The following is a 72089-nucleotide window of genomic DNA, read 5'->3' as shown; positions in this document are numbered from 1 at the left end:
AGCTGATCCAGAAGTGTTTGAAATAGGTGGCTGTATCCTGATTGTGATAATGACTTCACAAAGCTCTCAGCAAGTTGAGCATCAGAATGAGAATAACAGGAGAGACTTACACATGTAAGAACGTTCCATCAAACAGGTGATAATCCACTTCAACGTGGTTGGTGCAAGCTTGAAAGACGAGACTCACAAAAGATAGCTACAACCTTCTATTGTTGTAGTAAAAAGTGCTTGCAGAAACAAAGGACACACCAAGATCATACAAGAGAAATTGAATCCAAGTCAACACTATAAAGGTACTACTACGGATACCATGATCTTCCACTTAAACACTCAAGTGAGCAATAGCCTGTTGTTTCATACTCTAAGAAACAAGACATTTTCCAATGAAACCCATCATAGAACGATATTCATCAGGACCAGCACAGCTGGTAATGGTGTGGTGTAGACATATAGAGAGGGAGAGCAGTCGCAGTTGCAAATCAAATAAAAAAAGGCCCAAGCAATTGCGCCTTTATCATAACAAAAAGTAATCTTCACAACTTCTAAATGGAAGTGATTAGGCCGATCCATAAAGTGACATACTTGATTAATAGAAGAACAAAATATCAGACCACGTCAACGTCAAATACTATATTCTTCCACACACAGACTTATATAGGGTAGCATCTGTGAAAGGAGGAGAACAATGATCACTAAGCCTTTTGTTGAAAACGGATGGAGTAGAAAGAGGCTCACATTCTATCGTAGACACCGGGTGAGGAGTCAAGAGCATACCAGTGCTGAGTTGCACAAAGGACACGCAACTCTAAGAAACCTCAATAACAAATAATTGAGACCACCCATATCTTTCATCTCAAAAGTCCTTTGAAGAGTTTGCCGAATGTGGGATGTGGCGTTGTCAGTAAATAAAAACATTGTCCACATATGATAACAAAACGAGCCCCCCAATGAAGTGTAAGTAATTAATAAAAAATGAATAGCAAAACTTTCAAAATACCTTACAAAAGCATAGGAAACCAAAACTAAACTCTTTGAAAGAATAGACATGACAAAAAATGAGAAAACCAAGCCCCAGGTGCCTATTGGGATACTGAGGACGGGCATAGCCCTCTAGTTGATACATGTAAACTTCTTGATGGTCACCATCAAGAATGCAATAATAACAGCCATTTGATATTGTGACCATCCTCTCGGAAGAGCAATAGCAAGAACAATACAAAAGATCAATTACGAACTGTAGCAACTAGTAGAGCTCTCTATACCTTTGAATAGATCCATCACAATCATATACAACAGGATAGATCCATCCAAAAGATCGATGAGGCAAGGTGATTCTACAGTGGTGTGGCGCATTTCATGGTTGTACCGGACAATCTACGTGGCCATTGGTGTGGCACATTTCATGGTTGTACCGGGCAATCTATGTGGCTATTGGTTCCTTATGCTTTAATATGGCATATCTCGTAGGAATGGAATAACAGAGTATTTCTGGAAAAGGAGAGAAGTTGGCAGCACATTGCTCTTCGCATTAAGCTTACTATTATTATTGCTTGGTCAAATGAAAATGAGGGTCTTCCTTACAATCCTGGGGTTATATTGAGGAATTGGCGCGTAGTTATATCAGAGAAGAAAGCTATCGTGAATGTTACCCCTAAACGCCTAAAGTGGATGGCCCCACCGGAGGGGTGGTTTGAATTGAATTTTGATGAGAGCTCTATGGGCAATCTTGGAAGGGCCGGTATTGGTGGTTTGGTTCGTGATGAATATGCCCACATTTTGATGTCGTTCACTGGTCCGGCTGGGTCTTGCGATGCTAATGAAGCCGAAGCGAAGGGCTTTATTATTCAGATTGAATAGAAGCTGCGGGCCATGGAGGCTTAACAATATTCTAGATGAGATTCGGGATTTGGTTTGTGTTATCCATCCTCGAATTCAACATATGAGGAGATCCGCTAACGAGATGACGGACTGTCTGGCTAAAGAGGGGGTCAATTTGGAGATGGTGACTGTCTCAAGGCTGGCCTCTTATTGGGACTAATGAGGGTGCCGTCTGTAATATGAGGGTCGCTTTTCTTTATGTCTGAACTCATTTTGTTTTAATATTACGCTGTGTTGGGGTGTTGCTGGCCCTTGTTCCCCGGCACAATTCTTTTTCGGGTGACTGCTTGTCCCCTTTAAAGTAATCTTTGGATCTATTTTATGGAATCAATTTTGTTACCATTCAAAAAAAAAAAAAAAAAAAGATCAATGAGGAACTCTAGCGACTAGTTGAGTTATCTAAACCTTCGAATAGATTCATCACAACCATATACAATAGAATAGATCTATCTATATGTTTGGATAGATCCATCACAACCAGATCCATCACAACCATATACAATAGAATAGATCCATTGAGAAGTAACATCTTTATCAAGAGGTGGCAGAACAAGGTCCCTAATATAATTCTTCTATATTGCATGAAAATCTAATTTCCATCATCTCACGCCACTAAAAATCTTTAGAAGATTGTGGTAGAAAGCCATGGTGGGCCCAACAAGAAAAGTATCAAAACGCAAAAAAAAATGTAAGGATTTTCCCAACCCTACAATTTGTGGAGGTAAAATGGACGTGTATAAACCTTAACAAATCTGTCCATTTTTGGCCTCAACTGTTCGAAGGGCTAGGATGATCCTATGAAGTTGATTTTTTGGGCACACCCTATCTATGTGAGGGTCCATCAAATGAATGCTTTGGATCACCCAAACAATGTGGGCCCCATTGTATTTTAAGTTAGTGTGTAGATAACTTATCTACACTTTATCTACACATGCGTGTAGAAACCGTTTTCTCATTTATGTAATATTAATTTATGATGGGACCAACACTTCTATCAAATGCCAAAATGTGATAGACCCCAAATAAGCATGATGTTTTCTCATGCTTCTATCCTATCCACATGCAACATCATGGGACCGACACAATAACTTGATAGTGAAATAACATTTTAGAAAACAAAGAGCTCACAACTGATTTTTTTTATATATGATTCCCTTACCAAATGAAAGGGGATTTAATTACAACCCATCAGCCAAGCATGGGTGGGGCCTTGTATTTTGATGGAAGGAGGGAAATTCTAATTGTGTTGTTTACATTGGATTTTATTAGAATTGGTTACAAACAAGGAAACGAATTTCTATTTCTCAAGAAGAGCTAATCCTTATCTCATTCTTAGGGATAATGTTTATGATTTGGTGGAGTTATTAGAAGTGGCGATTGTGGTTCACTGGGACTATGATGGAAAAGTAGAACATTCTGGGAAGTTTCATCCTTTCTAAACTTTTCCTGTAAAGAAAACTGGGCCCCACTAGAGGAAGCCATTTGTTGGGTGTTGTTATAAAAATTTGTCCAAGGAATTTATATAACACTTTTACTAAGGAGCCGTAAAACAGACGCTTTCTTAAAACAACACTCCTTAAACCATCTAATACGGGTATCAATGTATCATTACCAAAACGTGCCGTGAAGCAACATGGCATTGGATTTGGGTTCCACGGGAGAAACTGGTCGAGGAGTGATTGCCCCAACCAGTGGGCACATCCAACCCTCTGGCCGTTGGAACATGGACAAAATCCGACAATGGATCTGGCTACCATAAACAATCATAGAAAGGGCCAATTATCGGCCAAGAACATACATCGGAGAATCCAAAAATAACTCACAAAAATTACCAAAGCAGTTTAAAGTGAATTAGATCTCACCAGTTTTGTCTAAATCTGCATGTTGAAGACGTTCGTGATGGTTCTACATTCCGAATCTGCATGTTGAAGACGATCGTGATGGTTCTACATTCCGAATCGAAGGACTACGAACCACGTGGCTCTGATACCACTGATGGTTGATGCGGAAGCAAACTTCAAAAATTTCTCTCCACGATCTTCGAATCGGGCGCGTAATCACGTAGAAAGCCGTGGATAAACCACCAATGATGATGACATGGAAGACGATTGCGAACCCTGAGGGGGTTTGTACCTACACCACTAGGGTGTAGGTACATAACTATACACCCGTTAGGTCACAGTCCGACAAAGATAGATGAGTGAGATCGAGGGTGGATGGAAATGTGCTAAAGGGAGAAGAAGAAGAGGGAGGAGAGAATATCACGTGTGTGGAGAATGGGCCATAAGCTCACTTATATAGAGAAATGAAACTTAGTAATTCCCAAATTACCCTCAAAATATCTACACTCTCAAGAGCAAACAAAAAGTCCTCTTCTTCGACTTTATTACAGTCGTGCCATTAGTGATATAAAATACCAAAATACCCCCAAGGCATAATGATAATTACCAACCTGCCTAACCCAAAAGGCAGTCATATCAACGGCACAAAACTAACCCTATAACAATCTTAATCATCCATACCCGATCTCAAATACTGAAACCTAACAGGTAAGACCTCAGGGGCCAATTATCTTATCAACGAGAGCACCGTATCAAATCTCCATTTGACCAACACGGTAACATCACAATCCCATCTAGCCTGCCATAGACCCACATGATATACACCGAGATGAACTGCTCTAATCCCAAAGAGCCCCCGTCCACCTCAACATGCACTTGTTCATTTGTCGAGTAAACCAATGCTTTGCAAAATCATTTTCCAAAATAAGCATATCTAATTATATAAATATAGTTAGAAAACAATTTGCAATGTGATCGATAAAACCCGATAAAAATACCGCGACCGATAAAGAGAAACAAGTGTACGCCATAGCCTAGCCATAGCATAAGTATCATGGGATCCTCCCCAATCACAATGTTATTCCATATCAGTCCAACCGCTTTCTCAACAATGCACAAGTAGGTCGAACCGATCACAACCGCAGGTTAGCATGCCAAAGTAGCGAGCATCAGACCTCAAGTTCATAGCAAAGCGAATGGTCCTAAGGGCACAAGGGTTACCTACGAAACCGGCTCATCACACGCGGTGCTTGGTAAAAGGGATTAATTCTGTACCTGTAGGTAGTGGTCTCTAGCACGTGTCGCATCCAGTGCACACGGCATGGTGTAAATCCAGAAAGCACACAGCAATAAGGAATTAGATATATCGTCATGCGGTTACACCATGCAGGATCAGTCCTCAACGACTGTAAGGCTCATTTGACTCATCTTGGGAATACCTCATCTTGACTCTAAAATAGGTCAATTATCCTGATCTTCTATAGAATCAAGGCAGCCAATTACCTCCTCGCACATCCCAGATGTCGAGGCAGTGAATCACCTCATCGCAATTGGCTTCATCCCGCACATCCTAGATGCTGGGGCTGGTCTTTGCCGTGTGAGTAGCAGACTGTACCTGTTGACGATCATTAATCAATCTCAACGATTAATTAAATCCATCTAGTTACTTAACATCCATCTCCACAATAATGCAACGATAAGCAAAACGAGCTTTCTTATATTAAATAAGAATAATCACATTTATTAACATGCTTAAAATAACTAGTATTCACCATTCCAATTAAAATTGACCACACCAATGTCTAACAATTTGCAGTCGAAGCCGCAATATGTGAAGAACAAGATGCGGACTCCGATGATAACCACAATGATAAGTCCGATTTTCTCCCATATACGAAAATCAGAAACCCCAGCCTTCACGTTTACATTGTCTGCCATTTGGGTTTCATCTATGACAATCCCTCTCTCACGGTCTCTCTTCCTCTCTCTCTACCTCCCTCTGTCTCTCTCCTTCTGTTTTCTATCTTACTCTTAGATTAAGTGTAATATCCGGCCTCTGTTTTCTCAAGTGTAATACCCACATGTTTAATTAAAATCCCCTTTAACGGTATCTGTGAGAATGGTTCACTGCTTGAGGATAAATTCACCCGGGAGGGGGGATTTTATCCGTCAGAGGGGGGGGGGGGGATATCATTCCCCAAATGAAATTACTTGGGTGTGAATTCTTCCACTATTCCTTTTGAGGTTGGGATCAAAATTTTGACCTCGTGATTGCGACTCTTATAAAACTAAATAAGTTAAATAAAAAAGGAAAAATGAAATTACTTGGGAGTGAATTCATTAGGGGTTCCTAATCATTGATTGATTTCTTCTGGGAAATGTTATCAGCACTACTGTATTTTGATGACAACACTGATGGGTCGTTTACAAGGGATGCCATTGCCGAGTCTATATGGTTTGTTATGGCGGAAGCTATGGTTGAACCGTTGAGAGCCAAAGCTAGAGAGGTGGAAGAGGTTTTTAATGTTAAAGGGCACCACGATCGGTACCTAGATGACTTTGTTGGGTTCCTCAAATCCCATTCAGAGAACGCAGTGTCGTCCAAGTCAACATAGCTTGACATATGTTGCTCAAAGATTGTCTTTTTCAACTACCTCCTTGGGGGGTTAGAAGTATTTTTAACAGCAGGGAATTTGCTAGTTCTCAAGTTTGTCTTCGAAACCTCCTTGGGGGGTTAGAAGTATTTTTAACTGCAGGGAATTTGCTAGTTCTCAAGTTTGTTATATCATTGGGCATTGGAAGGGGATCAATTTTTGGACTCAACCCTGGCATCCGAATGGTCCTATCTGTAAGCAAACTTCTGAAGGAGTGTTCTTCAATAAGATGAATCGGGCTACCATTGCGGGAATGCATGAAGATGGGAGCTGGGACCAGATAATCAGCTTTCCTCATTTGTCCCAACTCAGGAGCATTATCAGTACGGGGATTTTCCTGAAAGATTCTGAAGACCAGGTCATTTGGAAAGCTTCTCCTGATGGGAAGTTCTCCCTCAAATCGGCTTGGGACCAAATTAGAACTCGGTATTGTCGGCCGGCTTGGGCTAAGACTATTTGGGCCAATGGGCACATCCCAAGACATAGTCTCATTGCTTGGCAGGCTCTCAATAATCGGCTCTACACCAGGGACAAGCTTGGGTTCCTTGGTGTTAATAGGGAGGTCAACTGCTTAATGTGTCATGTTGGAGTGGAGTCTGCTGATCATCTCTTTTTCCAATGCTCTTTCTCGGCCTGGATTTGGAAATCTGTCCTTTGGAGGTGTGGTCATAGGAGAGAGCCTCAAAAATCGGTTTTAGATGAAGAACATTGGATCCGTAACAAAATCAATGGGAATGGTCAGGTGTCGACTATTATAAGAGTTGGATTCTGCTCTGCTATCTATAAGATTTGGGAAGAAAGGAATAAGAGATATCATGGGACTCAGCCTCGGCATAAGCAACAAATCCTTCATTCTATCTTCTCCATTATCACTTCGAGGCTCTCTTTTCTCCAGCTTGAAGATCCCAGGACTCAAAGCAATATAAAAATTGCTGAATTCTTTGGTTTAGGGTGTTTCCAAGCTAGTAAAGTTGTTCAGTATTGTTCTTGGGATAAGCCCCCCATTCAGTTTTTCAAGCTGAATACCGATGCTGCCATCCATGGTGATAATGCTGGGTTGGGTGGGCTTATTCGTGACTCGTCGGGGAAGGAGGTTGCTGCTTTTTCTGTCAGGTTACCTGCTGAAGAAATTCATGTGTTGGAAATGAAGGCTATCCTTCTGGGGGCTAGACTTGCAGGGGAAAAGGGTCTCACTTATACATTGATTGAATCCGATTCTCTCACTGCTGTGAATGTCATCAATGATGATTGGACCTGTCCCTGGAAGGCCATCCCGGTTCTTGCTGATATTCGGGATGCTCTTTTATGTCTGACGAATTGGAAGTTATCTCATGTGTGGAGGGAACTAACGCTGCTGCTGATTTTCTCTCTAAACTCACTTGCTGCATTGAGGGAGCGGATATCCCCGTGGTTGACCTCCCTATAGATTTGCTGGCCATCATTGTAGATGATTCTAATGGGACTCTATACCCTTGCTTGTGGTTTTCTTTTTTTTTTCCTACTTTGCCTATTTTGGGTGTTTGAGCTGTAAATGGGAGCTTGTTCCCTCTTTGTTGGCTTTTGAGCCCCCCTAGATGTAATCTGTTTTCATTATCTATGTTATCTGGTAGGGGTCTTGCCTAAACCCAACTTACCCATCAAAAAAAAAAAGATTGTCTTTTTACTTTTGGCCGCGGATAATTTTGTTCTCTGTGAAAGTTGGATGCCTGTCATTTGACTTTCGTTTTGTTTTGAATGAACTGCCTTCACTCCGTTGTGTCTACAGCCAGACTTTGGGTTTGCTAGGTTTAACAACAACTTGGATTGTGGTGTTTGTTTTGGGTTTGTTTAAACTAGTAAAAACGCACGTGCATTGCAACTAAGGTATTTTACTATTTTATAATGAAATTTAGTATAAGCATAGGAAACTTATTTCGAATTTTATAGAAATTTTCCATTTTTCAATTAATTAAAATAAGTTGTCAAGTAATTAAAATAAGGTGATCGAGGCAGAGGGGTGCCAATATCCAATAAGGTGATTTTAATACAAGCTTTCTATAATTTTTTGGAGTCACTACTATTATGCCAAAAAAACAAAATTAAATTCATACTGCTCTCTACCAATATAAAACAAGATTAATATCCTGCTGCTCTCTACCATATATTGGTACCATAGATCCCAATATTCATGAAACTCCTGATTATAAGGGAAATGATATGTTGCACTCTTATATTTTGATAATGACACTCCTTAGCTCTCATTATTAATTAAACTATTTTCTTAAGCCGGAATTTATCTGGAACCCAGGGAAGTACCTTTAATTTTATTCATAAGAAAAAATAGTTAGGAGAGGAGATAAAACCTTGGCTCTAGTCCAACAAGATACATGAAGAAGGGAAAAGAAAACTTCTTTATCCCTATACACATTATTTATGAAACTTGAATAATGAAAGGAAAATGATATAATGCAGTGTACTCCCATACTATGACGGTTACTATACTTTATTTGTACACCTCTTTAATTGAAGTAAGCGTAACAGCTGTTAAACTCAACAATCAGATAAGGTTTGATACCATGCAATCCAAACAGGGCCTTGTGTCATTCGTTTGATTTTCCAATGAAGTTTTAGTACATAGAAAAAATTTCATTACAAAATACCTTCGTTTTGATAGTTATACAATACTTTTTTTTTTAAATAGGGAGTGTAAGAAATATTTTTTGGTTTGCTAGCTTTGTCACAAAATTCTTGTTGAAATATATATGGTGTCAGCCCATGTAGTGAAGTATTTTTCAATAAGCTGGTAGGGGTCCCGCAAAACCCCAGCTTACCTATCAAAAAAGGAAAAAATGTAGCGAATATTTTACAGCCTACACCATAGGATGATCCAAACCGTCCATTTGATCATTCCCATATGGTGATTGCATCCCTACAATCTATAGAGGAATGACATATTTTGGAAACAGGTCACTGTGTTGGGATCATCCTATGGAAATGATTTTTGGCATACAACTTCTGGTGTAAGTCCGTACAGTGAAGTATTTTTTAAAAGTATTGTACGCCCTGTACCATGGGATGATGCAAACCGTCCATTTAATGGGCCACAATATAAATTGGTTGTTCCCAAAAATCATTTCCATATGATGATCCTAGCCCTACAATCTATAAATGAAGGGCATATTTTGGAAACCTCTATAGATCGAAGGGTTGGGATCATCCTGTGGAAATGATGTTTGGCACACAACCTATTTACATTGTGGCCCATCAAATGGACGGTTTGGATCATCCTATGAGGTAAGCCGTAAAGTACATGTGAGTGGGGGTAGAAACATCTGCTTGTGTGGCTGTTCTCACGTGCCAAACACAGCCGCAAATGGCTATCTGCGAAATTGCATAGCAAAGGAGATTGTACTCTTAATATTAATATTTTATAAAGATAAAGTAACCTTGTAGAGATTTTTAGAGATGCTGCCGATTTGCCAATAATTGAGAGAAGAAAAATAAGAGTTCCGATCATGGCAGGCCGTTGAGCCAACGATGATGGGGTTTTTGAATTGCCTTGGAAGGAAATAGGAGTGTTTCTTATCATTTTAATTGCATTATTCATCATCTGCCTTCCTCTGTCACAGTCTCTCTCTCTCTCTCTCCCTCCCTCGGTTTTCTCTCTTACTCTCAGATTAAGTGTAATACCCACAGGTTTAATTAAAATCCCCTTTAACGGTATCTATGAGAATGGTTCACTGCTTGAGGGGGAAATATCATTCCCCAAATGAAATTACTTTGGAGTGAATTCTTCAACTATTCCTTTTGAGGCGGGCACAGGATGAAAGTCAATTTCAATTGAAAAGAAATAGAAAAGTGGAAAATAAACAGTGAAATCACCTACATTAACCGTAATAGTCATGGTCATGGTCATGGTCTTATTTTTTTTTAAATGACAATTTGAAAGGTCAAGCCCTGTTTGGCGGTCTGGAATTTTTTTCATGATGATAAATTAGTGTCTCCAAGTACCTTCTTATGTTACAAAAAGTGGGAAGAAATTCTAAGAATGATAATATGGATTGTTGCTAAGGTCTTGTAAAATCCATAATTAGTGTCTCCTAGTGGGACAACCCGTGCGGGTGAAAGTATCATGTAGAGTTTAATAAAAAAAAGGGAAATGGATAAAAAAGTGGGGCAAATGATCTACAAACACCGAAAGAAAGAAATGTGCCTAAATCATCATTCATAAAAAAGTGCCGTTAAAATGTATAAAAAACCATCAATCCACATATATCATTCAAACTAATGACGCCTAAAATCTGACTGCACGAACTAGTTTCGCAGAACCTGTAATCCTGGGCTCACAAAGAAAGCGTCAGTGGGCCCGGAGTTGTGGCTCCGGACAGCCACTTCGACACTCAAGTCAGAGATGGGCAATCACAGATGATGGACGGGGAATGTGAGAGAGTTTAAGTCAAGTTACTAGACCAAAAGAGGAGAGGGAGAATGGAATGCCCTTGCTTGAGTGCGTAGCCCCCTTTTTATATGGGAGGAGATCCACGATCTTGGAGATATCAATCGTACCTTTGATTTAGCCCACATGGAGCGTGATGGCTGGAGAATAAGATCATGGAGATATCAATCGTACCTTTGATTTAGTCCACGTGGAGCGTGATGGCTGGATAATAAAATCGTGGAGATATGACTTCCGATGATTCTGGGCGGAGATCGTGGATGGTGACTTAGGCGGGATGTTTTGAATTCAAAAGCCGCGCCTTACGTGTAACGGCCGTCGGGATTAGTCGTTTGGGGGCGAGATACCCGCGATTGTGTTTGATTTCCCTAGTAGCTCGGTACCGGTCAAGGGAGAAGTATCAAGGAGGCCCAATCAATGTTCGTTCCTGAGTGTTGCTGCGGGGGTTGTATTGATCCAGTTGAGTAATGGAGAAGGGGTTTGAGGGTCGGTACCGTGAATGCCGATTTTTACCCCCAACACAAACGAAAACTAAAACAAAAAGGAAAACGGATACCAATATTGTGACCGATGCTGCAATCCCATGTGCATCCGTGGTTCTTGTTGAGCTCCTCCTTGATGTAATTTTCTATCAAAAATATGTTTCTTGCAATACAGACATGGCCTTGATGGAAAGTATGACCCTGCTTGTTTTAGAATTTGAGAACAGCTTGTGAGTCCAACACTCAGAACATATTCTCAAACTCCAAAACAAATGGGGCCTAAGTATGGCTAAAGTGTTTTTTTCCTATTTGTTAATAATAAGCTTGATAGGAAAAGAAGAAGAAGAAAAGCAGCCATCTGGGATAGGAAGGGATGGAAGAATCATAAAGTTAGGTTCAAAGATTTAATTTCATAGAGAGGAAAATAAAGGAATGAAGAATAAATAATAAACAGCTTCATAGATTAGCTTATACATATATAAAAAAAAAACAATGAGAAATTGAATGAGAGATAGAGGGGGAGGAAGAAAATTCCTGCAATCCAAATATTTCCTAATCTCAGGCAGGGAATGCTGTCTTTAGAGTTCTATAGCGGGACAGAGTATGACTTGATACCATGGCCAGCTTAAACACAGAAGTAAATACATCTTTCAGAAAAATGAAATGGGAGTAAAATTGAAGCAATCATATACCCAGCATCCATAGATATCTATCCCTCATGCAAGAAAGAACTGAAATAAAAAAAAATTGCTACCATGCGAAAACTGGTTTTCCATGTCTTTGGTTTCCATTTCCCACCTCTTCCAACTTCTCATCTGTAACCAACTAAAAAATCCAAGTAAAAAAAATACTGCCCACTATTATAAACAACATCCAAAAGCAGAATGAAAACATAAATTTCAAATTAAGATCTAAATTTCTTTAGCTTTTGCAAAGAAAACATAATCCTTAACAACCCCTAGATTTCTAACTTTTGATAGTGAAAAAAGGATTAGAAAAAAGGGAAGATGCTCATAAGGACAAAATAATTGCAAATAAGTTGAAACCGGACAAATAAAAAGGGGCGGATATATCAGTTCCCATAAAAAAAAAACTGATGTATATTTATCTGTCACAACTCTAATAAAAACCCTAAGATAATAAAATAAAAGCCACATCAAGCAGAAGCTCGAAAACCATACCTGAAAGTAGCGGTGTGGATTTTGAATTAGGAGCACACACTTAACCTTCTTCACCCATTCTTGAAAGAACTGTAACAAAAATGGAGGGATAGATATCCAGCAAGAGAGAGACATAGCCAAAGAGAGGATGAGAAAGAGAGGTTAACAGGGAGAGAGAACTGAGAAGGAGATGAAGAAATATAAACAGAGTACAAATTTCTTAATGCTTTGGGTGAGGTTTTCTCTCCTCACAGATCTCTATATATAATAGTATTACAAAGGATGTTACAAATGAAGGCTGTTAGCCATATAAGCATCTGGATAAGAATACAATATGAGATAAAGGGCAAAAATCCCTCAAATGATAAGTGATGCAAATCAGCAACTGAAATTTTGCAAAGATACTTGATAATCCCGGCAAACTCGTTGTAGTCATACACGTTAACAGCTAACACTCCCCTTCAAGCGCAACGGATCAGAAGCGAGAGTAAGCTTGTTGGATAGCAGTTGAAAACGACTTGCAGATAGGTCTTTAGTGAAGATGTCCGCCAATTGATCTCGGGAAGCCATATAGAGGACTCGAAGTAGCTTTCTAGCAACACACTCAGGGACAAAGTGATAATCAATTTCAATGTGCTTTGTGCGTGCATGGAAAACAGGGTTGGCTGCAAGATACATAGCGCTTGTATTGTCACAGTATAGCCAGGGGCGATGCCAGAAATTTTGCAAAGGGGGGGCAAAAATTATAGTAATTTTTTATCTATCTTAAAATTAAGATAGAAAAAATTTCTATCTAAAATTTTGCAAAGGGGGGGAAAAATTATAGTAAATTTTGCACAAAGAAGGGAGATAAAAATGGTAACATTAAAATTTTAAACTTGTTTTCTATCTTAGGGATGATTGGAAAGGGGGGCATATTTTTTTAAAAGGGTTAAGTATAAAAAAATATTAAAAAATAAAAGTATATTTTTTTTTTCCCAAAAAATAAGGGGGGCAATTGTCCCCCTTTCCTTACAAGTGGCATCGCCCCTGAATATAGCATTGGTGGGTCACGAAGAGAGATTCCCAGGTCGAGAAGGATGTATTGTATCCAAATTAATTCAGCAGTAGTTTCGGCAAGAGCTATGTATTCGGCTTCAGCTCTTGATCGAGAAACAATAGTTTGTTTCTTGGAGGACCATGAGATCGAGTGGTTGCCAAGAAAGACACAAGAGCCAGATGTAGAGCGACGATCATCTGGATTGCCACCCCAGTCAGCGTTTGAAAAAGCAATTAAGTCAAGGTGATTGGACTATTTGAAGGTCAAACCAAGCGTAAGTATCCTTTGACAAAGCGGAGAATCCATTTAACTGCTTGCAAATGACCTGATCTAGGGTTTTGCATGTGTTGGCAGACTTGATTGACAGCAAATGTCAGGTCTGGACGTGTGAGAGTCAAGTATTGAAGGCCACCAACAAGACTTCTATAGGAGGTGGAATCATCCAATAGACGTCCATCATAGGTAGAGAGTTTGGATACAGATGCGACAGATGTTTTACACGATTTGGAGCCTAACATTCCAGCTCTCTGAAGAAGATCCATGGCATACTTTGTCTGGGTGAGATGAAGGGAATCGTTATTGCGAGACACTTCGAGGCCAAGGAAGAAACTTAAGGCTCCAAGATATTTAGTGTCAAATGTAGTGGAGAGCTTTTGCATAACAGAATCTAGTAAGACTGGATTGTTTCCTGTAAGTATAATATCATCGACATACACAAGAATAACAATTGTGTTCCCTCTATAATGTTGTGTAAAAAGATCAGGATCTGCCATGCTCCCCTCCAATCTAAGAGAAATTAGAAAAGTACTAAGACGTTGATACCATGCTTGCGGGGCCTGCTTAAGTCCGTAAATGGCTTTATGAAGTTTGCAAACATGATGAGGAAATGTGGAATCTTGAAAACCAGGTGTTTGTTTCATATATACTTCCTCGTGAAGGAATCCATGTAAGAAGGCATTACGGGCATCTAATTGATGTAGTTGCGCCGAGATACTACAACGGATAGCACTGTACGAGTAGTGCCTGGTTTGACGATAGGACTAAGCGTTTCATCGTAGTCTAAACCAGCTTGTTGGTGGAAACCCTTAGCAACTAAACGTGCTTTGTAACGTTCAATGCTACCTTATGCATGCCTCTTGATCTTGAAGACCCACTTGCATCCTACGACATTAATTTTTGATGTAGCAGGAACTAGTGACCAAGTTCCATTTTTAACAAGCGCATTGAATTCGTCAACCGTTGCCTTGCGCCAATGGGGATCCTTGATCTCGTTGGTGTAGCATGTGGGCTCTGTAGGGGTGGAGACAGTGGTGACAAGGCAAGTGGATGCCTTGTAGAAAGGTATGCTACATAGTCTGGTAGGGCCTTTGGTTGGGTAATCCCATCTTTAGATCTTGTTGTCATTGCATGAGTATTGGTATGGTGGGGGTGCAGGATGTTCCAATTGTAGCACGGATTGAGGAGGATCAATATTTGATAAATCAGTATCAATTGGAGTGATGCTTGAATTGGAGGGAGGGGGAGAGACGCTAGGAGTCGGATTCAAATGGCGTGGAAACTTGAGTTGAAGGATCTGGTGGGATAGAAGGAGCATTAGAAAACCATCCAAGATGTAGAGGTGGTAGAGGACCCAAAATCGCTGGCTGAGTAGGACTTGGTGTGACTGGAGCTGGGGGGTATGGTCGACCGGATAGAGGATAAGTGTCTTCGTCAAATAGAACATGACGGGAAATATATACACGACTTGTTTTGGATCCATGCATCTATACCCTTTGTGGTTAAGGCACCTTAAAAAAATACATTGCATATATTTCATCATTAATTTTTGTGAGTTAAATGGAACCATATAGGGATAGTAGGCACACCCAAAACTCTTAAGAAAGCTGTAGTCTGGGAGCCTCTGAAACAAGAGTTCATATGGAGATTTGTTTCCCAACCTAGGAGAGGGAAGCCTGTTGATGGCATAGATACCTGTAGAGAAGGCTTCAACCCAGAAGGTAAGAGGGAGACCACTATGAGCAAAAAGACATAGGCCAGTTTCAACAATACGGCGATGTTTATGTTCGGTAACACCATTCTGTTGGGGGGGTGTGTGGACAAGCCATACGATGCTGAATCCCTTCTTTCGCTAGGAAACCTTTGAAACTATGACTGGTGAACTCTCCACCTCCATCCGTTTGTAAGATTTTAATAGGTCGATTAAAGAGTTTTTCCACAAACCGTTTAAATCTAACGAATATGGAAAAAGTATTGGACTTTTTATCCATAGGAAAAAACCATGTGAAGCATGTCTTGTCATCCACAAAACTTACATAATAGCGAAATCCAGAATTTGAAATAACTGGCGAAGGGCCCCACAAGTCACAATGTGTTAAACGTAAGGCATCTGGTGCCACATAATTTGAATAAAAAAATCGCAATTTTGAGCTCTTCCCAAGGGGATATTTAGAGCAAAAACTAATCTTATTGACAGAATCACTAAAAGAAACAAATTTATTCCGAACCATATACGCAGTAGTAGCATAGACGGATGTCCTAAGCGGCGATGCCAGACCTCATATGGTGCACGCGAGCCATAAAATGAGTAAAGGCCTTTTAGCAAGTCATTTTCAACTGCTATCCAACAAGCCTACTCTCGCTTCTCATCCGTTGCGCTTGAAGGGGAGTGTTAGCCGTTAACGCGTATGACTACAATGAGTTTGCCGGGATTATCACGTATCTTTGCAGAATTTTATTTTAATATCAAACGTATGTGGATTGTTCAATCCACATACGTTTGAGGGGGGCATGTTTAAGGAGATCAGATCTGACCATTGGATCCCACGTATTGGATGTGAAGAGTGGTAGTTAGAATTGATAAGGGAATCAGTTTAGAATAGGATTAGATTAGAAGTATCTACATCTTATCTTTATCTTGCAATGTTTATCTGGAAGTGCTTATATAAGCACATATCATTGTCAATGAAAAATAACAAAGATCAGTAGAAAATCCCTAATTTATCCCTCAAATGATAAGTGGTGCAAATCATCAACTGATATTCTCTGGTGAAGTTAGGGAGTGGTCATTTCGCTCGCTCGTTAGGGTATCGCTTGGAAGTTTCTCCCATCTTTGTCCACTGAGATGGTGTAGCAAGGCGGATTTTCAGCTCCTGCCTTGTGCCTCAGAACTCTCTTATGTCCCTCCACGGAATGACTCGGGCTTGGTTTCTTCCCAACAGGTGCTTGAATTGATGGTGGATCATACCATGCACATTAGTTCTCATCTGGGTCTAATATTTCCGGGTCCCGTTGAGGAATATAGGTCTAGCATAAAGGCGGCAGAACTACGGGAGGTCGCTGGAGTGTCATCTCCAGTCTCCATATCCGAAGTAAACCTGAAACGCACGGAGCGCGAATTGGTGAGACTTCAATCGGATATCAATTATGATTCTGGATCGCATAGCAAAGGTCTCACATCCCAGAAAAAAGGAAGAAAGTCTGGTATCAGGGCGGGGAGGAATTCATCGGAATACAGTTGTTAATGAAGATTTTATCCTGGAATATAAACGGCTTGGGCTCTCGGGAGAAAAGAATTCAAATCAAAGCATTTATTGTTAGTGATTTTGCATTTTCAAAATCATTTATATTACATGTTTTAGTGTTTTGGAAAATGTTTTATCAAAAGCGTTTGGGAAAAAAAAAATGTTTTCTTGGAAATATTTGCTTTTACAAAAGGATGTAGAAGTGTAGTTGAAAAGATAGTTCCACATCGGATGAGAGAAAAGAAAGAGAAGGGCTTATAAAGCACTACCTTTTCTAACTCTTGTTGATTGCACATTGGGTTGAACCCATGGTTGGACCCGCGGGACGGTGCAACGCACCGTTCGCACACGCGCGTGGGCAATGGGCTATAGGGCGCTTTATTGGCGCTTTTTTAGGCGCACTTTGCACGTACGCAACGTCGCGAGGAGCGATTGGAGCCTTTAATTTTTCCAGATTTGATCTGCACCGTTGGATCAAGATGAAGGTGGACCGGTCGGATGGGTGGGTCAAATGGTTCGCAGGCCCATCAAGCCGAATGGTTCAGTTGGGTTGGGCTTCGGTTCGGGCCTAACGGTCGGCCCAACGGGCCCATGACTCCAACGGTCAAAGGGTGTGATCAAATGGGTTGTGTCCCTTCCCCCAACGGTCATGTGCCAAGGGGGTGCGATCCACACCATAGATGGTTGATCTAACGATGACTGGGTTGGAGAGAGGTTTTACTCAAACCAACAGTCACCTCTAGAATCGATCAGGACCATTCAAAATCAATGGGTGCGATCTAACGGTCAGATTTCAAACATTCTGGAAAGGTGCCCTGTAGAGGTGTTTTTCACACTGAAAAGTCACCAGATGGTCTATAAAATATGTGCAAACTTCAGTCATTTAAGATAGAAATCGAATTGGAAATTCTGACTGATTTTACACTCTCTTCTACACTCCTACAAAAATCCCCAAGTATTTCTACATACTGTTTTTTCTTTTGTTTACTGTTCTAGATACTGTTTTTTTGCAGAAACAGAATCTAGAGATTTCTCTAAGGCTTGAAATTTCGGAAGGGCATTTCGGGTTTGATTCCGCTAGTGCTACGCGTCATCAAACATTAGTAGGGCTTCCCTACTAGGCTTCATTGTATCTTGGAGGCAATTCGCGGATCCCCTTTGCACACTACTAGTGGGGGCGAATCTTGTCTCAAGAAAGTGATATCACGCCTTGAAGCAACAAGTTTCTGTTTTCTATCATCAACAGTACCCTCAACAAATTTCCAACAAGTTAAACATCGGCGCCCTGAGGTTGTTTGTCTTCAGGAAACAAAGATGGAGCAAATCCGTAACATAGATATGAGAAGCATGGGGTTCAATACTGACTGGAATTTTGCTTTCTTAGCATCCAAAAGAGCTTCAGGGGGCATCTTGGTGGCTTGGGATTCAGTCTTGTGGGACAGCACGGATATTTGGCGTGGAGTTTTCTCTCTCTCCGTTGCTTTCCGAAAATGCAATGATAATTCAGTCTGGTTCTTCTCAGGCGTCTATGGTCCTTTGTCATCCTCTGAGAAGTGTCTTTTTTGGGAAGAATTAAATCAGACGCGACGCCTATGTTCCGCTCCTTGGTGTATCGGGGGGGATTTCAATGAAGTTCTAGGATCAAGAGATCGACTTGGGGGTCAACGAGTCACTGCGGGCATGAGATCTTTCGCTGATTTCATCGCAATCAACGAGCTCGCAGATTTACCTTTGGGTGGCTCCTCTTTCACCTGGGCCAGAGGTTCGACCCGGAGTCGGCTTGACCGATTTCTTCTCTCGGGTGACTGGTTGGCAATTCTTTCTGAAGTCTATCAGCAGGCTTTACCCCATTCAGTTTCCGACCATTGCCCTCTCCTTTTGTCTCCTAAAATGGAGTTCTGGGGCCCGCCCCCCTTCAGATTTGAATTAGCTTGGCTGGAAAATCCCCAAATGGAGGCTCTCTTAGTCCGATGGTGGTCTGAAAGCGTCTTTGAAGGTCCAGGGGACGTAGTTATAGGCAAAAAATTACGCTTCATTAAGGGGAAATTAAAAGAGTGGGATAAGGAGCAGAAAGAAGTGGACCAAGGCAGGAAGAGGATTCTTGAGGACAGATTGATGGAGATAAATACATTGGCAGAGAGTGGTTTGGCCTCGGCGGAGGATTATGAGCAACAAGGAAGATTAATTCAAGAGCATAAAGATTTGTTGATGCTTAAAGAAATCTCTTGGCGCCAAAGATCTCGAGTCAAGTGGTTGTTGGAGGGAGATAAAAACACAGCCTTCTTCCATGCCATGGCTAGTGCTCGCAGAAGAAGGAACAGAATTGAATCCTTAGAAGTGGAGGGGGAGATTGTATCTGACAAGGAGCGAATTATTGAAGAAATTATTGAATTCTACAGATCTTTATACTCAGCTGATGGGATGTTACGCCCAATTCCTCAAGACATTTGTTTTGCTAGCTTAAGCCTGGAAGCCTCAGCCGGATTGGAAATCCCTTTCTCTGAGGTGGAAATCCGATCAGCACTATTTTCTGGCAAAAGATAAAGCCCTTGGACCCGATGGTTTTTGTTTGGCTTTCTTTCAAACTTGCTGGGAAACAGTAAAATCGGACATTCTTCGATTCTTCATAGAATTTTTTGAGGGAGCCATCCTTGACAAAGGGACAGGTGCAACTTTTCTCGTCCTCATTCCAAAAATTGAAGGAGCAACAAAAAGCTCGAATTTTCGCCCGATTAGCTTGGTGGGCAGCCTTTACAAAGTCCTCGCAAAGGTTCTGGCAGATCGTATCAAAGTGGTTCTTCCTTCAATTATATCGGTCTGTCAAAGTGCCTTTATAAGCAACCGGCAAATTCTTGATTGTTCTTTAACAGCCAATGAAGCCATGACTATTATCGGAGGAAGGGGGAAGGTGGCATTCTATGCAAGCTTGACATGGAGAAGGCATATGACCGAGTGGATTGGGCAGCATTAGATTTTCTCATGGGTCGTATGGGCTTTGGGGGTCGGTGGAGAGGGTGGATCCGGAACTGCTTATCGTCCGCCTGGTTTTCTGTCCTCATCAACGGATCAGCAAAAGGATTCTTCAAATCTTCTAGAGGATTGCGGCAGGGCGATCCTCTCTCTCATTTTTTTTTCCTGATTGTGGCCGAATCACTGTGCAGACTGCTGAAAAAAGGAAGTGAGTTGGGGCTATATCAAGGGTTCCTTATTAGCGAGAGTAAGGTGGAAGTATCGCTTCTTCAGTTTGCGGATGACACTCTTCTGTTCTGTTCTCCGGTCATATCCCAGATTCTTAACCTTAAAGCTATGCTTCGTTGTTATGAGATGGTTTCGGGTCAAAGATCTAATTTCGCAAAATCTCGGTTGTTCGCGATCAACGTTTCTGAGAGCGATGCATCCTTTTTCGCCGGAATTATGGGGTGTGGTTTAGATGTCTTTCCAGCAACCTATCTGGGTCTTCCTCTTGGAGTGAGTCGACCGAAACACAACCTATGGGCTCCTATTATTCAAAGGATTGAGCGACGTTTGGCCACCTGGAAGCGCCGGTTGGTTTCCAAAGGAGGTAGATTAGTGCTTATAAAGGCCGTTCTATCCAATATGCCGATATATTTTCTATCTCTTTTTCAATGTCCCGCCTCGGTTGCTAAACGCATCGAACAAATTCAGAGACGCTTCCTGTGGGGCGGATCAGGGTCTTCCAAGGGGGTCTCCCTGATTAAATGGAGTATGGTCTGCTTGCCTACTAAAAATGGAGGTTTGGGTATCAGGAGGGTTCAGAGTTTTAACCAGGCCCTTATGGGCAAGTGGCTGTGGAGATTTGGCGAAGAACAATCCTCTTTGTGGGTCCGGGTCATTGGAAGTAAGTATGGTTCAGATCATGGGCATTGGGACTCTGTTGATAATTTTAAACTAAAAGGTCTCACGGTTTGGAGGGACATCTTGAAGTTGAAGTCGTTATTTGCTCCTGGCGTCCGATTCAGAGTATATAAGGGGGATCGGATTCGGTTCTGGCAGGATCCTTGGTATTCGGACGATCCTCTTCAAGTCATGTTTCCTGACTTATTCATCGTTTCATCTCAAAAAGAGGCCTGTGTATCGGAATGTTTTGCAAGGGAACATGGGATGGTGGCTTGGTCTCTTAAGTTTCGCAGAGACTTCTTTGTTAGGGAGTTAAACTCTTACAGCGCCCTCCTCTCCTTATTGGATTCTTGCTTCATCAAGTCTTCGGGCGTAGATCGTCGGATTTGGATTTGGAATCCTTTGGGGATATTTTCAGTCAAATCTTTTTATAACCATCTGATCCCTTCTTTAGTGGAGCATGTGTCCTCCTCGGTTTGGAGACAATCTTGCCCTCCGAGAGTTGCTTTCTTTGGGTGGTCGGTTAGCTGGGGCCGCATTCAAACTATGGATTTTTTGAGGAAACGAGGAATGTGGTTGGTAGCTCACTGTCCTCTATGTTTATCCGCTGGGGAATCCATTGACCACCTTTTCATACACTGTAAGGTTGCTCGCCATATTTGGGGTCTTATTTTTTCTCGTTTTGGAATCAGTTGGGTCCCCTCCAACTCTATGGCTGAATTCATTCAGAGTTGGGCCTGGACTCCTTGGAAAAGGAAAGGCAGAACGCTATGGAAGATGTGTCTCCTGGCCTCATGGTGGTTCTTGTGGAAAGAGAGGAATGCTCGTATCTTTGAAGGGAAGGCTAGATCTCCCTATTGGATTTATATTCAGTTGATAGCTGCGGTCATATCCTGGGCTCGAAGCCTTCCTCTGTTTCGTTTTGTTTCAGCTTTCGACCTCTGGGAAGGATGGTCAATCATATGCTTGGAATCGGCTACCAAAGTGAAAATCCTCCCCTCCTGGATTCCTCCTCCTCCGGGGTCCCTGAAACTTAACTTTGACGGATCGTCTATCGGCAATCCAGGAATGGCAGGAGTAGGGGGGTTATGTAGAAACCACAAAGGGGAAGTCCTCTGGGCCTACTCGGGGCCTATCGGAGTGGCAGACTCAAACGAGGCAGAGGTCCGAGCCGTTCATAGCGGGCTTCTCTCGATGCCTCGTCTAGAGTGCGACAAAATTATCGTCGAAGGGGATTCCTTAAATGTTATTCGCTGGCTTTCGGGTAACGCTTCTCCCCCTTGGCGATTTTTGCCTCTCTTAGAGGAAATAGAGGAGAGAGCTAAGGGTTCCTCAATAGTTTTTCGCCATGTCAGGAGATCAGCCAATGCGGAAGCAGACACCCTTGCCAAGAAAGGAGTCTTTCGGGCCGCGTTTGAGTGCTTTGACTATCTACCTCCTTGAATTATTGTACTGCTATCTTTGTATTATCTTTGTTCCTTCAGGACCATATATATATATATATATATATATATATATATATATATATATATATATATATATATATATATATTCTGTTGCCCTTTTCAAAAAAAATATTCTGCAAAGATACGTGATAATCCCGGCAAACTCGTTGTAGTCATACACGTTAACAGCTAATAGGAGATACTTACAGGTAGAAATGGTCGGCAAGATGAAGATCGAAGAGAGAAATTGCCTGTCGAGACTGAAATGGTTTAGAGAGAGATACACAGAGTGAGTAGCGGCAAATTCGAATTAGTTTCACAAAACGGGAAAGCATAATTATAAGGGGAGTCCGATTTAGTTGTAGGTGTAAGTTGTAACCAAATTTTAAGGGGAAAAGGTAAAGTTTAAAATGGGAAATCATAATTAATTAGAGGCAAATTTTAATTAGTCGCCTAAAAAACAGAATAACATAATTAACAGTGGGAATCTGGTTAACTTAGTAGAAAGAAAACTGATAGGGGAAAAAGTTTAAAATGGCAAAAATATTTAGTAAGCCTGAAGCTGATTTAGCGGTAACCAAATTTATAGGGGAAAATTAAAGTTTAATATCGTAATCATAATTATTAAGAGGCAAATTCGAAATAGCTTCCAAAAACAAAAAAGCAATATTTAGTAGCGGGTATCCGATTTGGTGGTGGTATCAATTTTATAGGGGATGAAGCTTAAAACGGCAAAACATATTTAGTAAGCGGAAATCCGTTTTAGTAGTGGTAAGTTGGTAACCAAATTTTTGGAGAAAAACTTTTCTAATAAAAATATTTCTTGGAAAAAAGATGAATGACAATGGAAAAAAACATGCTTAGTATATATGATGATAATAGATAGATAGACGATAGACGATAGATAGATAGACATAATATATATATATATATATATATATATATATATATATATAGATTAGATATGGTTTTGCCAAAGAAGGTAACCAAGTGGGAAGAAATCGAAGTGAGAATATTATGCATATATATATATATGAGAAAACATTTCCTACACACTTGTGTAGGTAAGTTACCTACACACTAGCTTAAAATACAGTGGGGGCCCACATTGTTTGGGTGATCCAAACCATTCATTTGAATGGTCCTCACAGAGATAGGGTGTCCACAAAAAATCAGATCCATAGGATCATCCCAACCCTACGATTTGTGGAGGTAAAATGGACGTGTATAAACCTTCACAAATTAGTCCATTTTTTGCCTCCATAGTTTGAATGGTTGGGATGATCCTTTGGATCTGATTTTTTGTGGACACCCTATTTATGTGAGGACCATTCAAATGAATGGTTTGGATCACCCAAACAATGTGGGCCCCCACTGTATTTTCAGCTAGTGTGTAGGTAACTTACCTACACAAGTGTGTAGGAAATGTTTTCTCCATATATATGTATATATATATATATATATATATATATATATATATATATTAGATATGGTTTTGCCAAAGAAGGTAACCAAGTGGGAAGAAATCGAAGTGAGAATATTATGCATATAAGGAGATACACGTGATATCTTCTAATTAGAAGGGTATCACACGTATCTCCATATATATGTCATATACGTATTATTATGGAGATACGCGTGATATCTTCTAAATTAGGAAAATCTCTATTAAAAGCAAGTATATTGGCCACATATCCTTATATATACACATGGGCCCCACATTTTTTGTGCTGATCAAAACCATTCATTTGCAAGGCCCCATCACAGATAGGGTGTGTACAAAAAATCAGGTCCATTAGATCATCCTAACCCCTCCAAAATTGGAGGGCAAAAATGGACAAATTTGTGGCAAACGGTGTTTGTCCATTTTTACCTCCACAAATGGATGGGTTAGGCTGATCCTATGGAGCTGATTCTTTGTACATACCCCATCTATGTAAGGGCCTTTCAAATGAATGATTTGGATCATCCTAATAAAGTGGGCCCACATGAGTTTGGGGCCCTCGACCGCACCTAAGCTTGGTGCGGTCGACCGCACAATCTTATTCCTCTCTCTCTCTCTCTCTATATATATATATATATATATATATATATATATATATATGAGAAAACGGTTCCTACACATATGTGTAGATAAGTTATCTACACACTAGCTTAAAATACAGTGGGGGCCACATTATTTGGGTGATCCAAACCATTCATTTTTAAGGCCCTGACATAGATAGGGTGTCCACAAAAAATCAGATCCATAGGATCATCCTAACCATTCGAACTGTGGAGGCAAAATATTGACTAATTTGTGAAGGTTTAAAGACATCCATTTTACCTCCACAAATTGTAGGGTTGGGATGATCCTATGGATCTGATTTTTTGTAGACACCCTATCTATGTGAGGGCCTTTAAAATGGATGGCTTGGATCACCCAAACAATGTGGGCCCCCACTGTATTTTAAGCTAGTGTGTAGAGAACTCTCTACACATATGTGTAGGAACCGTTTTCGCTCTCTCTCTCTCTCTCTCTCTCTCTCTCTCTCTATATATATATATATATATATATATATATATATATAGGGAAAGGTGAGCGTACTCGGTCGAGTAGATAAGCTTATCTACTCGGTCGGGTTAAAAATAGTGGGGGCCCACATTTTTGGGGTGATCCAAACCATTCATTTGAAAGGCCCTTACCTAGATAGGGTGTCCACAAAAAATCAGCCCCATAGGATTATCCTAACCCATCCAACAGTGGAGGGAAAAATGGGGGAAAATGGACAAACACAGCTTGTCCACAAATCTGCCCATTTTTCCCTCCACTGTTGGATGGGTTAGGATGATCCTATGGGGCTGATTTTTTGTGGACACCCTATCTAGGTAAGGGTCTTTCAAATGAATGGTTTGGATCACTTCCAAAATTATATATATGGAGATACGCGTGATATCTTCTAAATTAGGAAAATATCTATTAAAAGCAAGTATATTGGCCACATATCCTTATACCATATATATGTCATATATGTATTATGGAGATGCGTGTGGTATCTTTTAAATTAGGAAAATCTCTATTAAAAGTAAGTATATTGGTCACATATCCTTATGCAGTTATACCATATATATGTTATATATGTATTATGGAGATACGCGTGATATCTTCTAAATTAGGAAAATCTCTATTAAAAGCAAGTATATTGGCCACATATCCTTATGCAGTTATACCATATAGGTTATATATGTATTATGGAGATACGTGTGATATCTTCTTAATTAGGAAAATCTCATATTAAAAGCAAGTATATTGGCCACATATCCTTATACCATATATATTTCATATATGTATTATGGGGATACGCGTGATATCTTCTAAATTAGGAAAATCTCTATTAAAAGTAAGTATATTGGCCACATATGTTATACCATACATATGTTATATATGTATTATGGAGATACGCATGATATCTTCTAAATTAGGAAAATCTCTATTAAAAGCAAGTATATTGGCCACATATCCTTATGCAGTTATACCATATATATGTTATATATGTATTATGGAGATACGCGTGATATCTTCTAAATTAGGAAAATCTCTATTAAAAGCAAGTATATTGGCCACATATCCTTATGCAGTTATACCATATATATGTTATATATGTATTATGGAGATACGTGTGATATCTTCTTAATTAGGAAAATCTCATATTAAAAGCAAGTATATTGGCCACATATCCTTATACCATATATATTTCATATATGTATTATGGAGATACGCGTGATATCTTCTAAATTGGGAAAATCTCTATTAAAAGTAAGTATATTGGCCACATATGTTATACCATACATATGTTATATATGTATTATGGAGATACGCATGATATCTTCTAAATTAGGAAAATCTCTATTAAAAGCAAGTATATTGGCCACATATCCTTATGCAGTTATACCATATATATGTTATATATGTATTATGGAGATACGCGTGATATCTTCTAAATTAGGAAAATCTCTATTAAAAGCAAGTATATTGGCCGCATATCCTTATAAGAATAAGCCTTGTGAATAATGGGTCCAATAGAAAAGAGAAGAAGAACGTCATTGTTGTTCCGATCCATGGGTTTCATTGAGGAGGTTCATGGCCGTTTCATGGCTTTGAATGGAATTATAGTGATTTTCTTATTAGCACTTTCTCTTGTTGTTGTCGTCCGAAGCCACAGAGAGGAAGGTTGGAGTACAAGATTATCAAGAGAAGAAGATTTGAATCTTGATAGACAGCTAAAGCTTCTCAAGAAACCAGCAATCAAGACTATTCAGGTACGGTTATTTACTTTCTACTTCCTTTGAATAGTATAGTGTGGGGTGCAAGATTGATGGTTTCTTCATTCATTTATTGAATCCCTAAAACGACATAGCCTATCAATAACTAAAGTTAAGAGTGCCTATATATATATATATATATATATATATATATATATATATATATAGAGGAAAATGATTGTGAGCTTGAAGCTCATATAGCTTATATGAGCTTGAGGGCCCAAACACATAGGTCCCACTTTTTTTGTGGTGATCCAAACCATTCATTTGCAAGGCCCCATCATAGATAGGGTGTGTACCAAAAATCAGCTCCATTGGATCATCCTAACCCCTCTAAAAGCGGAGGGCAAAAATGGGCAGATTTGTGGCAAACGGTGTCTGTCTATTTTGCCCTCTACTATTGGATGGGTTAGGATGATCCTATGGAGCTGATTTTTTGTACACACCCTATCTATGTAAGGGCCTTTCAAATGAATGCTTTGGATCATCCTAACAATGTGGGCCCACATGTGTTTGGGCCCTCAAGCTCATATAAGCTATATGAGCTTCAAGCTCACAATCATTTTCCTCATATATATATATATATATATATATATATATATATATATATATATATATATATATATATAGAGAGAGAGAGAGAGAGAGAGAGAGAATACAGTTCCTGCGGGTGCCCTCATATAAGCTTACCTACGGTGGCTCTTTCAAAACATAGGGGGCCCACATTGTTAGGATGATCTGAAGCATTCATTTGAAAGGCCACATCATAGATAGGGTGTGTACAAAAAATCAGCTCCATTGGATCATCCTAACCCCTCCAAAAGTGGGGGCAAAAATGGGCAGATTTGTGGACAAAATGTGTCTATCCATTTTTGCCCCTACTTTTGGAGGTGTTAGGATGATCCAATGGAGCTGATTTTTTGTACACACCATATCTATGATGTGGCCTTTCAAATGAATGCTTCGGATCATCCTAACAATGTGGGGCCCTTATGTTTTGAAAGAGCCACCTCATATAAGCTATATGAGGGCACCCTTGGGAACCCTTTTCTCATTAATATATATATATATATATATATATATATATATATATATATATATATATATATATATATATATATATATGTGCGATGCACGGGATAGGAAAAAAATAAATGATTTTAAAGGTGAGTTGACAAAATTTTGGCTTAATTTATGTTTACTTATGGTCCCAAACTGAAGAATAGGGGTGTAAACGGATCGAATTCGGAGCGGATATGGCTATATCCAAATTCGATTACAATATACACTATCCGAATTCGGATTCGGATTCGACGGATATTTAATATCTATTACCGAATTCGTATCTGCCGAATATTGTTCGAATTCGGATATTATCCGTATCCGTTTATTCGGTAAATTCGAACATTTTATTGCGGCACTTTATCTTTTTTCTCCTTCTTACTCGAATGAGTTTTTCAAACGCTAAAACTTAACCTCTACATTCTCTTCACAAAATTAACTCTCAAACCCTAAAATATATGAGATCCTCTTCTTCCATTTAAAACAAAGGCAGAGAGAGAGGGAGGCGGTGGGGATGGGTGATAGTGTTGGTAGTGGTTTTTGGGTTTTTCCTTATATATATATATATATATATGATGGAATGGGTTTGGGCCATTTTTGTTTTTGTTTTTTTTTTTCTAAAAAGAAAATTCACTTTTCTTTTAGAAACAAAAGATAGTGTGTTATTACTAAAAATAAATATTAATGATATTATTAATAATAAATAAAAAGGATTTACTTCTCGGATTTGGATGTTAAACAGATCGGATATACCATTTACCAGATTCGCATCCGCTAAGAGCTGGATATCTCATAAACGGATTCGGATAATATCCGCTTGAAACGAATTCGGATAATATTCGCTTTAAACGGATTCGGATGTGGACGGTAATCGAATTTCCAAATATCCATTTACACCCCTACTGAAGAATACAATATGAAGAATTTATTTCAGCTTTTCAATGACATTTTTTGCTTTTTTAATGAGAGATCGAAAGGATATGATGCAATGAGCACGTGTTATTGTAAATTAGTGAAGACAATGCAAAGAAAGAAATTCATGGAACATTAACAGAGGTAAAGATAAAAGTGAAATAATGGCTATCCATCTAGCAATTTATCAATATATGTATCAATCTATAAAGCCTCATAAAAACAGGGGTTTGTGCCAAATAAAAATGAAGAAGAAGAAAGTTATTAGGTAGGCATAACAAACAAAAGTAGAAAATAAAAAACTTTGGGGCTATTCTCATCTTGCTCTAAAACATATTTGTTGAGAAAGAGATCCATAGCAAAACATCAGGCGATATCTTAATGGCAATAAGGAAACATATTCACCTCAGATGATATTGGACTTGAAGTGATTGAATCTTTCTCTGACATAAAAATTACATGGTTTCCTATATCGGCTAAGAGAAATAAAGTTACTGACAGAAGCATTCACAAACAAACTTCCACTACTATTAAGAAAACACATTCACAACCAAACTTTGCTATAGTCTACATAAATCAAATGGAAATCTGAAAGATGGGGCTGTTTTACCCAAATTTATGTTGGACCTGTTTCATAAACAAAAATGAATTGACTTAAAATGGTATTGTCATGTCATATGAAATATATGACAAATTAGACCTGAAAAGAAGTCGAGGAGAAACATACAAATTCATTGTTGTTGTATAATTTGGTATGTCTCCAGACTGGAACTCCATATCATCTGGGATTAGTTACAAATTGGAAAAATAAGATCCAAGAACATAATACATATAAAATATAAGTGGAACCCCTGTTAGCTAATATTAATATGGGATTGAAAGGAAGGTATTGCCAATGATACTCAGATACATATATGTCAAAGAAGAGGAGAAATCCCTTAAAGTTGTTGCCAACAATGCCATGACCTTGGATCTATCCTGTTGAAGTTCCTTATATCCATGCCCAGGTATGTTGCTGCGGAGCTCTGGCCTTCCCCAAGCATATTTCAGCATCTTTCCAGTGAGCTATGGCCATCTCCTTCTATGGAGCCCTCTTCTTAATTTCCTACCAAAAAGATCATTGCAAGTTCATAGCTCATAGACACACATGAAAAAAACAATTTGAAAACATTTCAATGAAAATCATGTGTTTCATAACTACATTTAGGGGATTGGAAATTCAAAAGTAATTTGAAAATATTTCAGTGAGAGACTACCTTTTAAAAGCGTTCATACTTTCATCTCTACTGCTCTTCTATTCTTCGAGTACATAGCTGTTATTCTCCGTAAAAGCTTGCGAGAAAAGGAAATCCAGTATAATCCCCTGGAATACAGTAACAGAGCAAAAAAATCAAAACCCAAAAATGAAACTAAAACATGAAGTAGTAAGACTGCAATTCCAAGACAAAAATTAGACATTCGTTAACTCATATTTCAGAATCAAAACATGGTTTGGTTGAAAGTAATTAAAATTAAAGCTAGCAAAGAAATGATCAGAATAAATTAGGGTGAAAAAAATTATAAAAAGGCAATTGAAAATTCATAAATTTGGACTTTGCTGATTCAATTCAATAAAAGGAAATCAAAACAGAAAACGACCTGTAAGAAGAAGAAAGGCCCTAGGTACCTCTTGAAATGACCACAAAGAAGAATAACAAATAAGAAGCCATACCATGATCTTCTTGAGCAGATTTGTAGATTTTGGAGAGAGAGAGAGAGATGAACACATGAGGAAAACCCTAACTACCGAACCTGTCTTCAATGGAGAAGGCATAGAGAGACGAAGAAAGGAAAACGCAGAAATATGGAATCGAGGCGGAGACGGGAGATTGAGAGAAAGGCCGGCGGTCACGTGCAGCATCCATTGAGAGGGGGGGGGGGGGGGGGGAGGGGCACGTAGGTGAGTCGAATGAGAGGATGCGATATGTGGAAAGATCAAGGCCTTTCTCTTTTATATAAAAATAGAGATGAAAATTGAAGTGCCATAAAAGGAAAAAAATATCTGGATGGAGTGGAACGACGCTCGACAGCCTGTGTGCCCTTTTCAAAAGACGATTTTACCCTCTCATATAAGTATAGATAGAAACCTGGCGAGGGCAGTAAACGGCAAATATATAACACAATCTTTCCTTTTCTCTTCTACCTAAGAAAAAGTATAGGGGAGAAAATCTGAGACCAAAAAAAGAACAGAATGCATTTAGATATGGGAAATGTTATCATCACTACTGTATTTTGATGAGGGCATTCATAACTTTATCAACAGTTCGGTATGGCCTGCACCATAGGATGATCCAAACCGTCCTTTAGATGAGCCACAGCCCAAATAGGTTGTGCCCCAAAAATCATTTCCATAGGTGGATGATCCTAACCCTCCGTACTTTTTATGAAGTGAGGAGTGCCCTCATCAAAATACAGTAGTGCTGATAACATTTCCCTTAAATATAATACTTACATTACATAAATTTATTAGGTTCTCCTAAGGCTATGAAACATACATACATACATAAACATGTGTATGCTCGAAACAAAAATATTTACCAATTTTTTGTTCAACTTCCAGCAATTTTTGGTGGATTTGCAACCTCCAATATATCAACAGTTTTACCATCCTTGAAGAAAAGAAAATAATGTGCAGCGAATTGTCTCCTGAAATTTCAGGTTGCTCTTCAGCTTCAACCCTGATGAAATTGGCATGGGGGAAATCGGTTCAGAGATGGAAAAAGACTTGATCCATCAGCCTGGAAGCTGTGGATTACATCTTTCTGAATAGTTTTAACAGTGCTACTATTTCCATGGATCTTCATGAAAAAACCGAGCAAGCATTAGCAGATTCAATTAAAAAATGAACACCAACCTTTTTCAAATGTCTTAACACTTTCATTATTAGCGGGAATCCTCATATTAGGACCTTATATTGTTCCAAAGACATCATAAAATATATAGGAAATAGTAAATCTGGTTGTGTTAAATAAAACAAAGATAGAAATGCTCAACTGTTCAACCAACTTCAATAGGATAACTTTCAGTGCTTCTTGAAGTTTTTGGGATATTCGATTCCTGAAAAAGTTTATGAAAAGACTAAAATATCCTAAGCTCTACAGGTAGAAGAAGAAATTTTTTTAGATCCTTGAATAAATGGAATGAGGATTTAGAACCTCCATTTCCTACTTAAAACAGCTACTCCCTGTGGATGTTTCTTTAATTCATAAAAAATGTTCATTTATAGAAATTAAGCATGTGTGGCTGTTCTGAACTGCAAAAATGTTGCACAAAATGGCCTACTTGTGAAATTCCATAGCAAAATCCCAAGAAATACATGTGAAATGAAATCATATTGTTCATTTCAAAAAATACAACTGCAATGAGATGAAATCATATGGAAATAGCAAGAAGGTCTCTTTGTATTGATTATGAGAATGTTACTACATTGTGTTGATTTCAGATGGATTCTAAGATGGCATTGTGATTGAAAATTTGACAACTAAAGGTATATTTCCTGAATTCATCTTTAAGAAATTTGTTTGTCGGGTGGAGACCCATAACCCTAGATGCAAAATACAAACCCCAAAATACCAAATCAAAGTAAATTTTTTAAAAAAACTAATCACAAAAATAATCAACTGTTAATCACAAGGATAGACGATTTTGTGCTGTTTTCTATCAAACAGTATAAGAAATAGAACCATTTCCATCCAACCAAATCTATTTACTTTACCTTTTCGTGTAGTGAGCATGGGAATTTCCAAACAGTTAGGGTTTTGGGTCGAAATTCATACCCATTGCTGGAAGAAGAAAAACCGTTTCCAATTGAAAAATCTCTCGAGGGAGAAGAGAAACAGGTTATTAGAGAACCTAGAATTTAAAAATCCATCTCAAATATCGAATTCCAAGAGTAAGGATTTTCGGGTGAAATTCATACTGGAGAGTTCTTTGATAGAAATCATCATCGTCGATTAATAGATTGACGCCCTTTATCAGCAAAACCCTAAAGCCCTTGGTGTTAGGGTTCTCGACGGAGAAGAAGGGTGGAGAGAGAGAGTAGAGTAAAAGACAAAAAAGGAAAAAGCCACGCAGAGAGAGAGAGAGAGACGTGTCTACTGATAAAAAAGTATAGGGGAGAATAAATTAGGGGATGGCACAAACCGTAAATATTATTTCTGACACGTAATTCTCACAAAAAAAAAAAAAAAAATTCTTCTCTCTCTCTCTCTCTCTCTCTCTCTCTCTCTCTCTCTCTCTCTCTCTCTCTCTATATATATATATATATATATATATATATATATATATATATATATATATATATATATATATATATATATATATATATATATGAGAAAACGGTTTCTACACACATGTGTAGATAAGTTATCTACACACTAGCTTAAAATACAGTGGGGGCCACATTATTTGGGTGATCTAAACTATGTGTAGAGAGTTCTCTACACACTAGCTTAAAATATAGTGGGGGCCCACATTGTTTGGGTGATCCAAGCCATCCATTTTAAAGGCCCTCACATAGATAGAGTGTCTACAAAAAATCAGATCCATAGGATCATCCCAACCCTACGATTTGTGGAGGTAAATTGGATGTCTTTAAACCTTCACAAATTAGTCCATTTTTTGCCTCCACAGTTCGAATGGTTAGGATGATCCTATGGATCTGATTTTTTGTGGACACCCTATCTATGTGAGGGCCTTAAAAATGAATGATTTGGATCACCCAAATAATGTGGCCCCCACTGCATTTTAAGCTAGTGTGTAGATAACTTATCTACACATGTGTAGGAACCGTTCTCTCATATATATATATATATATATATATATATATATATATATATATATATATATAGTAAAACGTAGAACTAAACTAAGTTTATGATTTTTGCAGACTGAATATGGACAAATATTTGACTGTGTTGACATGTACAAACAACCAGCTTTCGATCATCCATTGCTAAAGAATCACACGATTCGGGTACGTATTTTTTCTCCCCATCACACAATGGTTCTTATATATATAAATGTAAATAGTGAAGGAAATGTTTCCCTTTGTAGGAAAGCTCTGGTTCGTTGCCCAAAGGGATGATTGTTAAAGAAGCTTCATTTGTTCATAATCCTTTCGAAATCGGGCTCAAAGACGGAGGATGCCCACAAGGAACAGTTCCAATTCGGCGGATTCAAAAACAGGATCTAATAAATTCTAAATCTCTTAAAAAATTCCCGAATAGATATTCTTCAGAGGTTGTAGACTCTCCATTTCGCGTAAGTTTAAATGAGATTGCATGTGGGACACCTCATGGTTGATTTAGTTTAGCCACATGCATGCTTCAATCCTAACGTGACTTTTATGATTTTCCATAATTATGTAAAACATTGCTAACAAAGCATCACTTGTTATATCTAATGAGATTTATTTACCATGCAGTTGGCGACAAAAGGTCTGGAGCCTGAAAGAAAGTATTATGGTACCAAAGCAACCCTCAATATATGGAGCCCAAAAGTCATTGGCCGACAAGCCATTAATACTAATATTTTCTTAGATGACGACATTGGAGGAAGAATTCAAGTTGGATGTTTAGTGAGTAGCCGTTTAATCTAAATCTCTGATTTCGTGTGTGTGTACACACACACACTAGCGAGAAACAATGAGAAATATAAAGTCAGTCGCGAAATAAATTTCCTCAAAATTCCTTAGCAAATCAGTCAGAAAAATGATCTTAAAGAAACTGTGAGAAATATAAAGCTGCCTGATGTTAAGAAGAATTTAAAAGCAACACATGATTGTTCTTTTATGTGGAATAAGTACTCTTCCAATATAGGATGAACCTAGATGTTTCATTTATGTGTAACCAATATAGGGTGTTGTAATGACCCGGATTTTCACTGCACGGATCGCTACGGGCAACAAAACATATTTGTTCCTGTAATTACACAACGGAAAGTTAAAGTACATCCTGAATTTACAAAAATCCTAAGTATGATATTTTTAAAACCTTCTTACATCTGAGGAGATTGACTAGGTTCATCATTTTAGTATTTCCTCAAGTTGCTTTTACACTTCTTATAACTAAGGTTCTTCATTGACAAATACTCCCACATCCAAATTTTTAAATCCTGGTGAAAAAAGTGGGTTATGAGAGCAGGTATATAGAATGCACCTTTCACATTGTTTAAGAATTGTAGGAAATCTAACCGGGTAGAACTCAGCCCTAGAAGCTAACCATTAGAGGGAGGGTGCTCATTCCCTTATAACCCAGCCCCCTCCCCATCACTTAACCGATGTGGGACTATTTGCTTACCCCAACAATCTCCCCCTCCACGTGGAAGCAACGTGACCATCTCACCCCTCCACGCGGCGGCAACGTGGGAACTACGAGATCTTCTCCGAGGGAATTCCACCATCCTTGGAGGCATACCAGGGTTACCGAGATCCCAGCTCTGATACCATTTGTAGGGAATCTAACAAGGTAGAACTCACCCCTTACAGCTAGCCATTAGAGGGAGGGTGCCCATTCCCTTATAACCCAGCCCACTCACCATCACTTTACCGATGTGGGACTATTTGCTTCTGCGTGGAACCCCAACAAGAATAATAGCAAGTGGACAGTTGAAAGAAAAGAATGCAACAGTAGGAATCACCATTGGTTCCTCGAACACCTTATGTGATGGACACTAGCAAATCCCTAAAAGAAGATATATATATATTCCTCTATTATACGAAAGCCATTTCGCGCGCCCTGCTCGGCCAAAAGTCAACATGTGTGGCTGTCATCACATGCAAAAGCCGGGTGCGAAATGGCTGTCCTTGCAACTCCCTTCTACTATTATGTTGTTATACATCTATTTTATTTTATACACGGAGAAAGATGGAAAGAGGGCTCATAGAGAGACTATTGTCCTCCAACAAATGTTTGATATACTATAATTTTAGGCTATAACAATTATGCTATCTCACTCCAGAGTAGCTTTCCCAAAGTATGGGATTTTTTGTACATAATTACATTTAGTTCATATATGTGAATTCTAATTTTGAATCTCTCAGGTAAACCCAACATTATACGGTGACTCTTATCCTCATCTACACTCATACTGGACGGTATTATTTAAACTTTCGTACTTTCTATGTCGCTCAACTTAATTAATGACTCATTAATATGTCACTAATTAAATATGTATTTATATTTGTATGTGTGCAGGCAGATGATTCTGAGAAGACAGGGTGCGATGACATTCTTTGCCCAGGATTCATACAAGTTAGCAAGTCAATACCCATGGGCTTGGCATTATTACCGGTTTCTGAGTATAATGGAACCCAATATGACAAGGATTTCACCATTTACAAGGTGATTCCAAATTACATTACCATATCTTTTTCGTTAGATTTAAAAGTTACACTCATCTAATTTGATGTCCAGAAAGAAAAGAAAAAGAAAATATAGATTAAGAGGCTACTGGAAACTGACCTTTTCATTATTCTGATTGGTACATTATAGGATCCGGTGAGTAAAGATTGGTGGTTGTTGCTTGGAGATGAACAAATAGGGTATTGGCCTAAGACACTGTTCACTACTAGGTTTGCCGACTTTGCTACGCTTATTGATTGGGGTGGAGTAGTTTATAATCCAGGAACTGAAGCTTGGCCTCCAATGGGGAGTGGACATTTTCCAACTGAAGGATATACTAGGGCAAGTTACATTGCAAACATTCTACTTATAGACGAAGATGGCAATCATGAAAAATTTGATGAGTTACTGGTTAGTAATTACGTAGAGAGCCCTGATTGCTACCTTGTGTTGACGACTACAAGTGTTCCCATCGGGGGATATTCAATGTTATTTGGCGGACCCGGGGGTAAATGCCCGTTCCGGGAGTAAATGCCCGTTATGATTTGGTTCCATGTTGATTTCGATTGAATAAGCTTCTATAAATAGAAAAGCTATCCAGTAAGCAAAGAATTTGCAAATATCCGATGGTTTCCAAGTGTTGTTTGGTGTTTCAACTCTTCAATTTAGGCCCATTGCAGCAATGTTTTTCTTTTGAATGGTGAAGCCCATTGCAACATTTGAACTACCAAAATATAAAATGGCACTCAGGGCCCATTGTAACACGTGAACCAATTCTTTACCCCCACCTTCTTTTCTCCATTTCCCACTTTCAACCATGTGCATGTGCAAGTGTAACTTTTATGACATCTTTTGTTTCTCTTAAGAACATGGTAAGAATTCTACAGCTTAGATTTTGAAATGGCTACTAGATTAGATTTTCAGATGGGTCGTGTGATGGAATTTGGATGTAAACCCAACTATTCACCGAAAATAATCATTCAAGGAAAAAAAAAACTATTCAAAGAAAATGAACAAAATAATAGTTAAATACTCATGTGAAACAGGGAAAGAATTAATGAAGAGGATACCGTCATCCCAAACTGGCAGACTTGTGGCTGAGAGAGAGAGAGAGAGAGAGAGAGAGAGAGAGGCAAGGAACAATCTGTTAGATTAGGGTCAAAAAACGAATTAATAGGGATTTATCTCCCTCAAATTGAAAACCAAATATTTAAGGGGAAAGTTATCACGATCTCAAATCCAAATTGAAATTTGAAGATGTCTTGCCTCTTGATTATGGAATATGGCATGATATGAGTGCTCAATATGGCGTGATATGGTCGCTGGATATCCGTAGTAAGGAACCAATTGTGTGTAAATTTACAAGGGAAATGTTATCAGCACCACTGTATTTTGATGATGGCACTCTCACTTACTTTATTAAAAGTATTAAAGTACGGTATGGCCCACACCATAGGATGATCCAAACCGGCCATTAGATGGGCCACATCCTAAATAGGTTGTGCCCCAAAAATCATTTCCATAGGTTGATCTTAACCCTCCGATCTGAATGTTAGAAGATTGATCCTAACCCTCTTTAGATCTGAGGGTTAGGATCAACCTATGGAAATAATTTTTGGGGCACAACCTATTTAGGTTGTGGCCCATCTAATGGACGGTTTGGATCATTTTATGGTGGGGGCCATACCGTACTTTTAATAAAGTGAGGAGTACCCTCTTGGCCTCATCAAAATACATTAGTGCTGATAACATTTCCCATTTAAAAAGCCTAATTTTCAGGGATATGAATGGATCATCCTATTGTGGATCGTCCACTTCAATTTGAAAAATATAAGTGGGGCCTACAATTGGGCCTTAAATGTTACTGTACGTCCTGAACCATAGGATGATCCAAACCATCCATTTGATGGGCCACAATGCAAATAGGTTGTGCCCCAAAAAACATTTCCATGGGATGATGGCAACCCTCCAATCTATAGAGGTTTCTATAACTTACAGCTTCTCTTTAGATCGGAGGGCTAGGATCACCCTTTGGAAATGATATTTTGGGGTGCAACCTATTTACGTTGTGGGCCGTTGAATGGATGGTTTGGAATCTTTGGATCATCCTATGGTGTGGCCTACAGCCTAACCTTGCTCACATATTAAAACAAATTAATTGGGCCTACCAACCGTTCATGCATGTTGGAGAGAGAGGCCGGATTGTAGTGTTGTACCTAGGGCTGCACATGGTTCGGTTCGGTTCGGTTTTGGGGGATTTCTTGAACCGAACCGATGCCATCGGTTTGGAAAATTTCCAAACCGTAACCGAACCGTTTAGGGGTCAAACCGAACCGAACCAAACCGATCTTGACCGGATCGGTTCGGTTCGGTTCACGGTTTATCCGATTTCCTTGAGTTGGATTGTTGCTACTTTTATGCCCTGTTTGGATTACAAGAAAAAACATTTTTGACGAAATTTTACTTCAGTTTTCAGCGTGTAATAAGTTATTCTTTTGGTCTTTAGTGTTATATTTCCGCCCATTTATTTACTTGGAACCACCCATTTTGGTCGGTCTCTTCTCTTTCCAGTTAAATACATTAGATTTGGGTGTGCCAAGTAAAGAAAATTGATATATATATATATATATATATATATATATATATATATATATATATATATATATATATATATATATATGATTTATAAAATAAAATAAAAAAATGGCCAAAATACCATCGGTCCATCGGTTCGGTTTAAATTTTTCCTAGACCGTGACCGAACCGATCCAAACGGTTTATGGAAAACCGAAACCGTGACCGAACCAATGCCACTAAAAACCGAACCGAACCAAACCGAAAGGCCCGGTTCGGTTCGGTTTATCGGTTTAGGCGGTTAAATGTGCAGCCCTAGTTGTACCGGTAAAAATGGGTCACGTCTAACTTTTCCCGTTAGTGAGCCGTGGGTGGGGGTTGGGGACTTGGGGGGATATCAGCTCCCTTGTTTTTTTATTAATTGAAATGGCCTCTTTACTAACATGTTTTGTTTTGGGTGGGGGGGGGGGGGGGGGGGGGGGGGTAGTGTAAAAAAAAATAAAAAAAATCTAATCCTTATTAATTGAAATGCCCTCTTTACTAACATGTTTTGTTTGTGTGTGTCTGGGGGAAGGGAGGAGTGACGGAGTAGTGTAAAAATAAAAAATCTAATCCTTATTATTATTTATACTAAAAGCGAGAATCCTATATTTTTCAGCACGTTCTTTCCTGCTATTGCCTTATGCGTCCCGCCTCAATTTCTGTCAAAGTTCCACGTATGTCCTTGTTTACTACTTTTTCGTCATTTCCGCTTCTCATATGCCCTTGCACATGAGTTAAAAAAAGAACACGCCAGCTATCTCTTTTTATGCCTCTTTTGCCCGTAATCATTGTTGAAAATTCTTTGTTCTTTTCCTGTAATTGCTTTCATTTTCCCGTAATTTTTCATTTAAAACTTAGTAACTGCATGATTATTATTTATTGCGGTTATGTATTGTGAGCCACCTTTGCACAAATCGTACTTCTGCCAATCTTTGCAGCAAAGGATGGGCGACAATCACACAAGTAGCATCGGCGAAGGTGGCTAGCAAATCTCTATACAAAAAAAAAATATCTTCAAAAAAACGTCAAAATTCCGCTTGACCCGCGGGTCAACCCAGCCCGCACGGGCCGGGTGCAGGTCTTAGCCCAATGACCCATAAAATTTTCTGGGTGATTTTCACCCTGCCCGTTTGACCCGTTTCCCGATGATTTAGAAGGAAATGATGTGATTATGAGAGTTTTTATATAGTGTAAGTCCTAATAGTAACTATTTTTTTTTTTCAAAAAGTACTGTATGGCTTACATCGTAGCATGATCCAAACCGTCCATTTCATGGGCCACAATGTAAGTAGGTTGTGTGCCAAAATTCATTTCCATAGGATATTTACAACCCTCCAACCAATAAATGTTTCCTAAGACTGCAGGGCTAGGATCATCGCATGGAAATGTGTTTTTTGGGAACACCCTATATACGATGTGGCCCATCAATTGGACGGTTTGGATAATCCTATGGCGTAAGTTATACAGTACTGTTTTTTTTTTAATAGGGAGTGTAAGAAATATGTTTTTGGTTTGCAAGCATTGTCACAAAATTCTTGTTTTTTTTATATTGTGGCCCATGTAGTGAAGTATTTTTTAATAAGCCAGTAGGAGTCTCCGCAAAACCCCAACTTACCTATCAAAAAAGAAAAATTGTAATGAATATTTTACGGCCTACACCATAGGATGATCCAAACCGTCATTTAATGGGCCACAATATAAATTAATTGTTACCAAAAAATAACTTACAGATGAAAATCCTTTGTTCACGCACGTGCAATGCATGTGTGTTTTTACTAGTATTAAAAAAAAAAGGGAAAGAAGCTTACACGTACAGGGTACTGAAGAGGTATTGGAAGAAGAGATCGCTTGGGTGTGGGAAAAGAAAAGGAGGGGTTGTTAGTATTTTAAATACTAAAAATGAAAGAAACATTTGCTTTTGAAAAAGATTCTTTTTTGCTTTTGAATTTCCCACCCAAAATTTGAAATTTTCAAATTGATTCTATTCTCTTGTACTTTCCCACCAATATCATTTAAACTTTTGAAGGTAGCTCTCTTACCTCTTAAAAGTTTAGTCCAAGATGGGAAGTTGAGAAAAATTCTCCCATCCATATAAGAGGGAGTGTTGAGCAAAGGCTTGGGCCTTTCAAGGGCATTCAATTTGTTTGCCTTTGGTGTTTTACAAAGAACAAGATCAAATAAATAAAAAAAACACACACACACGCGCCGAGCCGTGCAGTGTCGGGTCGGGGCGGGGCGCGGGTGCGGGTGTGTGTGTGTGTGTGTGTTGGGTTGGGTTTTCTAAACGGATTTTTTATTTATAAATCCAACTGTCATGTCTCTTTAGTTTTAACTTAATCCAACCGTTACAACCCTCTTAAGTAACGGCAATTTTTTAAATGACGTTTTTAAAAAAAGGTGTCTCTACTGTTTTAAAGAGGTGTCTTCAACAGACATGTTTTCTCTATAAAAAGAGACTGTTTCCAACGTCTTGAGATACAGTTCTTACATCTGTTTTAGAATCTCTCTTTAAACAGATAGACGAGCCTTTCATCTCTGCTGATTCGTTTTTCCATCTCTATTGAGTCGTTTGCAAAAACAGAACAGTTTCCTTTCTGTTATTTTTGTTTTCTTTTCTCTGTTCTGTTTTATTTGTTGGGCATTCGGAGTGTTCGCTGTTTGGTTCGGATCTATCTGATTGTGCAATTCAGATAGATAGCGACGGTGCGTCGGGCTGTTGTATCCTGGGGGTGATTGCGTTCGGATCTGTTGCACCGGAGGGTTTTCCGCAGAGGCGCAAAATCACCTTAAAGAGAGCGACCTAGTCCGTGCCTCAACTCGCCGCATCGAAAAGGTTATACTAATCATCTATTCTTTCTGTTTTTCACAGAAATCAGTAAATAGGTACGCCATATTATTTATATTAAGAGGAAAATCTCATAACAATTTTAAGGTAAATTTTGTTTCTGTTTTCCTCTTTCTAAAATATGGCATCCCATGACGAGATTATATCGGATTCCTCAAATCCGAATAAGCCTTTTCGATTTAGTGGTGCTAATTTTAAGAGATGGAAGAAGAAAATGTTTTTCTATTTATCCACCAAGAAAGTAGCCCATGTTTTGGAAGACCCAAAGCCTTGGCGATCAGAACTTGAACCAGTTAGATCTACTTTGAAAAAGAACTGGACAGATTCTGATTTCCTATGCCAAAACTTTATTCTCAATTGCCTATCCGACGAATTATACGATTTTTATAGTGACTGTAAGGATTCCATGACACTTTGGGAAGCCTTACAGAAGAAGTATGATACGGAAGAGGCTGGGTCTAAAAAATATGCGGTTAGCAAGTATTTTAGATATTACATGGTGGATGAGAAGACGGTGATTTCTCAAACCCACGAGTTGCAAAAACTTGTTCACGACATTCTTGCGGAAGGAATGACTATTAGTGAACAATTTCAAGTTGCAGCCGTGATTGACAAATTACCTCATTCTTGGAAAGAATTCAGAAATTCCCTTCTTCATAAAACTAAGGAATTATCTATAGAAGGTCTTCTTGTTCGTCTTCGGATCGAAGAAGAAAACCGTAACCAAGATAAGAAAGAAGGGAATACTGAAATTGTAACTAATGTGAATGCCATTTCTGAAGTTAAGAACCAAAATCAGAAACCGCAAGTGAATCTGAAGCCCAAAAAGAAGTTGAAGAAAAAGCAACAGAACCAAAACCGAGGTACCTTCAAGCGTCCGAACCAAAACACAACTTCTGGAAAGAATGACTATTCCAAAATTGTGTGCTATATTTGTGGGCTCAAGGGTCATATTGCACGGATGTGTCGACGTAAGAAGACTGCACCAATCCCTCAAGCCAACGTAATAGAAGAGCCACTTGTGGCTATGATCACTGAAGTGAATATCGTTGGAGGATCTGAAGGGTGGTGGGTCGACACTGGTGCGTCCCGTCATGTGTGTTTTGACAGGAAGTGGTTCAAGACGTATGCTCATGCAGATAATGAGAAGAAGGTGCTTCTAGGGGACTCGCATACAATAAAGGTACTCGGTGTTGGGGACGTTGAACTTTGCTTCACTTCAGGGCGGAAAGTGATAGTGAAGGATGTTCTTCATACTCCAGACATGAGGAAGAACTTAGTTTCTGGTTTTCTTCTTAACAAGGCTGGTTTTAAACAAACCATAGAGTCTGACCAGTATGTTGTAACCAAGTTTGGATCCTTTGTTGGTAAAGGATATGCATGTGATGGAATGTTCAAACTGAATGTTGAAATAATGAATGAAAGTGATTCTTCTGTTTACATGCTTTCTTCTGTTAATTCATGGCATGCTAGGTTGTGTCATATAAATAGGAAATATGTACATAACATGAGTGTATTAGGTATGATTCCTAAAGTAGTCTTAGAAGAATTTAACAAATGTGAAATATGTAGTAAGGCTAAAATTTCTAGAAAGCCTTTCAAAAGTGTTGAAAGGAATTCAGAACTTTTAGACTTAATTCATAGTGACATTTGTGAGTTAGACGGTATCTTGACCCGTAGTGGTAAAAGATACTTTATAACCTTTATAGATGATTTTTCTAAGTATACAATCATTTATTTAATTAGACATAAGAGTGAAGCCTTAAAAATGTTTAAGGAATACCTATTAGAAGTAGAGAACCAATTCAATAGGAAGATTAAGAGACTAAGAAGTGATAGAGGAGGTGAATATGAATCATTAGAATTCACTGACTTTGTTAAGTCATTAGGAATTATACATGAAACAACCGCTCCTTACTCTCCCGCTTCAAATGGGGTTGCAGAAAGGAAAAATAGAACACCAGTGGAACTTACGAATGCTTTACTCCTAAGTTCAGGAGCCCCTTCTAACTTATGGGGAGAAGCAATTCTAACTTCCTGCTATGTTCTTAATAGAATTCCTAATTACAAAACTAAAGTCTCACCTTTTGAATTTTGGAAAAATAGGAAACCCAATGTGAGTTACTTTAGAGTTTGGGGATGTTTAGCTTATGTAAGACTTTCTAATATTAAGAGACCCAAAATAGGAAGTAGAGCCATAGAGTGTGCCTTTATGGGTTACTCTCTTACAAGCAAAACATATAGGTTTTTAGACCTAAATAACAGTGTAATAATAGAGTCAGTGGATGCTGAATTCTTTGAAGATAAATTTCCTTTTAAATCTAGACATAGTGGGGGTACCGTGACTATTGGAGATAGTGGGGGCACCGAGCCTAGGATTGAGGTAAACCCTGAAGTAGAAATTGAACCTAGGAGAAGTAAAAGATCCAAAATAGCCAAGGATTTTGGCTCTGATTTCTATGTCTTTAGTTTGGAGGGAGATCCTTCTTCTTTAGAGGAAGCTTTGTCCTCGTCAGATGCTGACTTTTGGAGAGAAGCTGTCAATGATGAGATGGAGTCTCTAATGTCAAACCAGACTTGGAAATTAGTAGATTTACCACCAGGATTTAAGACCATAGGGTGTAAATGGATTCTTAGAAGAAAATTGAAACCAGATGGAACCATAGACAAATATAAAGCTAGGCTTGTTTGAAAATCCGATATAGGGGGTCCCAAGTTGAATTAGAAATGGCAACTATGAGGAGGGAGAATACGGTTGTTTAAGAAAACTAGAATTTACCAATTTGAAAAAAACTTAAACCGATTAAGAGATCAAAAACAATATTTTAAGCATACAAGTTAAATCTAATGGTGCAATGCAAATGAAAGAGCAAAGAGATAGAAAGAGTGCACCCGAGATTTAAAGTGGTTCGGTCCTCAAACCCGAGGCCTACTCCACTCCACCAACCAAACCCGTTGATGGCTTCACTATTTGATCTTCTTAACCTTGGCGAAGATCGGTGCCAATTACAATTGCTTTAACCTTGGTGGCAATCCTCACCACGGAGAAAAAAGGGCTCCGCTTCTCCGAATACTCGCCCGAATACAAATCTTGAAAGATGAAAGAAAGAACTAAAAAATCCCTTCACAAGGGTTACAAAAGATGTACAATTGAGAGCCTATGATCCAAATCCTAGAGTTGGTGATGAGAGGCACAATTGAAGCTTGATTCACTCTTGGGTATTCAAATGAAGTTTAAGAGTGTTAGGATTGATGGTTTGTATGTTTAGAACACCCATATTTATAGGAAAAACAAAATATGACCGTTCAGTGGCATTACGGTAATTCCAGCAAAATTCCAAACGGCTCTTTTTCAGACCGTTGGAGTGTTCTCGGAGTTCCGAGAATATTTCTCGGAGTTCCGAGAATTCTCGGAGTTCCGAGAAAAAATCTCGGAGTTCCGAGAAGCCACACAGAAATTGGAAAAAGTCTACTGGACCATTTCTCGGAGTTCAGAGAATAATTCTCGGAGTTCCGAGAATTCTCGGAGTTCCGAGAATTCTCGGAGTTCCGAGAAGCCTATGCAGAGCAGATTTTCAATTCTGTTTTTGGGCTTCCAGTTCTCAACCAAGATGGGATTGCTATGAGGGTTCCAAGGTGTTGGAACTCCACAAATACAATCACTTGTCTATTTAGGGTGTGTGAGATTACCTTAATTATGCCTCTAAAAACCTAATCTAGGTTTGGATCAATTACATTAAAAAATGGTCTTCAATATTAATTTCTTCATGTCTTCAAGTCTTCATGACTTCTTGCTTGATGACTTTGGCCTTCCAATTAGTGGTCCAGTGTGGGCTTCTTGGCCTTCAATCCAAGCATCCTTGATCTTACTTTATCAAGATCTACAACTTAGACAAACAAACACATTAGTGATAAATGATCACTTGTGTATTGGAATCATCAAAACAAGATGGGAATGCCAAGGTAAAAACCATTGGGCTTACATTGTTGCTAAAGGCTTTAGGCAAAAAGAAAATATAGATTTCTTTGATACATACTCTCCGGTTACTAGGATTACATCCATTAGAGTTTTGATTGCAGTGGCTGCAATCCATAATCTGGTAATTCATCAAATGGATGTAAAGACTGCTTTCTTAAATGGTAGTCTAGAAGAGGAGATATATATGGACCAACCTAGTGGTTTCATATCTCCAGGTCAAGAAAATAAAGTATGTAAGTTGGTGAAGTCACTGTATGGATTTAAACAAGCACCAAAACAGTGGCATGAAAAATTTGATAATATCATTATATCAAATGGTTTTAAAATCAATGAAAGTGATAAGTGTATATATTATAAGTTTATTAATACTTATTGTGTTATTATTTGCTTGTATGTTGATGATCTTTTAATTTTTGGTTCTAACTTGGAAATAGTTAAACAAACCAAAAATCTATTAAAACAAAACTTTGATATGAAAGATCTAGGAGAAGCAAATGTAATTTTAGGGATTAAAATTACAAGATCTGATAGTGGTATATCTTTAGACCAGTCCCATTATATAGAAAAGATACTTAAAAAGTATAAGTACTTTGATTGTAATCCAGTATGTACTCCTTTTGATCCTAGTATTAGATTGTATTCTAATGAAGGTGATAGTGTTAATCAAAAAGAGTATGCTAGTATTATTGGTAGTTTAAGGTATGCTACAGACTGTACCAGACCTGATATAGCATATGCGGTGGGCATATTATGTAGATATACTAGTAATCCAAGTATAGAACATTGGAATGCTATATCACGAGTCATGAGATACCTCAAACGAACCATTAATAATGGGATTCACTACCATAGGTTTCCTGCTGTTCTAGAGGGTTTCAGTGATGCCGATTGGAATACTTTGTCAGAAGATTCCAAGGCTACCACTGGGTATGTATTTACTATTGGTAGTGGTGCAGTTTCTTGGAGATCCAAGAAACAGACTATTATTGCTCAGTCCACTATGGAATCTGAGTTGATTGCACTAACCTCTGCATGTGAAGAGGCTAGTTGGTTGAGAAATATTTTATCTGATATACCTATTTGGGAAAGACCTGTTCCCGCTATTTTGATTCACTGTGACAGCACAGCTGCTATTGGAGAGAGTACATAATAAGTACTATAATGGAAAGTCGCGACAGATACGCCGGAAACATAGTACTGTGAGAGAATTGATTTCTAATGGATCAATCACCATTGACTTTGTGAGATCTGGTGATAATTTGGCAGATCCCTTAACTAAGGCCTTGTCAAGGGAGAAAATCTGCAATACATCGAGGGGGATGGGACTAAAGCCCATTTGTAAATAGTTACCTATGATGGACACCCAACCTAGGGACTGGAGATCCCAAGAACTAGGTTTTCAATGGGAAAAACGAGTCGTAGTGTAACTTGTGGACGATCATGCTATTTTCAAGTTTATCTCAAAGTCCATCCCTATGGTGTAACTCAAGCATGATATCCTGAAGCGTTTGGAAGGTTGAGTTATTACTCTTAATGAGATCTATAGCTCGTATGAGTGGGATGTATAGGCTACAGGAGCATCCTTGATAGACTCACCTACATGTTAGCGCGGAAGTGGGCCGCTTCCAAAAGAGACAAGAGCTTATTCTCTTATGCTTACATGGAAACTGGAATGTAGCACATGGCCGTAATGTGCGAGCTTTTTGGAACCAATTGAACACTTTAGTATCATGTGTGTGGTGCACGTCTCTCTGTACCCAAGGATTGTAGTTCAAGACATAGTCACTATCAATTCCTTACAGTTAGAATGCACTTACACTAAGTAAAGGTTCAAGACATAGTCACCTTTATTATACGTGATACTCTGCTGATTGCCCAGCATTAAGTTTTACTAATATTTTTTCTATTAAAATAAGTGGGGGATTGTTAGTATTTTAAATACTAAAAATGAAAGAAACATTTGCTTTTGAAAAAGATTCTTTTTTGCTTTTGAATTTCCCACCCAAAATTTGAAATTTTCAAATTGATTCTATTCTCTTGTACTTTCCCACCAATATCATTTAAACTTTTGAAGGTAGCTCTCTTACCTCTTAAAAGTTTAGTCCAAGATGGGAAGTTGAGAAAAATTCTCCCATCCATATAAGAGGGAGTGTTGAGCAAAGGCTTGGGCCTTTCAAGGGCATTCAATTTGTTTGCCTTTGGTGTTTTACAAAGAACAAGATCAAATAAATAAAAAACACACACACACGCGCGCGCGCGCGCACCGTGCCGGGGCGGGGCGCGGGTGCGGGTGTGTGTGTGTTGGGTTGGGTTTTCTAAACGGATTTTTTATTTATAAATCCAACGGTCATGTCTCTTTAGTTTTAACTTAATCCAACCGTTACAACCCTCTTAAGTAACGGCAATTTTTTAAATGACGTTTTTAAAAAAAATGTGTCTCTACTGTTTTAAAGAGGTGTCTTCAACAGACACGTTTTCTCTATAAAAAGAGATTGTTTCCAACGTCTTGAGATACAGTTCTTACATCTGTTTTAGAATCTCTCTTTAAACAGATAGACGAGCCTTTCATCTCTGCTGATTCGTTTTTCCATCTCTATTGAGTCGTTTGCAAAAACAGAACAGTTTCCTTTCTGTTATTTTTGTTTTCTTTTCTCTGTTCTGTTTTATTTGTTGGGCATTCGGAGTGTTCGCTGTTTGGTTCGGATCTATCTGATTGTGCACTTCAGATAGATAGCGACGGTGCGTCGGGCTGTTGTATCCTGGGGGTGATTGCGTTCGGATCTGTTGCACCGGAGGGTTTCCCGCAGAGGCGCAAAATCACCTTAAAGAGAGCGACCTAGTCCGTGCCTCAACTCGCCGCATCGAAAAGGTTATACTAATCATCTATTCTTTCTGTTTTTCACAGAAATCAGTAAACAGGTACGCCATATTATTTATATTAAGAGGAAAATCTCATAACAGGGGTTTCTATTTTTAACGAAATGATATATCTGCTGCCTTTTCTTCCCCGGGCCACCCCTTGTAGTTTAAAAAATGTAGTCATAAATACACCAGAGGGAGGGGCTGGGGAAGAAACTAGGCAAATATCACGTCAATTTTTTTATTTTATTTTTCATTCTGGCTTTTTCTTTGATTTATGGTGACAATATCACGGCACTCATGTTTGATAAATAACACCCCACTCATGTTTGATTAACAGCACCATGTTGGCCCACCCGATTTTATTAAAAAATAGAAAACAATGATTCTTTGAAATTAGATAAGAAATGCCATTCTGATTCAGACTTTCGGTTAAAGAACCCATAATTTTCCTCGAATTTCACCCAAAATTCTTGATTTTCTTAATTATTTATTATTTCACGAAATTTCGGCCCTTTTTTTAAACTTATCTCAAAATATTAAGGGCCCATTTGGATGCCGAGAAGATTTTGATTTGGATTTCTCACATTTGCAGCCCTTTTTGCATTGTAATTTGGATCCGATCAAAATCTTGGATTTCTAATTCAGCAACTAAAGAGTGAAAAAAATCAGATTTCCAAAAATGCTGTGGAAATAAGTAATTGGAAATTCACACCCTCCACTAGGAAGTACCCCTTCCCTCTCTGTCTCCCTCAACATGAACTGGCGGATCTCTTCATTTTGTATTCAAAATGAATACAAAATATGAGGTATCCAACGGGCCCTATTTGATTTTGATGTTGTTTATTTGTTAATTGCTGATGTGTTGTTTTTCATTTTTTTTTTTTTTTTTGAAATAGGTTGTTTTTCTTTTTTTTACTCGTGCCATTATATTGCTTCCTGATATCTAATCAAAATTTCTTTTTTAACTGATGCAGAATATTATTTGACATGAATGCCATTGTGTTCAGCTTCTTATAGCACATACACCTTACATGGATTAAAATACTACATCCTCTTCATCAGTAATTGAAAATTGTCTTTGGGTTGATAGATATCCTACATCCTTCATATGATCAACCAATTTGGTTACCAATTCTTATATCTCTTCTGTACAGTCATGTGACTTGTCTTCAGCTAAAAACCCATACCTTTCAGTCCTTACCTCAATCCAACTAATGGTAGGTTCTTTTCTTAAACCTCTCTCCATAAGCCCCTTACTCGCCGGACATCATCCCATCTACCTTCTGAGGCATAAATGTTCGACAACATAACATATCTTGCAGCATTCCAAGGCTCCAATTCAATCAACAATTCAGCAACCTTCCTAGCAAGATCCAAGTTTCCATGGATCTGACAGGCACCCAAGAGCGAACCCCACATTCCAACATTATCAGACCCTCCGGGCGCACTCTCTATCAACTCCATTGTTTCCTTGAGTCGATTCTGTCACCTAAGAACATCAATTAGGATTCCATAATGCTCTGACCCTGGACGCACCCCGTATTCCCTTTCCACTGAATCTAAGAACTTGCATCCCTCAGACACAAGACCCGCATGACTACAAGCGGATAGCACCTCGAGAAACGTTACATGATTTGGTACAACACCCACTTCAATCATTCTCTCAAAAATTAAGAGTGAATCTTTCCCATGTTCATTTTCAGCAAAAATCCGGTTACTAGTGAATTCTAAGAGACAATGTCTCTTTCTTGCATTCCCTCAAACAATGCCGTAGCTGAATTCATATCTCCACATTTGGCATACATATCAATCAAAGCATTGTGCATAAATACATTATCAAAATCCCATCCACCAACACTTCTCATAATGCGTCCAACGTTATGTTCCTCGTTTTTTTTTACATTACATAAGGTAACTTGCTTACTTAGCGCTTGCGCTAAGGATCTAAGGATTCAGTGTTGAAGTTGTCTTCTGCTTTCGATAAGAGCTAAATTTGCACAAGCACTAAGAATTCTAACAAATGTGAAAGCACTTGGTGGGATACCTTCTCTCTGCATTTGGATATATCTATTGCCTTCTCTTCATGTCCATTTTTCGCATACCCAGATACCAATGCCGTCCAAGAGACAGAATTCTTAACAGGCATTTGATCAAACACCCAACAAGCTTTTTCTAATCTACAAGATTGCATATAAGCAACCACCAAGGAGGTCCACGACACGACACGACGTCCCTCACCAGCATCTGATCAAAAACACTTGCGAGGAGTCTTCATCACCGCACTTCCTGTAAGAATCAACCAACGCATTACACATTATAAGGTTTAGTATGGCGATAAGTATGGACGAGAATGGGACGACTTGGAATGTAAGGACCCGGTATCTGGAAAGGGTTCTGGTGCTTGGAGATCGATCTGCTCTAGCTGGGAGGAATTTAAATCGTTGTTCCTAACCTATTCCGCCTGGCCATGAATCCAGAAGCAAGGATTAAAGATATTTTGTCGAGGGAGGCTTGTTCTGGGAAGGGGTTTTGGCATTTACGACTCAGAAATGATTTAAAAGATGAGGAAATACCGAGATTTGCATCACTCATGGGTATACTCGAGGATGTTTATTTATCTAATTCCATTGACGATAACTGGATATGGACCCCTGATACACAAGATGGATTCTCGGTCAAATCATTCTTCACAAGAATGAATAATATCCCGGAAGGGAGGGTCAACCGGTCAAGTTAAATTTCGATGGTAGTTCTATGGGGAACCCAGGCAAAGCGGGCATTGGAGGTGTCTTACGGGGTGTGATGGCACTATTATTATGTCTTTCTCAGGGCGGCCGGACATTGTGATGCAAATGAAGCCGAAGCAAGAGCAGTGCTCCTTGGCCTGAAATGGTATGCACAACATAACCTGGGGCCGCTCATTATTGAAGGTGATTCGGCAAATGCTATCTCATGGGCAGCAAATCAATGTCCTGGACCTTGGAGAATTGCAGACATCCTTGATGAAATCTGGGATATTATTCGATCGATCCACCCTAGGCTCGAGAACGGCTAACGCCTTGTCATCAACTCTCGCTAAGGAGGGGGTTCAGCGGATGGAGAATCTCATTATTTGTAATGAATCAGTTTTAATGGGATTACTGTGATACCTTGTCCCCTATCTGTCTTTGTATTTTTTCTGGGATGGAATAAAAATGTTACCTTTCAAAAAAGAAAGAAAGAAAGTATGAACGTAATTGAAAACTAAATACGAAGGCAAATGCATGGCCATGCTTGCAAGGTTGGGGTTGTTAATGATGTAATTATTGCAAGCACTCTAGTTGACATGTACTCCAAGTGTGGATGTTCAGAAGATGGTTGCAAGTTTTTTGATGAGCTTGAAGAATATGATACGCTTTTACTGAATTCTACGATTAATGTGTATTCTAGTTGTGGTAGAATCAGAGATGCTAAACGGGTCTTCAAAACTATGTAATTTTACTTTAGAAAAGCTCTTATTAGGATAAGAAAATGAAGCCATTTTGAAAAATCACTATGTTGAAGCTGTTAATATTATAATTGAATTTTCCTTTTCAAAAAAAAAATATTATAATTGAATTTGTCATCTGGAAAATATGGCCTATAAAATGAAGGGCCAGATTACAGTAAAAACATATGGGTGCTCAGGATTTTCTGTGATTTTTATGTCAAGATTTCTGGTAGCATTATTCCCCTTCAATGAAAGTTGACTAAGGATTTTATTTTGTTCTTCGTCGCCAGGATTGTGTGTGTTTTAATGTGATTTTCATCTTTAGTTCCACATTCAGGACCAAAGGTCCAAAGCTCCTCTGGCTACCATAAAACCAACTAATCTAAACCACAGCTACATGGTTAGTCTGTTAAACTTTTCTCCTCTTGGACATGTACTGCATGAATGTTTGCAATGAAGTTGTCGTGTACCTCCAATGGAGTCTGGACCAGGGTGAATTAGGGGTCGTTTTTTAAAGAATTTGGGTTTAGCTTTCATCATGAAATTTGATATTGTATGGGTCCAATGCGACATTTTTTTTTAGAAAACGCTCAAAGTTATTGTTCAAAAACTCGAGACTCATTGTTAACTTTTTTTTTTTTCGGGAGGTTGGCGATGCTTTGCTATTAGTAACAACCTTGAAGTAGTAGATGTGTGCATCATTGAGCTAATGACTTAATATGTAATGAAAGTTCGAATTTTCAGATGGTAAATGCTCAACATTTTGGTATCTACTTTGCCAATTTAATGGAGTAGGAAAGCAAGATATGACAGTTGGTTTTTCGGGTGCTTTTGGATTCAATGCTCAATTCTAGCGCGATTGTGTACTTGTTTTATGTTTTCATGTAAGAATTGTAGGACGAACTAAACATTATGTTGGTCTGGATGGTCAAGGTTAAAACAATGTATGGGAATGCACATTTTGGACTAGTTTGTATTTGCAGTCTCTAACTTCGGACGTAGTTGGCGTTGGAGACGTCTTGGGAATAGTTGGGTGCAGAAACAATGCTAATAATGGGAAGTCCTCTCTGTGTTTATTGAAGCAATCTTGGACTTAAGCCATGTTTCATGTGTTAATTTACTCAAGTAGATAATGTGGTCTGTCTGGCTTTTATAGATATTGGCATTGGCTTTTATTAGTCCATTTTTTCTTTTAAAAAAAAAAGCTATGGCTTATTAGTTCATAGAATATTAATTAGAGGTATTGTCGGATATTCTTTTCATTCAAGACCAGAGAAGTTATTGAAACCCAAAACACGATATCAATACAATGCAGAGATGAAGAATTACTGCAGAGTGCAAAAGGCTCTAATGCTAATTTTTGTTTTCATCTCTTTCCATATAATGTAGTGTCACATAAAAAGCCTTTTATGCCAGTTCTAGTATGCATCTCTTTCTATACAATGAAGAAGTGTTTCATAAAATCAGGAAAGCTCTATGGTTTACTGGCACTTGTGCAACAATCATCTACAAACTTCAATACATAATTCTTTTATTCGAGCATCAGACACGTTTGTTAGGAGGGGTAAGCTATAAGTTTTCCCAATACGTTGGCATGTTAAGTTCAGATGGTTCTCACTTTGTGTTGCCTGCAACAAGAAGTTGATGTGCATGTTTTAGTTTTGGGATACTGCAACATAGTAAGATTATGATAAAATTATAAAAGAGCAAGAGAGATTAGCAGAAATACCGTGCAGTCAATGGAACTCTCCTTGCAGCTCCACATTGAAGTAGGAACACAACTCAAATAATGGCACCAGGAGCAATGCTCATTTGCATCTACTCCTCGAAGGAGCATAATCAAACCAACAGTAAATCTGTAAAATTAGAGTGGGTTTAGATCGAAGTGCTCGAATACCTTGACATAGTAAGTTGTAACCATATTACCATGGAGAACTTTTCAACTGAAAACAAACAATATTTGAAATTCTAAATGTTGAAAATAGAATCAATAATGCAATTTTGACCGGGACATGCTATATTTTTCCTTTATTTTTTTTTACTTGCTTTTGGTATGCAGCATTACAATATCGTTCTAACTCATGCATTGGGAAAGAATTGATGGGCCTGCTAAAGAAGCTTCTCTCTCAACTTCAAGTGACTCGACATTCGCAGGCACTTCGTTTTGGATGAAGAAAAGAGGCCCGTGACACTAGTCCTGCAGAAGAGATTGATGAAAAGAGGAACACTGGAACAAAAGGTGGCAAGAAGAGCAAAGAACCCCCTCAATTATTGGCAGATCACAAGGGGCAGCATCCCTCAATTGCCTTGTTGAGAATGGGACTGAAAATTGAAAGGAAGACACTTGATGCATTTTCCTTCCATGGGGAAGATTCAAAACAGTCACTTTTAATGAATTTTGTTTCCTGGAACACAGATAGGTTGAGATTGACTGAATTTGGCTGGGCGAGAATAGTAAGAGTAGAGATTGAGATTCATTTGTCTTTGTGGATGGTAAGTAGACAATGGGAATATTTAGGAATTGAACTAGTGAGAAGGAGCAACACTACAATGGATGTGGCTAAGTGAGTGCCGAGGAATTCAATTTTATGAATCGGTACAAGTTTATTTGTTCTATATCACAATGTCATTGGAGAGGTGTCCTCGCGTCTTTTGGGGGCAGTGAAAACTAGTATCTCTGAGAGGCTGATGATGATGGCGACAAAGGTCATGAAAGTGGATGCTATCATTTTTTTATTTTATTTTTTGTTTTGAAAAATGACAATTTTATTAATAATCAGGGTGGGGACAAGATGTCCCACACCAAGTACAATAGTGGAAAAAGTAAAGCAGCTGTAGAAACTGCCACATTAGTTAATTTTCAGAAGCAACAACCAGCATGCTTTCCCTAAACACTACTTCCTTTGCTAAGATGTCCCCGCCTTATTAGCCGATCTTCTTCTATGTTCAATCCTGGGCTCCAAAATTCGTATTAGGTCCAGGATCTCAGCAATTAACCCTTGAATCCTCCAAGGACCCCAAGACGCATTCAAAGCCCAACTAATTACATTGGCTGATTCCCCTTCCACAATTATGTGCCTCAAATCATGTTCGAAAGCTCATGGAAGACCAAAAAGAAGGGTTCTTACTTCTGCCTCTTTTGCATCACATTCCCCTATCGGTCCCGAGTAGGACATAATGGTTGCTTCCCTTTCATCCCTTGTCAAACCCCCAATCCCAGCCTGGACTACCTAAGGAGCTCCCATCAAAGTTCAATTTTACCCAACCCGAGGGAGGTGGCTTCCATTTTGGCATCAGTTTAGTCCGGATAGTTCTGTCCCATATGATCGCCCACCAGTTTCACAAGATGTCAGATAATCCATAGGGGATTCTTTTTTTCACTTTTGCCTAGGAGATGATTTCCGCTCTGATAAATAACACGGTTTGCACTCCTTTGCGATTCCTAGAAAGTGGATGCTATCTTATGCCAAACCTCTAGGCATCAGGAGTTTAATATATCAGACACAAAGGTTAAGATAGAGGCATTAGCCATCTACACTTGGCATTTCTTGACACATGCGATTCACGAGGTGGCTTAGCTGTTGGGGCAAGAACCTTGTGGACTGTCGCAACTGGCATCAGACCATCCAAATCAATGAAAGATAAGGCATGGATATCAATGGGTATGTTAAGAGAAAGCATCCATCCATTTGAAAATATTAGTTAATGAGGACCACTAAAAGTCCTTCATTGAACAGAAGCTCCCCCAAATTTTACAACTCATGCTTCATAGAAAGTAATATAGAAGATGACAAATTAGAAGGTCAAAAAAAGGAAGGAAAGTAGTGGTGTGATTAGAGTAAATAAGGCAATGTGATCAAGGAAGAAACAATGCATCACGTGAATCAAAGTGAAGGCAAGAATGGTAGTCAATATCCACCATACAAAGCAAGATTCCATAGAGAAAAGAAGTCAATATTCTCCATACAAAGCAAGATCCCACAGAGGATAGCTAGCATGGAAACCAAGGCAACAATCAAGGCTTGCATCACATATTTCAAGAAACACACTTAACGAAGTTGTGATTTGATTGTACAATAGATACTCTTTATACTTTAAATAGGAGATTTTAATATCTTGTAAATCCTCGTCAAAATATCTTGTAAACTCTATAAATAGTGAAAAAGACATACGTCCAAGATCATCAAAGTAGGTGACAAAGGACTTCTCAATCCTTATGTTCTTCAAGCTTTTTCTTAAGTTACTATTTTCCTTAAGTAATCACTAAAGTAACATGCTTGTGAAACACGGTGTTAGCCATATTCCTCAGAAACACATTAGTCAAAGACTTAAATGCAGATTCAAAGCTACAAAAATGTCAAACGATTTCAGCCACGTACCCAACAATTAGAAGGATCAGAGAAATGACCGACAATATGTACCGGTATGTCTGTTGTTTTGGTATAGATTGACCTGTATTAGGAACAACCTTTCGACTAATCCATCGAAATTGAGGGCGAATCAGAAACACAAACCCAAGAAGAAACCCGGAAGCAAAGCCACCAATATGACCAAAGTTGTCCACCAATGGTAGGATTCCCACGGCTAAATTGGATGCAATGGTGAAAATGAGAATGAACAATGCAGAAAACTGAAAATATAAGAATTTAGAATAGTTAGATAAATGGTTGTAAGGTAAATGAAGAGCAAGCTACAATCTTTATGAAATGTCATACTTCCCCTAAATGCAGAATTTCAGGAATACCTTATTAGCATAGACTGTCCAATTTGTAATAAGTTCAGAGAGGATGGCCCCTAATAATCCAAAAATTGCACCAGAAGCACCAACAGCGATACCTGATTGGATAAAAAGAGCTGACAACAAACTCCCACCAACTCCAGAGATGAAATATAACAAGCCAATGTGCACTGAAAGAAGACCAACCAGGCTTTAGACAATCAGAAAAAGAATCACAGTCCAAGAATCGCAAACAACAATGCAAAGAACATTTGTGAATTAAGAGAATGCAGCTTGAGAAACTAAATAATCATACAGCAGAATTCATAAGTTTAAGATACTCAGATGGCCACTAAAACACAATCCTGTAATTCAAATTTAGGAAAACAATCTTGGAAACATTCACAAGCATTGCACTGGTGGAACCTAATCATTCCTCAGAGCTGTCCATACCAAACCAGGTAGAGAACTCATATTACTTTTCTGTCAATGCCTGGTTAGAAATATTTGAATATGTATAGAGATAATTTTGTCATCTCTCATGATGTATTTTTGTCATCACTCTTGTTTCTCTCTTCTAATCTCTTTCTTAACAAGGTATTATCAATGCTTTGTGATAAAAGGTAACAAGGCTAGGATTAGATCATCATCCAGGTACTATTCTCTCGTCAACACAGGCATTTCAGCTGATAGTGATTTTCCTTCAAGTAAATGTTGGATCTTTTCAATAGTTGGTTCATTTAATTGTTTCTTATATTTTTCTAGCAATTTCGGATTTTTTTAATATTTTATAAACTTTAGGTTTAAGCTTCTAAAATCTAGAACTTTACAAAGGAAAATGATAGCAGCACAGCCATGGATCAATAGTTGCGGGGACCATCTTGTCTTTTCTGTTTTAATTGTCTTGTGAGAACTTTTCGAAATTGTAATAACCTTTTGCTACCTCTTTAAAAGCTAAAATACAAGATGCCTTAGTGGAAATATCAAGCATGGTTGTGCTGATATCATTTCCCTTTTATAAATTACAAATTTACAAGGGAAATGTTACCAGCACAACCCATTGCCTCCTGGGAGCTTTTTGGGAAATGTAATAACCTTTTCACAGCTCTTTTATGTGTTTCATGCCTTCATCTTATGATAAATAATATAATTATAATTTTTTCAACTAAATTTAACTTCTTGTCAAAAACTCTTACGAGTCATGAGTCGAACCGAGTCAACAGTCCTAAAATTAAGAAATCGAGACACGGGTTGACAACTATTTATGTAATGAAAGATCGTTCTGAAGTGTTTAATGTGTTTTGTTCCTTTGATGCTAAGATTTCTCGCTAGTATTCTAGTTCTCAATGTTTAAAAACTCATTGACACGATAAGGAACTCGCCCGAGTCGACAAGGATTTTTCTTGGCCGCGTTCCGCATTGCACCACATCCGCATTCCGCGTTTTGCCCTACGGAGTCAATAAAAACTCCTTTGACTCTTCCGAGTTATGACCGCGTCAACCGCATTCTTGGTCGCGTCCGTGCCGAGTCGACAAGGACTTTTCTTGGCCGCGTTCTGCATCACATCCGCATTTTAAACAATTCTAGTTATAATAAATGGTTGTGCATTAACAATGGCTGTGAATATTTTTCTAGTTCTATTAGATTTTAACAGTTCTTATCTAGTCAGGCTATTATTCACGAGTCCTCCAGTGCACATACTTCTCAGCAAAATGGTGTTGCTGAGAGGAAACTTAGGTACCCTGTTGACATGGCACACACACTTCCGTTTCAGATGTGTGTGCCAAAGGCAAATTGGGCGGATGCTCTCCTCACATGCTATTTTCTTGCGAACTGTCTCCCTTCATCCGTCCTACAGAATTGTTCGCCTTTCTCAGTTTTACATCCCTCTGGCAACCCTTTTCCACTACTTCCTCAAGTCTTTGGCTAGCTTGCTTTGTTCACAATCTCGATAAGCTGGATCCCCGTGCCATCAAATGTATTTTCCATGGCTAGTCTCAAAATCAGAAGGGACATTGATGTTGTAGTCCTCAGCTTCGTCGTGTTTGTGTCTGTTGATGTCACTTTCTTTGGGACACCCATACTTTACCCTCCCCTTCCGTTGCTATTACCAGTTCCTCATGTACCTTCTTCACCCCCTGAGGTGAAAGTTTATTCTTGTGGTCCTCGGCAGGTTTTACATTCCACATGTGCAGATGGCACCTCATGCGCGCCAACTCCTCCACAATCAGCTAGACCCACATCTGATCATGAGGTAACTGTTTCTCCTTATCTACGTGATGATGCTCCTATTTTATCACATACACGTTCTTGTTCTGCCATTCACTCTCTTTCTGATGTGGTTTCTTATGCTCACATGTCACCCAGTTACCGTAAATTTTTGTCTTATGTATCCTCTGTTTCTGTTCCTCTCTTTCTGCAGAGGCCTTAGCTCATCCTAGTTGGCGAGTAGCTCGAAAAGCGAGGTTGGTCGTATATCAGTTTTCTGTGCTTGTAGATCACAGTTTTATTGGCTGTTGGCATGGTCGGGTAGGGAAACAAGCAAGCAAGTAGAGATGGGTGCTCAAGTCTAATCGTACTTGGCAGTTAGTTGCTCTTCCTCCTGGGGCTCAGGCTGCGGGGCTGCAAGTGGGTGCTTACAATCAAATACCTACCCGATGGGACAATGGAAAGAATGAAGGTACGGTTGGTTGCAAAGGGGTACACATAGACATATGGTATAGGTTACATGGACACGTTCTCCCCTGTGGCTAAAATTCTATCATTCAGAGTTTGATCTCTCTTGCAATCAAATGTCATGTCCACTTTTCCAATTGGATGTCAAGAATGCCTTCTTGCATGGTGATTTGCAAGAAGAGGTCCACATGGAGAAACCTCTTGGGTATGTTGCTTAGGGGGAGATAAGGCAAACCGTATGTTGGTTGAGTAAGGCCATGTATGGCCTTAAGCAATCTCCTCGGCCTGGTTTGGGAGATTCAGTGAGGCAGTGGTAGATTCAGTATGACACAATGTGCTATTGACCATTCGGTATTCAGTTCACAGACTCGGGATGGTCGGATCTTTCTGGTTGTTTACGTAGATGACATCATCATCACTGAGGGCAGCAGTGCAGGTATACAGAGACTGAAGGATTTCCTTCAGAAAGAGTTTTGCACCAAAGACCATGGAAGCCTAAAGTACTTTCTTGGGATAGAGGTAGCATAATCACGTGGGGACTATCTTTATCACAGCGAAAGTATGCACTAGATATATTGGAAGAGACAGGCCTTTTAGGAGCGAAGCCAGTTGAAACACCAGTTGAAACACCTATGGATCTAAACATCAAACTTTCTCTTGATTAGGGGGAGTTACTATAGGATCCAGGCAGATACAGACGCATAATTGGAAAACTGATCTAACTCACTATGACTCATCCAGACAGTTCTTTCACAGGAAGTGTAGTCAGCTAGTTCATGAGTGCGCTAAAGACATATGACTCGTCAGCAGTCACCTAGATTGTGAGATATCTGAAGAAAGCTACTGATAAAGGACTGTTCTTCAGAAAGCATCGTCACATGAGGATTGAGGGGTATTCAGATGAAGATTTAGCAGGATCTCCTGTAGACGGAAGGTCTAGCACTGGTTTCTGTACCTTTAATGGAGGTAATTTGGTATCGTGGAAGAGTAAGAAGCAGGAGGTAGTGGCCAGGTCGAGTGCAAGTTTAGAATATAAAGCCATGGCCTATACAAAATGCGAGTTTATATGGTTGAGATCATTTATATCTAAGATTGGGTTGCCTTACTCATCACTTGGTTTATTACATCGTGACAACAAGGCAGTCGTTCACATAGCATCAAATCCATTCTTCCATGAGAGGACAAAGCACCGTCACTTTATATGTCAGAGGATTCAAAAAGGGGAGATCTTCATTGTTTTCACAAGGTCAAATGATCGGATAGCAGACATGTTCACCAAAGCCCTAAGCAGAGCAAGGTTGAGTGACTTTTGTAACAAGCTGGGAATGTATGATATATACACTCCAGCTTGAAGGGGGTGTTGAGAGTGGTCATGTATTACATACCCACGTATGGGGGTATTTCTGTCATTTCATGTAACACACATATATATAATATTATACATATGAGGAATGATAGATGCAAGGGCTCTATTTATGCAAGGGCCGGAGAAGGGCCCTCGAATAGATCCACGTAATTTTAAAAGTCGGTTGAGAAACTGAATTCGGTTGCACTTAATGACGTGGATCTACTCTTGCATAAAGAGGGCCCTTGCATCTATCATTCCTATATATATATATATATATATATATATATATATATATATATATATATATCTTTTTCGCGTGGGAGAGAGATAACATAACTCTTTCATTCTTTATCGTCCATTTTCTTCTCTTCTTCTCTCATGGAAGATAGGATACCTCTAACAATGACATTCACCGCTCCTTTTTCCGCACGCCACCATGCCCTTTACTGCTCTAGATGATAGGGTTTTGCTAGACCCATTTTATGTCGCTTTAATTGAATGTTAGCCAACATAATTCTCAAAGCCATTTCCCTTAAAACTTAGTATAATAGGTTAATATAAATACGAAAATGATATTTTCACCTCATGTTTTGACAATGACACTCCTACTTTTGTTTTGCACCTTTTCAATTAGCTATTAAAGGTTATTATAATTCTTATAAAGTATCAACATACAATTAGAAAAATTTTAATTAAGTAGATATTCCATTATCAATAAAGGGAGAATGTACCACCATATATATTATTGTAATACATAAAATAATATTGATGAAATGATATATATGCACTCCCTTGTTTTGATAATGGCACACCACATTGCACAAGTCACTATTCGAATTGGTTGTTCTTATATTCTGTAACAACTTTTTAAGATAATAATTAAAGAAGTACAAAGTGATGAGTTAGTGGCATAGTGCCATTATTAAATCAAGGGAGTGCAAATATCAATTCCCTAATATTGCGAGGATGATATTTCCACCCCTTTTGTGATTGTCCCACCCTTTTGTAGAGCATCCCGTGGTGACTTGCAATGTCTTGATCCCATCCCGAACAAAAATCCCATGTGCAAGATCAAGGGTTGAAAAAATCAACCGTTATGGGTGGCACTATTAAAATTTCATGATTTAATTCAAATATTACAAATCTAGTTGAGACCTGTAGGAAAAAATCATGACTACACTTGAATCCCTACTTGAATGAAACGTAAGATTGGCATAGACAGCACATTTATTGCAAAGATGTATTTGACTCTTTTATACAAGCTCCCTTTTGAAGAAATATAGTAAACGACTAAAACAACTAGATCTAGGCTTTATAACAAGTGGAATTGGTGAAGCATACAATCACGCCTTCTCCAAGTGTATTAACTAGGTATTACAACTTGTAATAAATCATCGTCAAATGTGTCGATGCTGTATGAGTGAATCATATGCACTGTTTAAAAAATTCCCTAGTTGAACATTGGCTCTCCTATGTCAAATCGGTTTTAATCCACGGACTAAATTGACTTGTCACGTTAATCATTGACTCGCTGAAGTAAACCTGGTATTACCATGGGTTGGCTCTTGTCCGGGTACATGCTTTGAAATATTGATAGTATGTTTAGAGGTTTATGCATCAATCGTTCTGATACAGATTTGATAGATTCAAATCTATATCTGAAGAAAAGTTGCAGGAAAAACAGAGTAAAATGAGAGGAGGGAAGGGAAGAAGAAGAAGAAGAAGAGGAAAAGACAAAAGTATTTCGTTATTCTCTGCCCTTTTTTACATCAGTGATGCTCTTTTATGGAGAAGTTGTCACTGTCAGTTACTTACCAATGGCTGACACTAATTGATTCTCTTACAACTGGCATATTCTCTTCTAGAAACTGAAACTAACTAATCTCTCATTTACTACCTAATTACCATCATTACTTAGTAACAACATAATCTCTCATCCAAATCGGTTGTTCCTTATTCCTTCCTCTTTGATTGTGTTGCAGGTTAGCATTCCTTTCTTCACTTCTCTGACTCATCTCTGGTTTAGTGGAGAGTGATCGATCTGAATGGCAATCATTGCCGTCCCCTTGGAAACAAACCTTGTCCTCAAGGTTTAAGTAGGGGTAATCGTTTTGCAAGTCATTCAAATTTTCCCAGGAAGAGTCTTCTGGAAGAAGACCATGCCATTGTACCAGGACCTGTTGAAGGGGTTTGTCATTTTGCAGGATAGTCCGTGTTCCCACAATAGCGAGAGGTGAGATAACTGGCAGATTATCAACACTCTGAGTGGGTAAATTGCAAATGATTTGTGGGAAAGGACCATAGTAAGGCTTGAATAACGAAATATGGAATACAGGGTGGATTTTACTATGCTCAGGAAGTTTCAATTTGTAGGCAACGCTTCCCACTCCGGATTCAATTTCAAATGGTCCATAAAATCTCTTGCTGAGTTTGTGTGAAGCTCTGGTAGCAACTGAATGTTGTCTGTAAGGTTGTAGCTTCAACAAGACCCAGCTGCCCACCTTAAAGTGCTTATCAAGACGTTTCTGATAGGCTAAAATTTTCAGTCGTGCTTGAGCCTGGATCAAATTCATCTTAAGTTGACTCAGAATTGTATCCCGGTGACTCAGTTCATCGTCGACAGCTTCAATCACAGAGGACCCTGGAATATATGATGGTAATGTTGGCGGCTTTCGACCATACACAGATTCGAATGGGGTCATTTTAGTGGCAGAGTGGAACGATGTATTGTAGGAATACTCTGCCCAGAGTAAATAGGACTGCCAATGTTTGGGGCTGTCTTGTGAAAAGCCCTCAAATACTGGGTAACAATCCAGAGCCTCCCATCGCTGGTTTATTCCAAGGTGGCTTCCATGCTCGTTTCATGTCCTCATATTTCTGCTCATAGATTCGAGCGAGCGAAAATGCTTGCAAGAGAGAAGTTGGATGTTGGACCAACAGCTCACGTTTGAGATCTGGTTTTAACCCAGAAATGAAAAAACTGATGAGAAATGTCTCAGGAAGACCACTAACCTTGTTAGAGTGATCCTCGAATCTGAATTGATACTCCTCAACGGAGGAGGTCTGATGTAATTTGGCCAAAGCGCCTTTGTGATCTTCGTAGAGAGATGGCCCGAATCTTAATTGGATGGCATCCAGAAATCCTTTCCATGAATTGATGAGTTTATTGTTTTGAGCCCATTGAAACCAAGATAAAGCAGGTCCTTCCAAATTGAATGAACTGATTTGCAATTGCTGATCCTCCGGCGTACTGTAATAGTTGAAAAATTGTTCAACCTTAAATGACCAGCCAATTGGATCGGATCCATCGAATTTGGGAACATCCATGCGGATAAATCGACTGTAATTGGGCGAAATTGCAACGATTCCATCCTCTGAACTGCTTGCAGAATGATCTTCTCCACTAGTTTGTTGGAAAGAAGCGGGTTGGGAACGAGCTTGTAACTGTTTTATCATGGCGACGAGTTCGTCGTGTTGCTGAGATTGAACAAGACGCAGATCATTGAGCTGTTGTTGGTATTGCTTGAATTGTTCATCCATCTTTGCCTGAGCGCATGTGTTATCAGCCATCGGAGATGAACGGGATCAATGAAAGCACCAATGATACAGATTTGATAGATTCAAATCTATATCTGAAGAAAAGTTGCAGGAAAAACAGAGTAAAATGAGAGAAGAGGGAAGGGAAGAAGAAGAAGAAGAAGAAGAAGAAGAAGAGGAAAAGACAAAAGTATTTCGTTATTCTCTGCCCTTTTTTACATCAGTGATGCTCTTTTATGGAGAAGCTGTCACTGTCAGTTACTTACCAATGGCTGACACTAATTGATTCTCTTACAACTGGCATATTCTCTTCTAGAAACTGAAACTAACTAATCTCTCATTTACTACCTAATTACCATCATTACTTAGTAACAACATAATCTCTCATCCAAATCGGTTGTTGTTTATTCCTTCCTCTTTGATTGTGTTGCAGGTTAGCATTCCTTTCTTCACTTCTCTGACTCATCTCTGGTTTAGTGGAGAGTGATCGATCTGAATGGCTATCACGTTCCATCAACTTTTATGCTCCAATGATGCAACTTGAAACAAGAGCATGTGAAGAAACTATTTTTAGACTTTTCAGTGATTACATTAGTTTTTTGTGTAATGATATGATTTGAGATGAGAGTCATCAACAATAAGGTGGTAAATTAAAAAAAATGATAAATGGCCAGCCATAGTTATTAGAAATACAAACTGGGCTGGGTGCACTGGCCAACCATAGTTGCTAGAAATACAAACTAGGCTGGGTGCACTGTCCTGAGAAAAGTTTCTGCTATTTTCTACATTTAACTTGAATTTCACGCGGGAGAAAAATAATTAGTTAATAGATCATAATACATGCATAATAACAATCACACATACTATCTACTATCTTGGGTTCTTAGCCCCCTGAGAAATCATAAAATCTTACTTTCTTAATACTCAGACTAACATTTTTCAATACCAACCACCAAGCCACAGAATATAATATTTACTACTAATCCTTGAGTTTCAGTCAATTATTCGAGATAAATCAATGTAAAATATTATTGTGAAAGATGTAAAGCAAGACTTTAGAACCAGAATATTATTGTGAAGGGTTTACTACTATCTTGCATTATGGAAGGGTTTCCTATCAAGAGGGAAGGATTTCACATTCTAGAACAAAGGTTTCCAAATATTTCTAGGAAACTCTGGAGAAATTGGTAAGGACATTTAGGAAATGGACACAATGACTCGAAGAGTTTCCTATAACTATGGCCACACTTGCTTGGGCATCTTCAGAGGTCTTCACAACAACACTGTGAGCAGCTACAATAGCAAGGATCAAGATCTTAATTTCCCCTGTGATATTGCAATGTAATGAAATTCTAATTTTATACTTGGCCTCTTTTCAAAAATACATTTGCAATTTGTTTCTCTTCAGCCTGAATTCTGAAAAGTACTGGATTTTATACTTAGCCCTTTTTCAAAAATACATTTGCAATTTGTTTCCCATTAACCTGAGCTCTAAAAAGTACTGTGCTTTCCCATTTGTGAATTGTGATCCCGGTAAATTAGAGATATTACGATCTGATTGTAATAACTGATTGTTGAGTCGTGAACGTGTGATCTGACTACTCTTTTCTTTTATCCTCTAGAATCTGTCAAGTCATTTAGGATAGAACACAACACAAAAAAGGATCAACTAAGTTGAGAAATCAATCAAGTTTAGAAATTCAACTCAGAGTCAAGAACTCATCAAGTTGGATTTCAGTAACAGGTAATGTAAACCTAATAACTATGAAAAACATCAAAATAATATCATTATATGCAGCAGCAAGTCATTAGGTTGAGGGGATCGAGCATTGAAACAAATTAACATAAATAATATAAATTTCCATCCTATAGGAGTTAGATTGCATAGTTTATAATCTATAGAAAGACTTACATTCATTAAGAGTTGATATACCTAACCCACCCCCTCTGCCCCCACAAAAATAATGAATAGTATAGTTACCATGTTGTCAGTGTGCAAGTTTGTATGTGTTTATATATATATATATATATATATATATATATATATATATATATATATATGAGCTGGAATTTGTACCAATATCCAAATGGAGCAAACCACTGCTATTCCATGCATGAACAAATACAACAACTGATATGTCATGTGCATTCACAACAAAGCAGATTACTGGAGTAACTATATAACTTCACAACACCAATATCCAAATGGAGCAAACCACTGCTATTCCATGCATGAACAAATACAACAATTGATATGTCATGGGCATTCAATACAAAGTTAGATTACTGAAGTAACTATATAACTTCACAACAAAGCATGATGACTAGAATAACTAACATTTTTTTTATGACATAGTGTACCCCCACCCCATTTTAGTGCGGGACAAATCCCTATAACCAGAATAACTACTATAACTTCACAACAAAGCTTGATGACTAGAGTAACTAGTATAACTTCACAACAAAATGCTTGATTTACAATTATTGTTGAAGGAGAATATGATTTGATACATACCAAACCCAAATTCCTGCTCAAGCCGAATTCCAATAAAAAGAAGACTCAACATATTGACAAGTACATGGAAAACTCCAGCATGTAACCAAATGCAAGTGATGAGGCGCCATCCCTGGTGTCTATCAACAACTTTACTCACTTCTAGACCTCCCATCTTCAGTAGCCTGGAGTAAACATACAATCATTATTTTACAGTTAAAAAAACATATAATCATTATTTGGATATCATGTGTCTTAGCATACTAGCATGTCAATGTGTCCTCAGCCCAGCTGCTTAATAATTAAATTGAGTGGCAAATTAATCGTCACCACAGGCATCCCTCCTCAAGGATGAAGTCGTTCAAAGGATTAAATCATGAGTTCAGTTTCATTAACTAAAAGGAGACAGGTAAATATAGCAGGATATGAAGACTATCACTACAGAGAAAAAAAATTGATTCCTCAGTTCTCCATCTATACATGTGAAAATCAGTGTGCACATTCAACAAAGAAAGTAGGTTGTTTAGAAAATTAATTCTAGAGCACCTAGAAACCTTGAGTTACGTGTTTGACAGTAGGAAAACAATATACCTACACATAGAAAAGCCTCTCAACTACGTGGAGATCGAAAGATAATCATAAACTGTTCAACCAGAACTTGTCCATTACCATTTTAAAAAAAAAAAAACAGAACTTGTCCTTTTTTTTATTTTTAATGATAGCCAATTTATTTATAAAAGAAGACCGAGATGGTCAAATACAAGGATGAACGGAAAGATACAAATACAGAAGAAACACAATCAAGATGAGAGAAAATCAAGGAGGAAGATCATCGTACAATGCGAGGGCATATTTATCAAGCCCTTCTCTCGCAAGATAATTTGCAACCTCATTGGCAGATCTGCAAAAATGCCACAAGATAATAGCGGATGACACAACACGGTCCTTGATTTCATCAAAATATCTATCAAACCTCCAGGGATGCTTAGACCGGTAAAGAGTTCGGTTACCATAAGCGAAGGTGGGAGTCAAGTCGAAGCGTGCTAGCTACCCAATTGTGCATACTTTTTGATAAACTTTTCAACAAATTGGAACTTTTCCAACCACTTCCTTTCGTAAATACGGGTCATAAAAGAAGATCCCTCCAACCAAGGGATGACATTTAAGGGAGTCCCCTTCCACTACTAAATTCATAAATGACTTATGGGCCAACAATTTAATGACTTGATGAACTGCACAGACTTCCGCCTCCGATGCATCAATGATACCAATAGGACCTGCAAAAGCCCAAATGATCTCTCCCTTCTCGTTTCGCAGAACCCCGCTAATCCCAGAGAGGCCGGGATTTCTAATTCTCGACCCATCAAAGTTAAACTTCAAGAAATCCAGCGGAGGGGGCTCCCACTTCGGTGCGGCTTTAGGAATCCTCTCTACACCGTAGCAAATCTCCTTCCATCCGTTCCATAGATCATATGATGAAAAGAATCTGAACGAATGAAGGAAAGGTTTTCACGCAACAGATATTCAAGGCCACGAATGTTCCATATGACCCATAATGACCCGTCAAAAACTCTAGCATTCCTTTCTTTCCATATGACCCATAATGTTCCTAAAAAGGCCATATTCCACAATCTCAATCCAAACTGACAGGTTCAACCCAAAAAAAAGTCAGGTCCGGTCCAGTTCGGGAAGGAAAAAAGGGTTCCTCGGGTCAGGTCGGGTTCAGGAAGGGAAAAAGGGTTCCTCGGGTCGGGTCGGGATGGAAATCGGGTTCGGAATGGAAAAAAGGTTTCCTCGGGTTGAGTCGGGTTGGCCTCAACCAGACCTTACCGATCCGAGTTGCACCCCTCTGTTGGGTTGTTGGCTGTACAACCCATGACCATGGTTTAAAATTTCTACCGAAATCCGAAATTTCGGATTTCGATGGGGATCGAAATCGAAATTCACCGAAATTCAGAATTTCGCCAATTACGAAATTTCGGTGCGAAATTTCGTTTTACTGCCATTTTTTTAATAAATAAAAAATTGCTACAAAATTTCAGAATATTCCGATGCTTAATACCAAATTTTGGACCGAAATTTCGGTTTTCCGTGGGGTCCGAAACGGTTACCGAAACCGAAATTTTAAACCATGCCCATGACCAGCCATCAGAGTTATAAATTTCGGCCGAAATTTGAAATTTCAGCCAAAAGTTTATTGAATCTGATTTTTACATGATTTCCCCAAAATTTTCCCAAGGCCGACATCCGAAATTTCAACAGAAATTGCTTTTTTCACCCTTATTTACAAAATTTCTACCCAAATTTTAAAGATTTCCAACGAAATGGCTGAAATTTCCACCAAAATTTTATACATTCAGGTGGAAATTTTTTATTTCGGCTTAAATTTCCACTGAAACTGACTAAAAACCGTGCCTGCCATGAGGCAATAGCTCTTATAACAAGTGAAACAGCCAATTACTCCAAATTCTTAAGCTGTTAGAGTTGTGTTATTTAATCATTTATACTCCAACAAAGAAAAAGAAGAAGAAGAAGAAGAACTGACGTGATTGACGAAGGCCCGAGAAGGGGATTCTCCTTTAAAGTCTGAAAAGAGAACCGCCCGAGAAACGTGGCGATACAGGAAGGTGAATTCTTGGGACAATTGTTTACAAACATGGTGATGGCGAATAGGATGCTGTTTGCCACAATGATCAATGGCACAAGCCAAGCAATCCATCTTCCCTCGCTTGAATTCAAACGTGTGTTGATTGAATTGAACCCCAATGGATGGTTCAATCGCCTCTGATTGACCTCAGTGGAGGATCCCCTCTCCATTGGAGCCTCAGTAGAGGATTTGAAGGGAAAGAGCAAGGTGGGTTTTTTTAATATCGTCCGGTTTGACAGTTCGCGCCATTAAATGGACGGTGTGGATCACTTTATAGTATGGTCGGTGAACAAAACTTGGCTCAGGTCGGGTTCGAGGAAATTTCCTACTCCCTATAATAGCAAAGAGTGTGGGGGTGTGGAAATATCAATTTCATGCTTACTTCTTATTTTCAGAAGCAATTGATATTCCCACACCTAAGCCAAGTTTCATTCAAGGTTTAAAATTTCGGTTTCGGTACAAGTTTCGGACTTTGAAATTTCGAAATTTCGGTCGAAATCTGGTACAAAACCTGAAAACTAATATTTTATTCAATATTAAATTTCTCCGAAATTACCGAAATGTTGGTGAAATATTAAATTAATATTAAAAAAAGATTTTTGGGTCAAATTTTGGAAAAACTGAAATTTCGGTAAAAATAAATGACCGTTTCTGTTTTTACCCATTTCGGTGTCGGTCTCCGCGAAATTTCGGTCGAAATTTAAAACCATGGTTTCATTCATGGTTTGATAATTACACTCTTTTAGAGGTACCCGATGTAAAGGCGTGTTTTATTTGAGGAAGATACTTTAAAAGACTATTCTGAGTGGTCTTCGTTCCTCCAAGTTTTCTTACAAGGTGCATGGCACCGAATGTTCTGTTTCAGTGGATGTGTATATCTATGGATCTCAACATTAATATTGAGCTAAATGAATCAGTAAAGGTACTTCTTTGGTCTGGGCTGTTTACTTAAATATTTCAAAATATTTTCTTTTCTTTTAAAAACAATTGTTCTTTATTTTTATTTTTTGTCAAACTGATATTTTCACTTGTTTATGAATACTTTAGAAAATCTATAAGTCTATGTTTTAAATCATTTTTTTACGAATCATTTACTTTCCTTTCTCATGCCGTGCGTAAGGTTTTAAATTTCGATTTCGGAATGCGTTTCGGTCCTCACCGAGGCTGAAATTTCGGACGAAATCTATCGAAATCAAATAACCTAATATTTTATCCCGTACAAAATTTCGGGCGAAATTCATGAAGTTTCGGCCAAAATTTCGGTGGTAATTTCAGGATAATATTAAATAATGAATAAAACCCTGATTTTTTGGCGGTATTCCTGAAATTTTGGCCCAAAATTTCAGATTTCGGTCAAAATTTAGAACCTTGGTCGTGCGTACTTTAGAAAATCTTTATCTTCATGTTTTTTAAATACTTTAGAAATTTATATTGCCATGTTTTTAACTCATTTTATATGTAACATTCACTTTCTTTGCTCATATCATGCATCGCATGATGTGCCTTACTAGTACATATTATAAAAGATAAAGTACAGAACGTGGGCAAAAATTTCGAATAACAAGGCTGCGGGCGTAGCTTTGGACTTTAATTTTAGACATGCACTGATCTTGGAAAAGTGAAGGAAAAAAAGACCATTTTACCCTTCCTAACACAATCAGAGCCCATATTTTGTGGAAGACGGCACAACTCAGTCATTCTCTCTGCATCCTCCCTTGTCTATATTTTATTATTTCTTCTTGTCACTTTTGACTTGCATTTAATACATATTGTGTCCCCCAGAAATGCATGCAATGCTAGTGGTTTGCACTTTGCACAAGGCAACCTTGGCTCTCACCCCCAAGACCTTGCTTCCTTTAATCCTTTCCATGAAGGCTACAGTTAGTGGTCATAAATGCTGCCGTCTATCGTGTAAATATTATGACTCGCGGACAATATCCATACATAATTTGTAATAGAGGAAGTCTAGACTGAAGGGAGCCCTTGCAAAAAACAGGTGAAAGAGCTCCTCCGTTGGCTGCTATCACCATCATGTTTGACTTTTCAGTGGTTATTAATGCATGATGGTGATGTGTAGCCAATAGGAGAGCCCTTTCACCTCTTTTTTGCAACGGCTCCCTTCAGTCTAGAATTCCTCTTTGTGATAATAAAAAAAAAGATTGTTATAAACTTTGCTTTTTATTGAAATAACTAGTGACGTCTTCTTAATAAGTAACTGATATTAACACCCATCGGCGGTTGCATTCGTGGCCCATGGCCAGTAGGGCTTGGAAGTCATACTTGTGGAGTTTAGTAAGGCAAATTTTAGCATTAAAGAGTGTCTTTAGTCTAAGTATACGGTGTCGTACGTCTTCTTACTAAAGCGGTGTTGTTCTAACTCATATTAACACCCATCGGCGGTTGAGTTTAAATTATTAAAAAAAGATCTTAAAACAGTCATCGTCGTTGTGTGAAACTTATCTTCACCGTTTTGTCTTCCGGGGACCCATTTTCTACCTCTGTGTTGTCCTTCTCCTCCTTCCCCCTTTAGTTTTCCCACCTCTACCTGATTACCTTGCCTGTGTATAACATTAACTTGCAGAAATGGCTGGTTCGAAGAAATCATCCAAGATGGCCGGTTCATCCCAAGATGTATGTTGGGCGGGTTGGGTTGAGCTTTTCCTGGTTGGGTCCGGGTCAGGGTTGGGAATTGTCAACCCGATCGGAAATCGGGTTGGATGGGGTTGAGGTACCGAGCAACCCGACCCGACCCGTAACCCGACTAATATATTAAAATAGTAATATGTTACGTGTATTGATTGAGCAGAGCTTTCATGTTTTTTTATTTTTTCCCGACTTTTAAGTTTTCACGGCGTCAATTACGGATTACATTATTAATCAAGTTATTTCACTTTCCAAAAAGTCTAAAAGACTAAAATTCTAAAAAG

General features: G+C 38.7%; 2 protein-coding genes, 1 long non-coding RNA gene and 2 pseudogenes across 5 annotated transcripts; 2 read left to right on the top strand and 3 right to left on the bottom strand.

Moving 5' to 3' along the window:
- Positions 1 to 26364: 26364 nt before the first annotated feature.
- LOC143849096 (protein neprosin-like) lies at positions 26365 to 36848 on the top strand. The gene is made up of 7 exons (XM_077358150.1): positions 26365 to 26612; positions 33517 to 33603; positions 33684 to 33890; positions 34054 to 34206; positions 35671 to 35724; positions 35825 to 35971; positions 36122 to 36848. The coding sequence occupies exons 1-7, from the start codon at positions 26412 to 26414 to the stop codon at positions 36500 to 36502; spliced, it is 1230 nt and encodes a 409-aa protein (XP_077214265.1). The 5' UTR covers positions 26365 to 26411; the 3' UTR covers positions 36503 to 36848.
- On the bottom strand, positions 29039 to 32698 carry LOC143849097 (uncharacterized). Of its 3 annotated transcripts, XR_013235543.1 has the most exons (5): positions 32344 to 32686; positions 31167 to 31306; positions 29846 to 29952; positions 29317 to 29694; positions 29039 to 29216 (listed from the first exon to the last, which is right to left on the bottom strand). It is a non-coding gene; the product is annotated as an uncharacterized LOC143849097 (long non-coding RNA). The 3 variants fall into 3 exon arrangements; XR_013235544.1 differs by lacking the exon at positions 29039 to 29216 and having other exon boundaries at positions 29301 to 29694; positions 32548 to 32698; XR_013235542.1 differs by lacking the exon at positions 29039 to 29216 and having other exon boundaries at positions 29301 to 29694.
- A 9035-nt stretch (positions 36849 to 45883) lies between the features above and the next one.
- LOC143848854 (secreted RxLR effector protein 161 pseudogene) lies at positions 45884 to 46561 on the top strand (annotated as a pseudogene).
- A 2748-nt stretch (positions 46562 to 49309) lies between these two features.
- Positions 49310 to 50865, bottom strand: LOC143848853 (pentatricopeptide repeat-containing protein CRR2, chloroplastic-like; annotated as a pseudogene).
- Positions 50866 to 53096: 2231 nt separating this feature from the next.
- On the bottom strand, positions 53097 to 69447 carry LOC143848719 (RHOMBOID-like protein 1). Its single transcript, XM_077357718.1, has 6 exons — positions 69061 to 69447; positions 66537 to 66700; positions 56487 to 56650; positions 56122 to 56372; positions 53472 to 53598; positions 53097 to 53370 (listed from the first exon to the last, which is right to left on the bottom strand). Exons 1-6 carry the CDS (start codon positions 69330 to 69332, stop codon positions 53245 to 53247), a joined length of 1104 nt encoding a protein of 367 aa, XP_077213833.1. The 5' UTR covers positions 69333 to 69447; the 3' UTR covers positions 53097 to 53244.
- Between the last annotated feature and the right edge of the window lie 2642 nt (positions 69448 to 72089).

Source organism: Tasmannia lanceolata, unplaced genomic scaffold (genome assembly GCF_043159265.1).
Source record: "Tasmannia lanceolata isolate RefF3 unplaced genomic scaffold, GAP_Taslan_0.1 ptg000016l, whole genome shotgun sequence".
Taxonomy (NCBI): domain Eukaryota; kingdom Viridiplantae; phylum Streptophyta; class Magnoliopsida; order Canellales; family Winteraceae; genus Tasmannia; species Tasmannia lanceolata.
Note: the sequence above shows the minus strand (reverse complement) of the source record. Positions and strands in the feature narration are given on the sequence as shown.

Coding starts and splice junctions, on each gene's coding strand:
- LOC143849096 (XM_077358150.1), top strand. CDS start 26,412: ATGGGTTTCATTGAGGAGGTTCATGGCCGTTTCATGGCTTTGAATGGA. Junction 35,725..35,824: donor ATCTACACTCATACTGGACG/GTATTATTTAAA, acceptor GTATGTGTGCAG/GCAGATGATTCTGAGAAGAC. Junction 35,972..36,121: donor AGGATTTCACCATTTACAAG/GTGATTCCAAAT, acceptor GGTACATTATAG/GATCCGGTGAGTAAAGATTG.
- LOC143848719 (XM_077357718.1), bottom strand. CDS start 69,332: ATGGAGAGGGGATCCTCCACTGAGGTCAATCAGAGGCGATTGAACCAT. Junction 56,373..56,486: donor GGACAGTCTATGCTAATAAG/GTATTCCTGAAA, acceptor TTATATTTTCAG/TTTTCTGCATTGTTCATTCT. Junction 53,371..53,471: donor AGAGTTCCATTGACTGCACG/GTATTTCTGCTA, acceptor TTCTTGTTGCAG/GCAACACAAAGTGAGAACCA.